This window comes from Cucurbita pepo, chromosome 16 (genome assembly GCF_057944985.1).
Source record: "Cucurbita pepo subsp. pepo isolate OVF chromosome 16, ASM5794498v1, whole genome shotgun sequence".
NCBI lineage: Eukaryota > Viridiplantae > Streptophyta > Magnoliopsida > Cucurbitales > Cucurbitaceae > Cucurbita > Cucurbita pepo.
In genome coordinates, this window is record NC_141813.1 from 9,199,781 (window position 1) to 9,269,128 (window position 69,348).

The 69,348-nt window shown below is 37.4% G+C and overlaps 9 protein-coding genes and 3 pseudogenes across 23 annotated transcripts in view; 7 read left to right on the forward strand and 5 right to left on the reverse strand.

Moving 5' to 3' along the window:
• Positions 1 to 13, forward strand: part of LOC111777688 (SUMO-conjugating enzyme SCE1) — a 3,285-nt gene extending 3,272 nt beyond the window's left edge. For both annotated transcript variants that reach the window (XM_023657405.2, XM_023657404.2), the window contains one exon: positions 1 to 13. This exon is cut by the window's left edge and continues 363 nt beyond it. The gene's annotated coding sequence lies outside the window, so the exon portion shown is untranslated.
• Positions 14 to 7,158: 7,145 nt separating this feature from the next.
• LOC111777766 (ABC transporter B family member 19-like) lies at positions 7,159 to 12,389 on the forward strand. The gene is made up of 10 exons (XM_087118558.1): positions 7,159 to 7,392; positions 7,477 to 7,531; positions 7,617 to 7,792; positions 8,399 to 8,599; positions 8,676 to 8,935; positions 9,068 to 9,381; positions 9,489 to 9,712; positions 9,946 to 10,289; positions 10,374 to 10,801; positions 10,924 to 12,389. Exons 1-10 carry the CDS (start codon positions 7,159 to 7,161, stop codon positions 12,387 to 12,389), a joined length of 3,702 nt encoding a protein of 1,233 aa, XP_086974684.1.
• On the reverse strand, positions 8,253 to 15,382 carry LOC111777224 (Peptidase C78, ubiquitin fold modifier-specific peptidase 1/ 2). 8 transcript variants are annotated; one of them, XR_015412136.1, is made up of 12 exons: positions 15,203 to 15,382; positions 14,916 to 15,027; positions 13,926 to 14,791; positions 13,331 to 13,442; positions 12,725 to 12,820; positions 12,482 to 12,640; positions 12,320 to 12,336; positions 12,019 to 12,128; positions 11,006 to 11,805; positions 9,968 to 10,147; positions 9,240 to 9,584; positions 8,253 to 9,159 (listed from the first exon to the last, which is right to left on the reverse strand). XR_015412136.1 is itself a non-coding variant. In XM_023656720.2 (6 exons), exons 1-6 carry the CDS (start codon positions 15,262 to 15,264, stop codon positions 12,557 to 12,559), a joined length of 1,332 nt encoding a protein of 443 aa, XP_023512488.2. In that variant the 5' UTR covers positions 15,265 to 15,382; the 3' UTR covers positions 12,430 to 12,556. The 8 variants fall into 8 exon arrangements, 2 of the variants coding, with proteins under 2 accessions (XP_023512488.2, XP_023512490.2); XR_015412133.1 differs by having other exon boundaries at positions 12,019 to 12,162; XR_015412135.1 differs by lacking the exon at positions 12,320 to 12,336.
• Positions 15,383 to 19,061: 3,679 nt separating this feature from the next.
• Positions 19,062 to 20,066, forward strand: LOC111777767 (agamous-like MADS-box protein AGL61). Its single transcript, XM_023657482.2, has one exon. It carries the CDS (start codon positions 19,099 to 19,101, stop codon positions 19,981 to 19,983), a length of 885 nt encoding a protein of 294 aa, XP_023513250.1. The 5' UTR covers positions 19,062 to 19,098; the 3' UTR covers positions 19,984 to 20,066.
• A 3,290-nt stretch (positions 20,067 to 23,356) lies between these two features.
• On the forward strand, positions 23,357 to 28,179 carry LOC111776993 (uncharacterized). Its single transcript, XM_087118613.1, has 5 exons — positions 23,357 to 25,743; positions 26,404 to 26,790; positions 26,931 to 26,953; positions 27,164 to 27,383; positions 27,476 to 28,179. The coding sequence occupies exons 4-5, from the start codon at positions 27,182 to 27,184 to the stop codon at positions 28,048 to 28,050; spliced, it is 777 nt and encodes a 258-aa protein (XP_086974739.1). The 5' UTR covers positions 23,357 to 25,743; positions 26,404 to 26,790; positions 26,931 to 26,953; positions 27,164 to 27,181; the 3' UTR covers positions 28,051 to 28,179.
• On the forward strand, positions 28,065 to 31,734 carry LOC111786852 (uncharacterized). 7 transcript variants are annotated; one of them, XM_087118607.1, is made up of 10 exons: positions 28,088 to 28,393; positions 29,187 to 29,251; positions 29,335 to 29,396; positions 29,552 to 29,655; positions 29,909 to 29,981; positions 30,062 to 30,242; positions 30,473 to 30,624; positions 30,769 to 30,992; positions 31,064 to 31,089; positions 31,381 to 31,734. In XM_087118607.1, exons 1-7 carry the CDS (start codon positions 28,278 to 28,280, stop codon positions 30,556 to 30,558), a joined length of 687 nt encoding a protein of 228 aa, XP_086974733.1. In that variant the 5' UTR covers positions 28,088 to 28,277; the 3' UTR covers positions 30,559 to 30,624; positions 30,769 to 30,992; positions 31,064 to 31,089; positions 31,381 to 31,734. The 7 variants fall into 7 exon arrangements, with proteins under 7 accessions (XP_086974736.1, XP_086974733.1, XP_086974732.1 ...); XM_087118610.1 differs by lacking the exon at positions 31,064 to 31,089 and having other exon boundaries at positions 28,065 to 28,393; positions 29,325 to 29,396; XM_087118606.1 differs by having other exon boundaries at positions 30,769 to 31,089.
• A 130-nt stretch (positions 31,735 to 31,864) lies between these two features.
• On the reverse strand, positions 31,865 to 33,685 carry LOC111777692 (benzyl alcohol O-benzoyltransferase-like). Its single transcript, XM_023657412.2, has 2 exons — positions 33,004 to 33,685; positions 31,865 to 32,870 (listed from the first exon to the last, which is right to left on the reverse strand). Exons 1-2 carry the CDS (start codon positions 33,346 to 33,348, stop codon positions 31,932 to 31,934), a joined length of 1,284 nt encoding a protein of 427 aa, XP_023513180.2. The 5' UTR covers positions 33,349 to 33,685; the 3' UTR covers positions 31,865 to 31,931.
• A 6,695-nt stretch (positions 33,686 to 40,380) lies between these two features.
• LOC147789056 (benzyl alcohol O-benzoyltransferase pseudogene) lies at positions 40,381 to 41,407 on the forward strand (annotated as a pseudogene).
• A 2,009-nt stretch (positions 41,408 to 43,416) lies between these two features.
• Positions 43,417 to 44,308, reverse strand: LOC147789057 (uncharacterized). Its single transcript, XM_087118487.1, has 2 exons — positions 43,534 to 44,308; positions 43,417 to 43,475 (listed from the first exon to the last, which is right to left on the reverse strand). Exons 1-2 carry the CDS (start codon positions 44,306 to 44,308, stop codon positions 43,417 to 43,419), a joined length of 834 nt encoding a protein of 277 aa, XP_086974613.1.
• A 3,022-nt stretch (positions 44,309 to 47,330) lies between these two features.
• Positions 47,331 to 49,124, reverse strand: LOC111786702 (benzyl alcohol O-benzoyltransferase-like). Its single transcript, XM_087118612.1, has 2 exons — positions 48,607 to 49,124; positions 47,331 to 48,448 (listed from the first exon to the last, which is right to left on the reverse strand). Exons 1-2 carry the CDS (start codon positions 49,051 to 49,053, stop codon positions 47,537 to 47,539), a joined length of 1,359 nt encoding a protein of 452 aa, XP_086974738.1. The 5' UTR covers positions 49,054 to 49,124; the 3' UTR covers positions 47,331 to 47,536.
• A 3,255-nt stretch (positions 49,125 to 52,379) lies between these two features.
• LOC111777770 (benzyl alcohol O-benzoyltransferase-like) lies at positions 52,380 to 53,964 on the reverse strand (annotated as a pseudogene).
• Positions 53,965 to 62,980: 9,016 nt separating this feature from the next.
• On the forward strand, positions 62,981 to 67,103 carry LOC111777772 (benzyl alcohol O-benzoyltransferase-like; annotated as a pseudogene).
• Positions 67,104 to 69,348: the final 2,245 nt, after the last annotated feature.

The following is a 69,348-nucleotide window of genomic DNA, read 5'->3' on the forward strand; positions in this document are numbered from 1 at the left end:
GGCTTTTTCTTAACTTATGGATCCTCTTCTTACTTGCTTTTATCTTTAAGTAGCTTTCATAGCTTTCATTGAATTCTTCTTCTGAGGAGAAAAGCTTTCTTCCTTAGAGGAGAGGAGGACCAGTTTCTTGTATAACCTCATCCTTTTTGTTTTGTTTTGTTTTGTTTTGTTTTTTTTTTTTTTTTTTGTAACTTAAGAAATGCTTCTTGAATTGTTTCTTCCTCACGAAGAAGTTTTTATACTTATTTGAAAGATGATATTGTCTGCCTTAGGCTCGTTATAAATGGTACCAGAGTTAGACACTGAGAAAAACCCGAGAGGAAAAGTTCGAAAAAGAATATTTATCCTCATAAGAATCTTTAGCATCAATAAACCACAAATTCAAATAAGTTTTTATCCTAACTTTCCAATATGCATAATTTGAACCATCGAAGTAAGGAGGTCGGGAGGTATATTGGCCTTCAAAGGTAAAGATAATTATTACGTTTGGTCCAACTTAACCCACTTCATCCCCAATTGCCTCTTGAACATTTGAATAAAATCTATCGACTATTTCCAGGATTTTTTCAAGTTAAAGATCAAATTATTAAAATTTATTATTAAAATTTTTAGAAGTTTATAGAACAAATTAATCATCCTCTCTTTTAACGCTTAAACACTTCGATTCACAGTACAACAAAAATCTCTCTTGGAAAAAGAAAAGACTAAAAAGGGTAGTTCTAAAAAAAAATTAGAAATTTTAGAGAAAAAATGGACATAAATCAAAATTTAATTTAAATCATAAAAGTAAATAGAAAATAAAAGGCGAGATAAAAAAAAAAGAAATATATATATTTTTAAAACATGTACATCCCCAATGGTCAAACCATTAATGGGCTCACTGTTTTTTTCTTTTTCTTTTTTTTTTTTTTTCTTTCAAATTGACAGCTACATATATATAATCATAATAATAATAATTTTTTTTTATTTATTTTCTCTTTGTTTTATAAAAACAAAGACCTTTGTCGTCCAAGACTCCACATGTCATGTTCTCATTTGTTCCACATTTTTTTTTACCTATATATTTCTATTTTTAGCTGATTATTCAAAATACGTCCAAATCTTTGTTCCAAACTTTACTTAATTATTAAAAAAATACTAAATATTAATAGTAAATAAAATAATATTTTTTATAATAAAATAAGATTTTTTATAATAAAAAATTTATTAATTCATTTAGGTTTGAGACGAAGAGTAAAAAAAGCAGCCAAGATTACAAATGAAGTCCAATAATTTACTTACTTTCATTAGTCTGACCTTTATTTTAATCTAATTATTAATTGTTTATTAAATATTAGTTAATTTAAAAATAATTGACTTAAGCTAACTATCGCCCTTAATTTCTTACTTAAATTAGTGACATCACCATATGCGTGGCTTCAATAACACGGAATATTTAAAATAACATTTTAAAATGTAGCCATAAACTTATACATTTAATTTAAAACAAAAAATTAGAAATAACATAGTATTTTAACACATAAATACGAAGAAACCACCTATCAACTACTAATATAAAAACCAATGCATACTGTCACTCTATCCTGACTTCCATAGCCTTTCCAACATTCATCGTCATCCGTGCATGAGAATTTTACCTTTACCTAAAAATATAAAGGTAGTATGTGGCTTGAGTATTTTAAGAAATACTTAATAAGTCACTCAATTGGGGTTAGTAATGCAATCACACCTAACATGCTTGGATCTATTTTAAAACTATAACATCATCTTAGGCTCTTTCTATTTCAGGGAAGGGTTGGATGTGTGGTACTTCACCACACACAACCCACGTACACACGCATGGACCCACTAGACAGGCTCATATACATACCATCTGGGTTTGACTTGGTCAGGCACAATGCGCTAACACGTCACTAGAGGCCATAGAAAAGGAAAGGCACACATGATATCATAGCGAGCAAAAATATTGAAGGTACACTTTCGTACTAACATAACATAATGGGAAAGTATCTCGATACATATGACATACATACGTGCATGAGGTCCCATGATTTTTATTCATAACATAACATTTAACATCATTCTCTTTCTCCTTTCATCCATGATATTTTACATAGATGCATCATGTATACATGGCAGACATTACATAATTTTACATGGCAAGCCATAACGTGACATACACAACATTTCATTGCATTCACAAACATAGCGTAATGGATTTCACATGCATACACAACATAGTAATATTACAACACATAACATAGTATAAAATAATATGGTACATGCAGGAGTCACAAGACATGTCTCATTATATTCAACTATCTAACTACAACAGTAAGGTCACTTGGTTAGTCTTAGTCGAAATCCCTAATTATTTAATAGCGGTTTCAAAACCACACTACTACCTTTAATTTTACCTATATCAATCCATATCACATTCATACCATATTAATATCTTAGTCTTGTTAAGTCATGACAATTATTTCCAATAGAAGACCTCAAACTACCTAAAATTAATATCTTAGTCTTGCTAAGTCTAGGAAGATTATTTCCAATCTAAAACTACTTAAAATTGAGGAAATGGGAGTCTTATTGACCTCAAATACCCTTAATAAGGTTAAAAATGGCTTGGTTGCCCTTTTCCCCTTTGAGTAATAAGAACTATCTAATAATGGCGTATTATAGTGGCATTAGCGCTTTAGAAAGATTGCAGGGCGTTGAGGCTTGACAAAAAAATCTCGAAATCTATGTAATAAGGGCGTATTAGAGTGTGTTAGCACTTTAGAAAGATTGCACGACGTTTGAGGCTTGACTAAGAATCCCTCCCTCCCTCTCTCTCTCAATTGGTTACCGGCGAGAATATCACCTCAACCAAAATCATTTGTGAGGTTAGAACTTTTTTTTTTTTGAAATATGATTAGACTAATTTGTCTAGATAATAAAAAAAAATAAAAATCCTACTTTCAAAATAGTGATAGAAAAATGGATATGATACTTTTATCATTGGTTCACTTAAATTGAAATTCATAATGATTTGGTATTTACCGTTAACAATAGGTTGCTCCTGCAAGGTTACGACTTATAACTCAAACAAAGAACGTTCTTCTCTAGAGCATGAGTAAAAGAAAATGATGTATGCATCTAATGCAAGACCCGTCGATAAGCTAAGATTGTGACCAAGCCCTTCCACCCCTAAAAGCAAAGACCAAACAACTACCAAGTTGTCGAGGACACGTCTGAAGTGGAGGCAGGCATACCCTCTGTGAGATCTCACATCGGTTAGAGAGAGGAAAAAACAATTCTTTATAAGGATGCAAGGTTACGACTTATAACTCAAACAAAGAACGTTCTTCTCTAGAGCATGAGTAAAAGAAAATGATGTATGCATCTAATGCAAGACCCGTCGATAAGCTAAGATTGTGACCAAGCCCTTCCACCCCTAAAAGCAAAGACCAAACAACTACCAAGTTGTCGAGGACACGTCTGAAGTGGAGGCAGGCATACCCTCTGTGAGATCTCACATCGGTTAGAGAGAAGAAAAAACAATTCTTTATAAGGATGCAAAAACCTCTCCTTAGTAGACGTGTTCTAAAACCTTGAGGGGAAGCTCATAGAGGACAATATCTGCTAGTGGTGGACTTGGGCTATTACTAATGATATCATAGCAAGACACTAGATGATGTGCTAGCAAGGACATTGGGCCTCCAAGGGAGGTGAATTGTAAGATTTCACATCGGTTTGAGAGGAGAAGAGAGCACTCCTTATAAGAGTGTGGGAACCTTTTCCGAGTGGACGCATTTTTAAAACCTTGAAGGGAAGCCCGAAAGGAAAAGTTCAACGATGACAATATCTGTTAATGGTAAGCTTAGGTTGTTACACTCTATGTCTACCACTATAACGACCCTATTTTTCTAATACAATAAAGTCACTACCACATGCATGACATAATGATTAAGTGCGAAAATATTCATTTAAAATAATTTCAGACGATGCCATGAACTTAAACATTTGTGGTAAAACCTTAAAACAACACAAAGAAAAACAGTAAAGCGAAAAATAAATAACATAACATTTGAAACGAATAGGAAAAATAAATAATGACATGACCTAACCTAACCTAACCTAAGGACTACAAAAAGACAAAATGCAATTACCCTAACATTGGACCCATGACCTTCATCATGACGTATCATCTATATAGGAGTGTCTTATCTTTACTTGAAAAATAAGAGTAGCACATGACTTAAGTATTTTAATAAATACTCTGTAACTAACCCCACTATTGGGGTAAAAAAATGCAAACACATGCAACATGGTGGGACTTATCATTTAAAAACATAATGGCATGGTCTTAGCAGCTTTCTAGTCCAATAAAGGTTGGATGTGTAGACATGATTTTGGTGACCGGTCATATCTTCTATAGTACATTTTGGGGCATTTTAGCACTGGTGAGTGTAGACATGATTTTGGTGACCGGTCATATACCCCGTATTAACACAACAATAATAGTAAAGACCTATCTAGTCCAATAAAGGTTGGATGTGTAGACATGATTTTGGTGACCGGTCTTAGCAGCTTTCTAGTCCAATAAAGGTTGGATGTGTAGACATGATTTTGGTGACCGGTCATGTCTTCTATAGTACATTTTGGGGCATTTTAGCACTGGTGAGTGTAGACATGATTTTGGTGACCGGTCATATACCCCGTATTAACACAACAATAATAGTAAAGATCTATCTAATATGAAAGCAAGTAAAAGAGGCTTGAAATGGGCATGCGGCCATGGACAACATATCTTGGACAAGCATGATCGGGACATCTGACATTCGGCCACAGGCAACACGCCTTAGACAAGTATGACCGGGACATCCGACATGTGGCCACAAGCAACACACCTTAGATAAGCATGATCGTGACACCAGACACAACGGAGGGAGAGGGCTCACATCACATCATGAACATAAATGTCGTAAGCCATAATGTACGCATCTATATTCATCATAACAGGGAAGTATTCTAATGCACATGACACACAAAGATGCATGGGTCCCCCAAACTTAAAATCATGGCATACTTTATAATGTAAGTCAAACTTTCATTCATCTATAACATATGAATAACATAATGAGTATGTGAATTATGCATACATAATCCTTATCAATTCTTTCATAGCATAGCTTTCATGGCATGGTCTATGAAGGTTTATGCATCATAGATTATCGACATCATAGCATTTTATACAACAGGACACAGTCACAATATAACTTGGCTTATATACTTGACATAACTCAACATAACATAACATCAAACAACATAGCATAACATACCATTCATACATGACACGTGCAGGGGCCACAAGACACGCGTCATTATACATAATACAATTCATTCAACCAAACCAAAAGTAGAGTCACTTACTTAGTTGGCCTAAGCCACGGTCTTTAAGTATTTCTAGAGCTAGCTCGTTTCTATCCCTCAAAGTTCGTTTCAACCTAGGCGGACTCATGACATCAAAGTAAGACATATTAGCGAACTACCTAAAATATCAAATAATTCTAACTTCTAACTCAAAATAATTTAAATTGAGCACTAGGGGTCATGTTGACCTTAAATGTCTCTGATAAGGTCAATGGAATTAGGAATTCGATTTCCTGTTCAATCCACATGAGACTCGAGATATTCCTCACTCAATGGCATGGCACCTTTCGCTCATCCATTCCGCCCGTGCAGATGCAACGCCTTTTTTCATTATCATCTACCGCCCTTTTTTATTATCATCTACCGCCCTTCTTTCCTCCCGGCTATTCACGCATGAGGATCATCGTATGTATGCTCGACTTCGATTGCCGGTGCTATAGGTAGGAGTACATTATGGCAGGATCAGCTCCCGAAGGGTCGAAAATGTAGGAATTGGTACCAAACAATGCAACCCGAGCCAAAATAGCTGTCGAGCCGATTGATGGAGTCACTAAGTTGATCGTAAGCCGAACGTAGAGGACTGAGCGGGGGTCGCCACTCCGATCAACGCACAATTCGTGGGTTGAAGCGCAGGTCCGAGTCGCCTGCATGCTGAACCGATATCGTCCAATAAGTTGGGCCGATCGTCGATTCTGGGCTAGACACCTAGTTACTTCTTGGGCTATGGATTGTTACGCTGAGGTTAGGTCCGGCGAACGTTTGCCGGCTACTAGGCCACCCAAATCTGAACCGAATCCCAACCTGTGGACTTCGTCTTCTCAACCCGATTTCCCGAAAACTCTCCTATGTTTCGGATCAATTTTTTCGATGATCATCCACACGATTTCGCCTAGTTTGGGTTCGATTTCCTTCCTCCCCTATTTGTGATGACGGTGGTATCTAAAAACACCAAATAAGACGTGAGATACTCTCGTTCCTCTTTCCCAAATTTTTAAATTCGACGAGGCAGTATAGGGGAAAAAACAACCCTCGTATAGACTTACCATTGGATGTTTGATGCTTTATTTCCGACAAGATTCATTTTTTTTAAACCAACTACTGTTAAATCCCTATGCACTGAAGGACTATGGGGGCAAGCAAACAAAAACCTACCAAGAATCAGAACCGCTTGACTAATAACCCCTAAATACTAAATTTCATCAAAGTTCAGATGGATGAAACCAATCATCAGCACAAATGCGGAGTTTTGCCTTTGTAGCCTTAGCCTTAGATTAAGGATCATGCAGAGACCCCAACCCCAAGTCACTTATAGTTAGACCTCCACTTTATAGGTTCTATCATCACTCAAACCTAGTCCAACTACTTAATATAACTTTATGAGTTATAAGTACAAAGGACTTCTACATAAATTATCGGTAAGGCTTCTTCTCTCGTCATTATTTAACTTGTTTTTCACTTGTCTTCAAGTACTCATTACCCACATTCTTGACTCACTCCACAGCCAGCAGCATTTTATATTTACATATATATATCCACCATCACAAAACAACATTTATATAAAATCAAGAAGAAAAGGCCACTTCACTACACTTTTCTCTTCCTAATTTAATATTTCATTTGAAAACAGCATATCCCATGAACATTCTTTTGATTCAATTTAGCTAATCTGCAGCTGTATATAATATAAAAAGGGAACTCTAGTTCTGCATGTAAATTAGAGGCTGCAACAAATAAAAGAAGATGACTCATGAAGAGAAAAGGCAAGAAGATACCTCCATTGATGATGCTTTGCCATTCCACAAGCTTCTTGGCTATGCTGATGCTTTGGATTGGGTCTTAATGGCTTTGGGGACATTGGGTTCTGTTGTCCATGGCATGGCTCAGCCAATTGGGTATCTGTTGCTTGGCAAAGCACTTGATGCATTTGGAAATAATATCGATGACCTTGATGCAATGGTTGATGCCCTCTATGAGGTATACTTACCAATTGTGTTCATATTGTTATTTTGTATAGAAAAGTACTATGTGAGGATTTATTTTGTTTTCATGTTTTGGCAGGTGATTCCATTTGTATGGTACATGGCCATCGCCACTTTCCCTGCAGGAATACTAGGTAAAATCCCTTTCTTCCTTGAACAATATTTGAATCAATTACTTCACATATGGAAAGTATACTTACATTTTCATTCTCTCTATAGAAATTGGGTGTTGGATGTATGCAAGTGAGAGACAGACGGCTCGCCTAAGATTGGCATTCTTGCAATCAGTGCTTAGTCAGGAAATTGGTGCTTTTGACACAGATCTCACGACTGCCGAAATAATCACTGGAATCAGTAGTCATATGAACATTATACAAGACGCCATTGGAGAAAAGGTAAACCATTAATGTGCAAGCTAACTGCTAATAGATATTGTTTTTTTGGACTTTCCCTTTCGGGCTTCCCTTGAAAGTTTTTAAAATGAGGATGCTAGGGAGAAATTTCCACACCCTTAAAAAAAATGTTTCGTTCGCCTCCCCAACCAATGTGGGATCTCAAAATCCACCCCACTTTGGGGCCCACCGTCCTCGCTTACACTCATTCCTTTCTCCAATCAATATGGGACCCCCACCAAATCCACCACCTTCAGGGCCCAACGTCCTTATTGGCACATCGCCCGATGTCTGGCTCTGATACCATTTGTAACAGCTCAAGTCCACCGTTAGCAGATATTGTCCTATTTAGGCTTTTTCTTTCAAACTTCCCCTCAAGGTTTTTAGACGCGTCTATAAAGAATGCTTCGTGATCCTCCCCAACCGACGTGGGATCTCACAATTAATTTGTTAAATTCCCACATCACTATAAACAAATGATTAAATTGATCATCATCTATCGACTTACAGTTTTGGATTTGAGACCGATTAATGCGATATCAAATTATGGAAGAGATAAAAGAAACGGTTTATGTTCGTTTCTTCTAAACCTTCTCTAATACTATACAGTTGGGGCATTTTCTATCAAGTGTGGCGACTTTCATGAGTGGGTTTGTGATTGCTATCATAAGCTGTTGGGAAGTGTCATTGCTCACACTCTTGGTTGCTCCATTGGTTCTTGCAATTGGGGCTACTTATACCAAGAGAATGACTGTCATTTCCTCTTTCAAAATGGGTTACCAATCACAAGCTACTTCCTTGGTCCAACAGGTAAAGATACCAACTGAATTACAACTTATTTTTTGAATGTATAGAACAAATATGTTACCTGATATGTATGGAGCAGTCAATATCTCAAATCAGAGCAGTGTACGCATTTGTGGGGGAGAGAGGTTGCATGAAGGCGTTTGCAGAGCAATGCGAGAAACTGGTTGTGATGAGCAAGCAAGAAGCATTGGTGAAGGGAGTAGGCATAGGAATGTTTCAAACTGTCACTTTTTGCTGTTGGAGTCTCATTGTATGGATTGGAGCCGTTGTCATTACTGCGGGAAGGGCCAGTGGAGGGGACATCATAGGTGCTGTTCTAAGCATTCTCTTTGGAGCAATGTAAGTAATTAACACTAAACTACTAAAGAAAGAATACACATATCAAAAATATAATCAAAGATGAACCAAATATGTGAAATATAATGTTCAACTACATCAAATGAAATACCTCTCTTTTTTGCTGTGTTGCAGCTCACTGACTTACGCTGCACCAGACATGCAAATATTCAACCAGGCAAAGGCAGCAGGGAAGGAAGTTTTCCAAGTCATTCAAAGGAAGCCCCCTGCAATTGACGGTTCAGAAGACAAGACATTGGAGCATATTGAAGGAAATATCGACATACGAGAAGTTCACTTTGCTTACCCGTCTCGACCTCAGAAACTAGTCCTTCAAGCCTTCTCTTTGTCCATTCCAGCAGGGCAGACCATAGCCTTAGTCGGTCGCAGCGGGTGTGGAAAGAGTACAGTAATCTCCCTCGTCACTAGATTCTATGACCCTCTCCAAGGTATGCCTCCACCAGCTCTTTGCCTCTTCATCCTCTTTCTCTCTCTTATTTTTCATCATCTTCTTAGTTTTGGCCTTCATGTCACTCTTAAATTGGCTTTTCTTCAGGAGACATTTTCATAGATCATCAGAACATCAAGGATCTGAATCTGAAATTCCTCAGGAATAACATAGGAATAGTTTCCCAGGAACCTGTACTTTTTGCTGGAACCATAAAGGATAATATCAAAATGGGAAAACTAGATGCAAATGATCAACAGATAGAAAATGCAGCAAGAATGGCGAATGCACACTCTTTTATATCAAACCTTCCAAAGCAATACTCAACAGAGGTAAGACTATGAGAGTCAAAACAACTTTCCTTAGCTATCAATGCCATTTCGTGCCAGAATTCAAAGTTTAACCTAATTTTAATAATTCAAGGTGATTGAGAATTCTACCATAGAATACTAAAACATTGAATTCTACCATAGAATACTGAAACATTTAGGAGCGCCTATAAAATACATGCTGTTTCCAAGATGCCTAACAAATGAATAATAAGCATGTGGGTCAAAAATTTCAGGTTGGACAAGGGGGAACTCAACTGTCAGGAGGTCAAAAGCAAAGAATAGCTATTGCAAGAGCCATTCTCAAGAACCCACGAATTCTCTTACTGGACGAGGCCACGAGTGCATTAGATTCAGAATCTGAGAGGTTGGTTCAGGACGCCCTCGAAAAGGCTATAGTTGAGAGGACAGTCATTTTGGTTGCCCACAGAATGTCGACTATTATTGGTGCAGATATGATTGCAATCATAGAAAATGGAAGAATCTCAGAGACAGGAACACACCAAAGTTTGCTAGAAACAAGTAAATTCTATAGTAACCTATTCAGCATGCATAATATCAAACCAATTCAAGACTCAAGGTTTGTTCTTCGTACTAAATAAACCACATTTGCTTCAAAAGAAAACATAACTAACTAGTATGAGTTTTGTTTATTAATGGACAGCAATTCAAATTCATTGTCAGAACCAGGGAGTACCCATCAACAAGCTTCATCTTGTGACCTTGATCAAGATGAAAAACCGGAGCCAAAAAATTTCGAAAGAGATTCTTTGAGCCAAGAAGGGAAAGAGAGACCAAAAGAAATATTCTTTAGAATCTGGTTTGGCCTGAGTAATATAGAGATTATGAAGACTATTTTTGGATCTTTTGCAGCAGCTTTGTCTGGCATCTCAAAGCCTATCTTTGGATTCTTTATCATAACAATAGGGGTAGCCTACTATCACAAAAATGCGAAGCACAAAGTTGGATTATACTCCCTCATCTTCTCTCTGGTGGGATTACTATCACTTTTTACGCACACCTTGCAACACTATTTCTTCGGAGTAGTGGGAGAGAAGGCAATGAAAAACTTCAGAGAAGCTCTCTATTCAGGTACAACTTACGAACACTTTTCTTTGATTGGTTAAAGGGAAATTTTAGGAGGTTATTATGAAGTCAGAAAAAGCTTCTAACATTAGCTAGACTAATCCAATTCTATCAATGAATTATTTCAGCTGTACTACGCAATGAAGTAGCATGGTTTGACAGACCTGAAAACAACGTTGGTTCACTTACATCACAAATAATGAACACTACCTCCATGATAAAGACCATAATAGCTGATCGAATGTCTGTTATTGTGCAATGCATCTCCTCCATTTTAATTGCCACCACTGTCAGCTTGATCGTCAACTGGAGAATGGCTCTCGTTGCTTGGGCTGTCATGCCTTTCCATTTTATTGGTGGCCTGATACAAGCCAAGTCTGCCAAGGGATTTGCAGGAGATTCTGCTGCTGCTCATTATGAACTAGTTTCGCTAGCATCCGAGTCAGCAACCAACATAAGAACTATTGTATCTTTCTGCCATGAAGAACAAATCATGAAAAGAGCAAGAATGACATTAGAAGAACCAAAGAGAAAAAGCAAGAGAGAAAGCATCAAATATGGAGTCATTCATGGCATCTCCCTTTGCTTATGGAACATTGCCCATGCCATTGCTTTGTGGTACACGGCAATTTTGGTTCACAAAAGACAAGCATCCTTTGAAGATGGCATAAGATCATACCAGATTTTCTCCCTCACAGTGCCCTCAATCACTGAATTGTGGACATTAATTCCAACTGTCATCTCAGCCATTGACATACTAACTCCGGCATTCCACACGCTTGATCGAAAAACTCTTATTGAACCAGAAATACCAAAAAGTCCAGAAACAGAGAAAATTGAAGGGAGAATTGATTTTCAAGGTGTAAAATTTAACTATCCATCAAGGCCAGAAATTGTTGTTCTTACAAACTTCAGCTTACAAATCAAAGCAGGATCAAAGGTGGCTCTTATTGGACCAAGTGGTGCTGGAAAGTCCTCCGTTTTGGCACTTCTGCTCAGATTCTATGACCCTGAAGAAGGCAAGATCCTCATTGATGGGAAGGATATAAAAGAATACAATCTGAGAATATTGAGGACACATATAGGGTTTGTGCAACAAGAGCCTGTTCTATTTAGCTCCTCAATCAGATATAATATTTGCTACGGGAGTGAGCAGGTCGCGGAAACTGAACTTTTAAAGGTGTCAAGAGAAGCTAGAGTACATGAATTTGTCAGTACTTTACCTGATGGTTATGATACACTTGTTGGAGAAAAAGGTTGCCAACTATCAGGAGGACAAAAGCAGAGAATAGCTATTGCTAGAACCCTTTTGAAGAAGCCAGCAATTTTGCTCCTAGATGAACCAACGAGTGCATTAGATGCTGAATCTGAAAGAACTCTAGTTAGTGCTTTAGGGTCAATAAACGGGAACAATGGACTCAGAACTACTCAGATTACAGTTGCCCATCAGCTCTCCACAGTGACAAACTCAGACGTTATTGTAGTCATGGATAGAGGTGAGATTGCGGAGATAGGTTCACATACCTCCCTGTTGACAGCTCCTGATGGAGTGTATTCAAAACTCTTCAGAATACAGAGTCTCGCTGATGATTAATATCTTAAATCCATACAGGTAGGATAGAAGTCTAATATCCTTATATAAAAGACCGCTAAAATAATTAATTAGTTGAAAAACAAGGTTCTTACAAATGAAAGCTTTTTAGATTAAATATACGTCAATGGCCTGTGTGTCAGAGAACAAAGAAGGTACAATATGTTCATCTAAAGCTCCAGAAAGAGGCTATCAATTTTCTTCAGCAATTCCAAGTCAGCCCCAGCAGCAATTCCAGAATCAATATAACACAACTGAAAAAAGATTTATTAAGTACATAGTCACCATCCAATAACCTGGAATTTTAACATATAAGTTCATCATAAAGTAAAGAAAACCTGGTATTGTGGCTTATTCAGCGTATGAGTTCCTCTTTTTATTAGTTTCTGCCATCCATTATTCTCTCTAAGGGACTTTTCAATGCCTTTAGTACTCTGCACAACACATCATGAGATCACAAGAATGCAATATAAATAAAAGAAAGCAATTCCTAATAATTAATCAACTGAAATTTCCAAGTGCAAGAAGGAAGAGGAAGAAGAGTTTCTCTTTTTCTTTAATGACTGTATCTATATATAAGAAACGTGAACTTTTATTAAGAAAACCATTGTAAAGAACTCCCAAACGTCCATATACAACTGCGAGAAACAACAATGAAATCAAGATACACATGGCATACGCATACTCAAACCACCTGTCAATAAGTGTTGTGATATTTAAGCGAACTTCAAGATGAACAAACACATTGAGAAAAATGCATGCCAACTAAAATATACCAATTACTCAACTAAGAGTATTTGCAAGGAAATGAACCTTTAAGCTGAGTAACAAGTCAAGAAGGTTGAAACAACAAACAAAATATCCTTTTTTCCATTGGGCAACAATGAAAAATGACAGCTGCAAAGATAGGGCTCACAAATGAAATTGCAGGGGCAGAAAATTACATGAGCTGGGTCCAAAATCAGGAGATTGTATTGCTGCATTCCATTACGCTGCTGTTTAACTTGAATCCCCACAATGGTCCTAGAATGTCCATCATGCTGAAAGAACAATGGCCTAGGTGAAAAGATCATATGAAGTTAAAGATAATGATGGCACATTCTTTCTTGTATTACAGAAAAGAAACTATGTTGATAAAATCAATGGAACCATTTGAAAATTGAAACATATCGTGACACCTTCCACATCATCATGATAATCAATATATACATAATGTACTTTTGTATGAAAAGACAAACAGAGTGCCATGCTTTATTAATATCCAAAGAATACAAGGGAAGGCACACAAGAAATCCTCCAAAAGAAACGAAAGAGAATTAGAAAAATACTCTCCAATGAGTTAAAATGGAATAATTACAAAATTACTTAGAAAGAAGACCCCAGTTAGAAGCATTGAGATGATGATATCCTAAGAGTCCTTCCAAAAAGTCTCTCAAGCAAAACAATCTACAATTATCTGATGCCAAACACATTACACATAGACAAATGGATGTTAAAATAAACACAAAAAGATAGATTAAATGCCAATTAAAGACGTACGTTTTTCCACTAACATTAACGTGCTGGTGACTATACGTGCAAATCCTTCCATCAGAGAAGTAATTCCATACCCAATCAACCAGAACCTGATGACCTTTCGCTTTCTGAGTGGACTTATTTTCCAAGACACTTCGAGAATATTTGGACTTCTCATGCCCACTAGAACCAGTTTGTGGAACCCCGTCATTTTTACTTACAAGAAACCTATCCATGGGCCCATTAACCTTAGCTGTTTTTCTCTTATTTGCATCAATTAAGTTTAACATTTGTGCCCCACTACTTGAACCAGGGACTGAGAGATAAAGTTCCTCGCACTCTTTAGGACCAAAATCAACTATCCTTGCCTGAAGCCCAAAGGAACGCAAAAGGGCAGCACATTCAGTGGCTCCAATCCAATTTTTTCTGCCATAAATTTTGTAATTAAAATGCTCTGCACCATGTACATCAAATCCTTTTTTCCAAGCAATCTCAAGCCATCTCTGAAGTGATAGAATATCAGGAACAACTCCTGATCCACCAAATAAAACGTTTCTAGCTTCTGGTCTTTGCATTATCAAATGAGAGCAAAGCATTTGAATGTTCCGCCATCCACAGCCCCACCCAAGATCCTCAAATTCAATACTCTGATAATGATCAACATACCCTGACACAACACTAGTCGAATCACTAGATTCTAATTCTAAGCAATTTCTTAATAAAGACATCAGACCACCTTCCACCTTATAAAAACCACTCCTATTCTGTAAACCAATCAGGGAAGAGATCTTTTCATCAACATTCAACTTTTCCTTCACCAAAGCCCCCCTCTCACAACTTAACTTGCCGCTATCCAAAGATCCCTTAAGCTTAATGGTTTCTTGATTATCCTACAAAAAAGAACCATACAGGGACCAAATTACTGACATGAAGCCGTATGAATCATCTAGAATCCACAAACAACTAAAACAGCAGAACCAAGGCAACTGGAACTAAAAAGTTGGAACAACTTACATTGTCGTAAGGAGTAGAGGAAAGAGCCATCTGCTGGGCCAACTCAAAGTCCCTAGCAAGTTGGCGTTGTTTATCGTCATTGTCTTCATCTTCAAAGTGACCATTAGCATGCCTGCAACGGCAACAACATAAAGAGACCTTCCTAAATCGTTCAGAAAACCCAAGCTACAGAAGTTTTCGAATCAAAAGTGAGCAAAATTTGAATATGAGGATCGAAAGAGTCGGTTTACGTAATCAAAGAACAAAGCAATGGATCGAAATTACAACAGAAGCGGTAGGAATTGTACCTCTGAAGTTCTTTTGATGGAATAACTTGGTCGCAGAAAGGGCAACTGGATGATGAATCCATTGAATCTCAGGAACACAATCACAATCTAATGGCCTGCTTGCTCGAGAAATACCATATTACTTTTGAGCGAGAGCCAGATTGTATTTCTAAAATTGGGAAACTCGATCAATAAACTGATGAACAGACTACTGTTTTTTTTCTTTATATTTTTTTCAATTTCCGTTTTTAATTAAACTTTTAATTATTAAATTTTAAAGATTAATCAGTCCTAAATTTTGAAAATTAAGAAACAATTTTATTTTTTGAATTTAATCAAGAATTTAAATATTTATTTGAAAGAACGAAAGCTATAAATAAGAATTTGTAAAAAAAATAAATAAAGACAGTTTTCAAAAATAAAAAATTAAATAATTATTAAACGTGGTTTAAATTTTTAATTTTGTATATACTATCTCTTGATTAAATTTATTATTTTTAAAAATGTGAATTTAATAGACATAAATTTTAAAATTAATAGACTAAATATGTAATTTATACCGGTGTACATTTAACCCGACAATCTGACAACTCGGACCAACCCAACCCAACCCAACCCAACCCAACGGGTTAGATTAGTATTTCAAGTAGGGTTGGGTTCATTTTTCTGAACCCGAACTGAATCGATTTGGTTTCGGGTTCATAGATAAAACCTTCGGGTTGACCCGAGCCAAATAAAAATATATAAGGATTAAATTAAATTTTTTTTTGAATCTCTTTCTCTAAAAAAAAAATATTTATGAATATTCAAAAATTTCAATAATACTCCGATATTCGTAGTTCTTAACATGCTATCGGAGTCATACCGCTAATTTAGTCATGTTAATAGAATCTTCAGGTGTCGAACAAATAAGTTGTGAGTCTCGAAGGTATAGTCAAAGTAACTAAAGTGTTGAACGAAGAGTGTACTTTATTTGAGAGCTTCAGAGAAGGAGTCGAGCCTCGATAACGAATGGTTTAAGGACTTCAAAGAAGGAAGTCTTATCAGAGGCTCTATGGTGTACTTTGTTAAATGATTTCATAATGCTATATAAAATGAGGGGGAAAATCTATGCAACCAAATATATTCCACAAATATCTTAAATCAAATTTGAGTATGAGAGTATATATCAATCACACCCAACTTGTTTTTTTAGAAAATCAAATTAGTGTCTTCTCAGAGTTTTAGTAAAAACATCCAACAATTGCATTTTATTCGAAACATAGATGATTCAAGCTTGTAATTTTATTCGAAATATATGGCAATCTATTTCAATTTGCTTCGTACGTTCGTGAAAAACTGAATTGGTTGCTGTATGCAATGCTGCTTGATTATCATAATACAACAATGCTGGTTCGGACTGCGGAACTTTCAAGTCTTGAAGAATGTATCTCAGTCAAGTTAACTCTAAACAAGTATTTGTCATAGCTCGATACTTGGCTTCAACTGATGATTTGGACACATTGGTTTGCTTTTTAGACTTCCAAGAAATAATTGAATTTTCCAAGAAGATGCAAAACCAAGAAATGGATCGTCTGGAAGTTTGACAACCACCCCAGTCAGAATCGCAATGTACTTGTAATCTCAAGTTATTTTTAGATGGTAGTAGAAGTCTTTGACCATTAGTACCTTTGATGCATCTCAAAACTCAAAGAGGTGCCTCCGAATGTGGTTTTCTTGGTTCATGCACGAATTGACTAAGCATACGAACTGAATACACGATGTCAGGCCTAGTAACAGTTAAATATATTAATTTTCTAATCAACTGTCTGTATTTACTTGAACCATTCAACTTCTTTCCTTTCGTTAAAGAAAGTTTCAGATTTTGTTCCTTAGGAAATTTTTTCTGAACGTGCTCCTGTAAGACCTGTGTCTTGAAAAATAAACGTGTCTAAAGTGTTCTTCCTTTGAGACATAAAAATTCCTTTTCTACATCAAGAAAATTCAATGACTAGGAAATATTTCAAATTCCCTAAATCTTTGATAAGAAATTTTTCGAGTAAACAAATCTTGAGATGTTAAATTTCTTTAAGATCATTTCCTGTCAACAGAATATCTTCAACATAGATAAGAACGGCAGTGAAATAAGTACTTCTACTCTTATTAAATAAAGAGTAATCTGTTTTTGACTGAGTGTAGCCTGCATTTTGTATAGTAGTAGAGAATATGGAGAACCAATGACGAGAAGCCTGTTTTAACCCATAAAGAGATTTATGTAGCCGACATACTGTATTCTACCTCTATTGGCGAAGACCTGGTGGTAAAGACATGTAAACTTTCTCGTCTAGATTACCATAGAGAAAGACATTTTGAACATCCAACTAATGAATGAACCATTTTCGAGTAGCAGCAATAGTGAGTAAGCAACGAAGTGTAGTAAGTTTCGCTGCAGGAGAAAATGTCTCTATGTAATCAATACCTTCAACTTGAGTGTATCTTTTTGCTATCAGCTGAGCTTTATAATGTTCAACAGAACCATCGAAGTTATATTTCATCTTGTACAACCAATAGCTTTATGGTTAGGTGGTAGAGGAACGAAAGACAAGTATGATTACGTTCCAAAGTTGCAATTTCAACTTTCACTGAAAGTATTGAATGCATTTGAATTATAAATTGACAAGAAACTGAATATCAATCTCATAAATTTCTTTGAGCGTAGATGAATTTTATGAACACTTTGAAAAAAAAAATATGCAGCGAAACTGAAAGCAACCATTTTTTACTTCTTATGGCATTGAACTTCAGCGCACTTGTGTCTATACTCCACAAAAAAAATGGAGTGTAGAACGTAAGCATCGTCATATCATAAATGTAGCTAGGTCTCTTCTCTTTCAGTCACGGGTTCAACTAAACTTTTGGGGAGAGTGCATTTTATCTTATGTTAAAATAAACATACCGAAAGAGAAAGGGGGATGAGCAAACCCACATCGATTGGAGAGAGCAACGAGTGCCAGCGAGGACGATGAGTGCCACAATCGCACTTTTCTTGCCCGCAGACTTTTGTGCTTGTGTGCACTCACTCCCAATACTACTTGAGTCAAACCAATTTGGGTTCATGTAGCTGGCAATGTATTGTCAAGCCTTTGGCCCCGTTTTGAGAAGAAGATTTTAGAAAACGGGGGCACAGAGATTTTTGAAAAGAGTCGAAAGCAAGGTTGAAAGAAAGATTGAAAACAACTTTATATGACTACGAACAAAACGCAACACAATGGCTTAAAATAGCATATAACTTTGTGGGCAGGTAGGATTTGACAACTAGTCGCATCCTCTTATAGTACATTTTAAGGCGATTCAGGTCTGGTAGGCGTAGACGTGCTTTTGCCGAACGCTCATACGAAGTCTTGGTGGGAGGAGTCGACAACTAGTCGTATCCCCTATTAGTACATTATGGGGCATTTCGTGTCTACTGGATGTAGACATGATTCGAAAGCGTCATACAATTAGAAACACACAAGAAGGAACTTATACATCATGAAAGCAATAAAGTGAAAGGGTTTCAGCATGCAGTAACGAGCATGCAACCATGGGCAAAACGCCTTGAACAAACATGATTGTGTAATTGTTTTTTAAAAAAAACTTTATATGACTACGTCCACCGGCATGCGACCATGGGTAATTGTTTTTAAAAAATGATGTAAGAATTAAATTAAAAAATAAATAAAAAAGAAGAAACTAATTTATATAAATTGAAACAAAAAAGGAAAAAACTTGATGCGTATAATTAAATAAATATTTATATTATTAATAAGAATCAGAATTTATATAATTAAAAATGATTTTATAGGCCTATAAATCATCGGCGCGTCTCAACGGTCGACGACAGCTGTATTTCTTTCCGGAATTCAACACTCCCATTCTGCTCTCTCAAATTGTTGACCATGAAGAAATCTCTCGGCCGTCGGAAAATTGAAATCAAAAAGCTTGAGAAGAAGAGTAGCCAGCAGGTTACCTTCTCTAAACGCCGCGCCGGACTTTTCAACAAGGCGGCGGAGCTTTCCGTTCTGTGCGGTGCTGAGATCGCGATCCTCGTCTCCTCTGCCACCAACAAGCTCTATACATTCGGTCATCCCAATGTTGAATCGCTCTTGGACCGTTTTCTCACCGGAAATTCTGCTCCGCCTAAGCCGGCTGAGGCCTACCTCCCTCTGCAGGAGTTGAACCGCGATTTTGACGATGTGGCGGCCGAGTTCGACATTGAGAAGAGGCGCGCGGCAGAGCGCTCGAGTAACGATCGATTTTGGTGGGATGAGCCGCTGGAATCTATGAAAATCGACGAACTGAAGCGATTCCGGTCGTCGTTGGTGGAACTGAGAGGAAAAGTGGCGGAGAGAGTGGAGAAATTTACGGATATGAGAACAGAAGGATCTCCGATACCTGCTCTGCAGCCGTCAACTCCTCCGTCGATTACCCTGGTCGGAAACCTCCAACCGCCGCCGACGACTCCATCAATTGACCTCGTCGAAAACCTCCAACAGCCGCCGACACCTCCATCAATTGGTCTCGTCGAAAACCTCCAACGGCCGCCGACGCCTCCATCAATTGGCTTCTTTGAAAATCTCCAATGGCCGTCGACGCCTCCATCAATTGGCCTCTTCGAAAATCTCCGATGGCCGTCGACGCCTCCATCAATTGACCTCGTCAAAAGCCTCCATTGGTCACCGATGCCGTCAATTCACCTTGCTGAAAACGACCAATGTCTGCCGTCGTCGTTTCATATCTCTGGAAACCACTCTGTCGCGCGACGGCTGAATATGCTAGATTAGGGTCTTTGTAATTTGTTCTTGTTGTTTGTTTAATTTTCATGTCGCATGAAAATTAGATAATTGGATTCGGTTGTTTTTTTTTCCCGAAGTGTTCATAAAATTCATCTACGATAGAATTCTCAATTTATAATTCAAATGTATTCAATACTTTCGGTGTATATAATATTCATGTTCTTAATATCAACTATTCTACAAAATTGAAGCAAGATTCTAAAAAAAATTCAATCTAAAACTATTTTTTTTAATAGTTTTTTTTTAGAGTTTGAATATGTTATTAATTTTTTTCTTGAAATTTGAAAGTCTTTTTTGAGAATGCAAAATTCATAATTTATTATTATTATTATTAATTTAGGGTTTGTTTTGAAATTAAATTTTGTTTCAACTTTCTCCCCCTCCTCTTCCTTGCTCGATAAGCCCTCGCGCTTCAGTTTTCACATTCGCCCTCGCATCGAGGTAGTGACAGGCAGATCGATTGCTCCCTCCAAAGCACACAACAGTTCATTGCAGGAGATTTGTGGTTTGCTCATCCCCCTTCCTCTTTCGATATGTTTATTGTTTCTTGAAGTTAAAATGCACTCTCCCCAAAAGCTAAATGCAATCTGTGACTGAAAGAGAAGAGACCTAGCTACATTTACGGTATGATGATGCTTACGTTCTACGACTTCATTTTGTTGTGGAGTATAGACATAAGTGCGCTGAAATTCAATGCAACAAGAAGTAAAAGATGGTTGCAAAGAAAGGAACTCAGTCCCATTGTCTGATTGTACTATCTTGATAGTAGCGTGAAATTGGGTTTGAACAAATTAACAAAGTTCATTAACAAATGATGTACTCCTGATTTATGTTGCATAAGAAAAACCCAAGTACATCGAGTAAAATCATCAACAATAGTGAGAAAAAACGCAAACTAGAATGAGATAGGAATTTTATGGGGTCCCAAAACATCACAATGTAACATATCAAAAGACAGGATGTGTTGTTATTGAGTTTCTTGGAGAAGATAATTTAGTTTGCTTTGCTAATGGGCAAATACTACTGTTATGAGAAAAAGTAATTATTAAAATGCAATTCATCCGCTAGAAATTTAAAATGAGAAAATAAAGAATGATCTAGACATAAATGCCACAAATCAAATGACTGAGATACTTAATGAGCGGAAGATTTGATTGGAGATGAAAAAATATGATAGAGACCTCCGAATTGTTTACCCGAGCCAATCATCTTCCCCGTAGCCAAGTCTTGCATAACACAAGAATCTGGATAGAAGGTGACACAACATTCAAGTCATTAGTAAGTTTGGGTTTAGGGTTTAGGGTTTAGGGTTTAGGGTTTAGGGTTTAGGGTTTAGGGTTTAAATTGAATGAAGGTGTTAAGAATATTTAGTACTAAATTATAGTTTACCATATATATCATATTTGATATTTTATTGTAAGACAATATTTGTCTTCTTACCATATGTATCTTTTCATTTATTACTCTTTCCATATCATTGTAATTTATTTGATTATAAATAGATAACTTTCATACTAAATCATTTAGGTGAGGTGTTTTAAGCAAACATTCTCGAGTCCTTTTGGTTTAGCAACCCTGATCCTTTCTTTTCAATGACTTTTAAATCCTCTATTGTTCTTCCCCACCACTATTGTCGGATTTGACGCCGCAAGGGCAGTCTCTATGGCTGCCACATGCGGAGCCGATTGATTACTCTTCGGCTCCACCCTTTTGACCTCCAAATCACCCTTCGCCATACTCTGTACATACAACCTCACCTTCTCCAACACAATCGGTTTCTCCTTAGCCAACATAGCTTCTCTCATTTTCTTCCCAATCAACCCTTCATCCTTCACAGAAACCCTAATCTCAAGATCCTCATCAGCGTTCTCTTTGGAAATATATGGAATATCGATAAGCCCATCGACCTTCTGTAGAGATTTACCTTTGGAATCTGGGCGTCGCACTGGCCTTTTCGCCAACGAAGTCGCCACCGCCCTTCTCGCCAAAATTGGCTCCTTCACCCACTGTGACGACTCTTCCGACTTCAACATTGTTTTTGTCCCTTGCTCTAGGTTTCCCCTTCTATTTCTTGGGTTAGACATATTCTCACCGGAGCCAAGGCAGCATTGTCGCTGAGCGATGATTCCTCTTCATGGGTTAGACATATTCTTGCCGAAGCCAAGGCAACATCGCTGCTGAGCGACGATTCCTTTACAGTTTTCGATGCCCAAGAAAGTGTTTCTCTATACCTCCTCCGAACCAGGTTGTCAACATTTTCTCGAAAAGTGTTTCTTGACCTCTCTTTGAATTTTTCAGATCCAAGCTTTACGTTCGTTCAAATCCGACGGTCAGCTTGGAGGTGTTAAGGATATTTAGTACTAAATTATAGTTTACTATATATATATGATGTTTGATATTTTATTACAAGACAAATATCTAGATATTTGCTTCTTACCGCAACACAAACCTATTTCCATTTATTGCTCTTTCTATATATATTGTAATTTATTTGATTATAAATAGATAACTTTCACACCATTTAGCTGTGGTGATTTAAGCAAACATTCTCAAAAAGAACAAACATTGTTTAATTTAAGGTTAAGATTAAAAGAAACATTGTTAGTATGTGACACGTGTGTTGTCTCTCCATTAGACAAATTAATTGTAGAAATGATTGCAACTTTTGGTTCAGTCATAACATAAGTTTTGGATATTATATAATTCGTAGCTCCACTATCGAGAATTCATGAATTAGAACTAGTAGAGTTAATAGATAAAAACAAAGTTGTAACATTGACTAGAAACAAACAAGTTCTAAGGGGCAAGTCCAAGGAATAAGACCAGAACCAAATGTTCTAGACAATTAGGATGGGAATTCGGTTAAGTTTAGGATGCGATGAGAGCCTACAATAGGTAACTTACTACATATAATTTTTATACTCATTCCAGTTTTTTCTATTTTTTTTCCAGGTGTTCCCTAGCTATCGATCAAGGTGAAAGAGAGTTCGAAAATTGTGCGGTCATAGAGGGGATCGTTCCAGTCTTTTGAAGTCTGTTGTAACTTCCATTTATATATATATATATATTTAAAATTTATATTCCATTTGAAAAATTAAACTTTGTATCGGATCCATTTTCAAAGCCTCTAAAAATATATTTCTAATCAACTCTTTAAAATAAAGAAAAATATACTACCAACTAACTCCAACTTCATAACTGATTACAACTATATAAAACATATTTCACAACTAAATAAAATATAGTTATAAGAATATCTTTATACCTTAAATCAAATTTTATAATAACTTGTAAAGTTATTTTTCTTAAATTTAAAAATTATTGTTTTATTTCTTATTCGTAGCTTCCTTGACTCACGGAATCTCTCCGGCGTGAGCTCCGTTTGCGAGAAACCCCACGCAAACCTCGGCCAGCAGCGGCGTCCGGCCCTTGCTGTTTCACGCGACGCTTCAGTTCGATCCGTATCAGTGCAAGCTTCTGACTAGCAGTTGAATTTGAAGGCAGCTTTCAGCCATTACCCACGCTCAAACAACCTCAGAACATCAATACCCACTCTATTTTTGGATTTATTTTGAGTGCCCACAGCTTAGATTCCCAATCGGAGGACCCACGAAGGACGACTTCAGATTTGAGGGTTCTAATCGAATTCAACACAAACCAGCAAGGATAAAAGTCCTTTTGGATAAGATTCATTGGGTAAAGATGCTCAAAATTCCTTTTGAACTCAAATGAAGTGTTTTAAAATTGTTCTTTACACTTGGAAGCTCTTTCTTAGACTAGTTTTGGACTCCTTTGAAAACTTTTCAGCAAAGACTGGAGTCGTTTTTGATAAGATTGAGGTGGTGCAGTTCTGTTTGGACCTTTTCAAATTCATATTAGTGCTATAATTAGCTTCTAACCTTTAGAACTATCCTATTTGTAGTTTTGGACTAAATTCGGACTGTTTGGTCTATGATTAAGGTTGTTAGTGGGTAAGAAATAGTTGATAAACCCTCCTGAACAGCCATTAACTTCGATTAAGGTTTTGGAACTGAGTTCTAACCTTCAAACCATGATCTTGTTGTTTCAGGAGCCTATTGACCAGTTTAGGAACACAACAGGAGTAGAATTCTACCTGTTGGGTCTGTTTGCTGTTTGCTAAGCATGCTGCAGTATTTAATTGCTTATGTTACTTGATGTACGCTTATTTGAACTATGTTGCTTCTGATGAATCTTGAGAATGTTGAGTATGTTGAGTGAACAAGTTAGTCTGTTACATTGTCTTAGTGTTGAACTTGAGATTAATTAGGTATTAAAGTTTGGTAATGTCCCCTAGTTTAGCATAAAAATTTGGAGATGTTATAGTTGACATCAAAGCGAAGTTGTCCCTAAAGATTGTCCTAGAAACCAGGTTGTTAAGTCAGAGTTAATGGCCTTTCTCATTTTCCTCTCATCACTTGGTGGAGTTTAGTGCATCCATTAATGGGTTGCATGGACGACCTACTTTCTTGGGCAAGATTCAAGGATCTATTGATTGATCAATCCCTCCTTGATGCTATAGAATAAGGTATAGAAGTGGAGTTTTCGTCACTCACTCAAGGGAGCACGTCAGTGACACAATATGAGAGGGGGTATGTTGAATTTTCTTGCTTTACTCTTGATCAGATCGACACAGAAACGAGGAAGGTGGAGAGGTTTATTGAGGGCATTTGTAAAGATTTAAAAGGACTAATAGCATTTCGACGACTGAATGCTTATGCCGCTGTAGTTATGAGTGCCATGATTTTAGATAGAGATGTTCCAAGACTGGAGTAGCCTCAAGAAGTAGGCACTTCATTTGGGGTTAAAAGGAAGTGACATGATGACCCTACAAAGAGTTATGCTCTATGTTGACTAAACACGAAGTTAACCCTCCACCAAGAGAAGGACCTAGGAAGACCTTGGCAAGAGAGACTAAGATCCCAAAAAACCAAAAAAGTCTCTTAGGAAAGGTGCAACCACTTTTTGTAATCAGGCCTACTTATAGAATCAAGAGAAAATCTCCTTTTCTATCTACTCAATGTCAGGGGGCTCCTCAACAATAAGCAATTTACTTGTTTTTTATGCCCTTTGTTTACAAAAGCATCACTTTGAGCTGCTGAACAAAGTATAGAGCTTGTTTCAATTGTGGTATAAAGGGACACTTTGCAAGGTCGTGTCTGACCAAGGGTGAGCAAAATCCTCACAAGCCAACTCCCAAAGCTATTTTAGCACGAACACAAGGAGGCTAGTAGAAAGCACGTGTTTTTGCTCATAGAGGAAGCCGTGGGATATGCTAACATAGTTGCAACAGGAACACTACCCTAGACTCGTACCTTTATTTGCTTCTCACCCACTGTATGTTTTGTTAATTTGTTACACCAGGACTATTCTTGGTCCTTAGTGTTCCATCTTTTGTTTTCTTGACGATCTTAGAGCTAGAGCTGTTTGGCTAATTCAGGTGTCCACACCAATCTGGCCAAAGGTTTAAGTTTAGGAGTGACTTGGTAAAGAAGAGATGAAATCAAGGCCAAGTGTTCAAAGTTATTAGACCTAGCAACTTTCACGGACGGATATTTTTAAAGGTGGAGAGTTTGTAACGCCTCGCATTTCAGGAAAAAAAAGTGAAAGAAGAAGAATAGAAAAAGAAAGAAAGAGAAGAAGAAATTGAAGAAGTGAAAGACAAAGAAAGGAGAAGAAGAGAAGAAAGAAAGAGAAATAGAAAGAGAAATGGAGGCGAGATGTAATGCGGTATGTTCTTCCCTAAGATTAATTTCTACTTTTGACATATATTTTGGATTAATTTAGTTCTTATTGGATTTGTTGGAGTTATTAATTTTGATAATTTAATTAAGTGAAGTTTGAAAAGTCCAAGTTATTTCTCCCCATGTTTGAAATATAGTGTAGCTTTGAGTTGTAGAAAAAGAAAAGAAAATGAAAAGAGAAGGAAAAAGGGAAATAAAAGAATGAGAAAAAAAGGAGAACAAGAAACAAAATCTGTTCTTCTTCCCTCATATTGCTGCCCCCAATGTCGTCTATTTGTTGCATTTCCTTTCGTTGTGCCTGTATAGGACTCTGTCAATAAAATGTCCATATCCAGTTCATTCTTTAGAACCATATCACATTCTAGATCCGATGAAATAGGATGCATTGAGATGATATTTTATAAATACATAATTGAGATGAACTGTCCATATGCAGTTCATCCATTGGAACCATATCACATTCCAAATAAAATATGATGGAATAGGATGAATTGAGATGGTATCTTGTTACTATTTCCTTGATTTCCAATCGCCTGAAAGTAACAAAAGAACCATCTTGTTTTTCTTCATCAATTTTTGCTTGTTGTTCAGTGCGATGGTTTCGATCACTGCTCCATACGACTATTTTTATGCATTTCTCTTCCAGCGACCATGCAGCTGTTTTCATCTCTAATGATACCCACGAGCTGAAGCCCTCCCTTGAGCGTGATGATACCCTCGAGCTGAAGGACAGTGACAACGTGCTTTGGGTGACAATGACCCAAGTGTAATCTCTTAAGTGCATTTTCTTGGCTGTTCATCGATCCTTGGCCGTGACCTACACTCCAGACAATCCCAAATCAGATTGCCATAATGTTTAAAGTTCAGATCCGTGAGTTAGAATCTTTTCACCAACAAGAATCTGAACCCTTTGGTAAGAATCTAGTTACTTTGAACTCCTTCGAATTCGATTGAAGTACACAAGATTAGCTTCTTGCCATTGAATCCCTTGAAGTTTAGGTTTGGATCGGCCATTTTGAGACATTAAGGACTATGTTAGGTAAGATTGAGTTAGCTACTCTCCTAAGTACTCCTTTGGGTTATTTAATAGTATTAAGTCTTGGGATTTGTTAAGGCTGGTTTTAATTTCAGAAATTTATATTAGGTTGATATGAGGACATTTGGTTGTGGCTTTTCTATAAAGTTGCTAACACAAGGTAAGTGATTCTTCTATCGGAATGCTTTAATGCTAGGTTGAAAAAATGTATGATGTTTGAGACTCTTCAAATTGTTGAATGTTGAATGGTGATGTTGATGTAACTGTTACCTTGCGATATCTTTTTGTATTCTTTCTTATTATACAGTCTTTTGAGTGCTTATCTATTTTTGGTTTCATGTACTTGGACTTGATTAATCATATGGTGCAGGGTTGGGGAGATTAAACGATGTCTGCGAAATCAAAGTCCCTTAAGGAATATCTTAAACGCTATGAAAGTAACACCGAGGTGGATAAGAAAAAGAAGAAGAAAAAGAAGAGGACCGCAACAGCAACCAAACCAAATGCTCTAGGTGTTTTAGTCGTGGACGAAGATCCTGTCTGGCAGAAGCCAATAATTATTGAAGAGGATAATGTTGATAATTCGACTGGTAAAGTATTAGAGTTGCTTATGAATGTGTATATTTTGTCCTAGGGATTTTTTTGGCTATTGTTTTTACATCTCCGTTCTCCTATACTGTAGATGAGGAGCCCCAAGTTGATGAAGATATTGAGGTTAAGAGAATGAGGAGGCTTGAAGAACTAAAAGCCAAGCGACCATATAATTCCATAAGTGAAGATGGAAGTGGTTGGGTTTCACTCTCTCCAAACCATGCAAATTCTAGCATGGTAAATGGTGATTTATCTCCACCTCGTAGAACAAGAGCTCGGAATGATACACCTTCTCCATCTAATGAGTTGAAGCCTTCAGTATCTGGTGAAGAAGGTGAAGATTTTTCACCTCCACGGAGGAGGCAGACGCAAAATCCTAGCTCACTTGAACATGAGGAAAAGCCTACAAACTCTAAGTCTCCAAGATCTGACTTATCTCAACCACAAAAGCAGAATGTTTATAGAGATGTGCACGTACAAGGAGCTAACTCAGGGCATTTAGATTGTGCACAGCAAGATATTGACCTATCACCTCCACGACAGCGAAGGAAACGTTACCATACTCCCTCCCCTGAATCCGATGTAAAACTGCACGATCTGTTTCTCCACAGTCTGATTTGTCACCACCTCGGAGATCTGATTGGCAGGCGTCTGAAGCAAATTTAGGGGGCAATCACAAGGCTGCAGGGTTATCTGACCTTTCTCCTCCTTGACGAAGAACTTCAGGCTATGCTGATGGTGCTCATATATCACATGGATCTGATCTTTCACCTCCAAGGAAACAAAGTAAGGATGTGAGGAGAGATCGATCACTTTCAGATAAGCATTTGCAGAGCCATATTGTTACTGATGATTCACAAGAATCACCAGCAGATCTTTCTCCACATAGGAAAATGCAAAAAGCACTGCCGGTTTCAGTCTCCTTTAAACAGGCACGGAAGACTGGTTTGCTTACTCAGAAAGAGTTTGGGGAAGAAATGTCTAAAACTAACAAAGAGGACTGGACGAGGTGAGGTTGTATATTATTTTCCCTTAAAATGTTCTGCCTTAAATAGTCACTTCTGTCTAAGAAATTTTCCTCCATAATTATCTTCTTTTTCTATCTTTTTGATAAGAAAATCGGATGGCTGGTTGTGAATGATGTAGGATGCCATATGACTACATCATAACAAATGCCCGAAAATAAGAATTGCTGAGGGATGAACGTGTTTCAGAATTTGGATAGTTTTTTTTGTGGTGTTTGTCCATATTTCCGTATTTCCCCTCATGAAGTTTTATTAGTCGATGCCATATCTATTTGTGCTTCATGATGGAGAGACTATGGTTTGCTTTTGACCATGGTTTCAAACTTTCATTAAGTGGCTGTTGCAATGATCAGTGAAACATGATCTTTGAAGCCGATTAGCCGAGTGACCTCCCAGTATTTAATATATGTTCATTTTGTGAAAGTTATAATAGAATCAATGAACCCCTCTATGTTTGCCAGGTTCAGCACTGAAAACTACTGTTGTTATGCAGTAGTGTAGTCAGAAAAAACATCATAGCCCTATTATGAAAACTTACGAAGTCAACATAGGTGAAGTTTGAAAACTCCAAAACATTACCAAACAAGGGCCTTTTAAGTAAAATTAATTACTTTATAGTAGTAATTACAAAGAACTATTAAGCAACCAGAAGTATTACCTTTGGCTAAATTTGAGGAATTTAATCAAGCATGTGTTTATGCCTTGTGTGGTTATGCTTTTCAAATGATTTCTATATGGATTTACAAAGATGGAATAACCATTTTTTTTGTCTTCTAGATTTAAAGAGATGAATCCTTCTGCAAGTAGTAATGCAGAGCCTGTGTATCGAGATAAGATTAAAGGTTAGGCAATCGACATCTAACCTATCTTACCGAAAATTTGGCATTATGTGATACAATCTACCTCACAATTCAGAACATTACAGGAGATCGAATTTCAAAAGAGGAATTCTTAAAAGCACGAGGAAAAATAGAAGAAAAGCCCAAGGTACTTTGAGTAGTTATTATCATAAATTATTGTATGATAAAATTTCATTAGAGCTGTATTTGATGACTTCCTTCTCAGGAGATAAAGTTCTTATCATAACCTATATGCTTTTATCAAATATCTTTGTCGCTGCTTGTGATGATCTTCCTTCTCAGGAAATAAAATTGGAATGGGGCAAGGGCTTAGCTCAAAAACGAGAAGCTGAAGCTGAACGTATGGAATTAGAACTCGAGAAGGATAGACCATTTGCACGGTCAAGGTAAAACTGAGTACTCTCGGATTTTAGTTTCATCAGTGCTTCTTCTGGGATATCAAATACCTGTGTGCCTCTATTAGCTAGGTGTTGAAGGTTTATAACTGGATACTCTCCAATTTTAGTATCTTTATTCTCTTTCCTTTTATTGTCAAAGATTTCCTAACGTCTGGATTCTTGAAAGATGAATCCAAGTGTAATTTTTGTTGTACTTTTACGAGACTAGAAGGCCCTTTAATGTCTGCCAAATTGTTTTCAGTAATGATGCCGAGCTTGACTCAATGTTGAGGGAGAGACTGAGATGGGGCGATCCCATGGCACATTTGGTGAAGGTAACCAATTGAAATTCTAAAATGAGTTGAAGTTGAAGAACTGATAGTAGGTCTGACCTCTTGCATTGCACATATTGCAGAAAAAGCAATCTGAGATGGCTCTTCCTGATCTAGGAGACAGTGAGAAGATGAAGGAATCAGGGTTCATTATTCCGCAGGATATTCCACCTCACAGCTGGCTAAAGAGGGGATTGGATGCTGCACCTAATCGATATGGTATAAGACCAGGAAGACATTGGGATGGAGTCGATCGTAGCAACGGTTAGTTTATTTCTGATTCATTTCGATTGTTATCAAAAAGCTTAGTGGTATATTGAAACATATTGATGCTTGAGGACTAAATTTAAAAATAATTTGAGGTTAGGATCAGTCAGGCCTTTGTATATTCTTTTTGACTGCATTGTGCTCGAAAAAAAGCAGACACAGGCGTCGACTCTGTGTTTTGGTCTTGCATCGATGTTCATACATTGTTTAATTGGTTTTCGTTGTAGGATTCGAGAAGCAAATGTTCAAGAGGATGAACGAGAAACAAGCTACTGAAAGGGAAGCATATCTTTGGTCTGTGTCTGATATGTAACATGAAAGGATGGTGTGCTTAGATGGAAGATATCACATCTTTTCGAGGTCTTGTTTTCTTATAATTGTAAGTTCATCCATAATAGCTATTTAGGATTGTTCATCCAAAATAGTTATTGTGGGTTAATTACCTCTTATGTTTTGGTTTTAATATGATCCCTTTAGTTTTATGGTTTGATTAATTCTCCCAAACTGTTTGTGTCATGATCAGATGTTAAGATTTTGTTTACACGACACGTCTTTGGACGTGGGAGGGAAGCGATCCAAACTGTTTGTGTCATGATCAGATGTTAAGATTTTGTTTACACGACACGTCTTTGGACGTGGGAGGGAAGCGATCCAAACTGTTTGTGTCATGATCAGATGTTAAGATTTTGTTTACACGACACGTCTTTGGACGTGGGAGGGAAGCGATCACCTAACCTTCAATGTAAGGTATGTGTTCAGGTTAAACTGGTCAATTTTACTTGATTTAATACAGTTTAACAAGTTGCATCCATATGCAGGGTTGATCTTCGGAACTAGAAACTGGGTAAATTTTGTCTGATTTTAACCCTATCTCTTCTTCTAGCTTCACTGGTAATATGTAAATATCAATTTGGATTGAAAACAAAACTTCATAAATTTGTTTTTGTTGAATAAACATTAATTTTATATATATATATATATTTTTTTTTTTCCTTTAGTGGATTTTAAATTAGAAGAAGTAGAGAGGAAGACAAAACATATAAGTAATAGAAAAATGTTTTGCGTCTCCACTCAAAATAGTGTGATTTTTATTTTTTGTTTTTCTTTTTTTGCTTTTTACAATTTGGTATTATAGGCAATGACGAATGTGACGGGTCAAATGCCGCTACCGCGACTAAAGAAGACAAACTACGAGAATTAGGGCATTCAAATCAAAGCTCTTCTCGATTTTCAAGATGCATGGGAGGTGGTCGAAGAAGGTCTTGAAGAATCAAAAGATACCACGGATTATACGGCGGTACAAAACAAGGTGTTGAAAGAGGTGCGATCAAAGGATAAGGTGGCACTATACATGTTGTTTACTTTATTCATAATGTTACCCAAATATATTTTTTTCAAGGCATATCACTAGGTATTTTATGTTGAACACAACTCTATGTGGTAAACACTCCCACTTTTTATTACGACAAATCGAGAAGAGATTACAAGACACCTTCTAGAATACTACTCCTTTGTATTTCTTCGACTGAAAACTTAAGTAGGGTCAAAGGTATTTGTACTAAAGACTCTCTCTTCTCTAAAATATCTAGATATTTTTATTCTAAAATATTAACTAAAATAAATATAATACAATTATATTGCTTGACTTCATTGAACTAATGATGATATTTTAACATTTTATTCTTGTTACAAAACGGATGCAACTATCCTTTGCTGATGGCTATCAACTTCATCAACCAATTGTTCCACATTCGTCAGGGCATCAAACTCTGCCATAAATCTTTCCATGGCTAAGGCAGGCAAGCACAGAGGCACCATAATTCCCTTTTCTCCTTTTTTATCCACGAAAGATATACAAAAGCTTAACGTGCCAGGGAAAGTTCCGAACCCTCCTGCTGTAAGTCCGCCATAAACGGCCTTTCCCCATCCAAAGTCCACCTCTTCAAACCCAACCCTCCTTAGGTCTGATACTATATATGGCCAACCTGCCGTGAAAAGGGATCGCCCTTTCATCACTACAAGATCCAACAAAGAGTTTACGTACTCATTCGTCACCTTAGCCTTAGCCTTCCTAATCAATTCAACAGCATGACCTAGTGGGTTACCACAAAGATTTGCAACTGTGGTGAGTTCTGCCGGAAAAACCAAAACATTACCATAATATCCTAACGGTAAAGAGTTGATCTTGGTGCGTAGATTTACAGGGAAAACAAAGCACACTTTCTCCTCTGGCCTCAGTTGGAGGACTATGGTTCGGAGGCGCCAAACATAGGCTGCGATGAGCTCGAAGGATGAACAATGGCGAAGGTGCGCGGGTAAGGTTTGACGAAGGGCTGAGATTTTGAGAGGACTAAAAAATATGAAGCGGTGGGCCATGTTGTCGATTGGAATGGCGGTGTCGTTGGTGACAGGAACTTGGTCGTATTCAGGGTGGCGACAAGTTATTCTGGGAGGGTCCCTTGCGGTTAAGAGAGCTCTTTGCCATACTGGAAAAATTGATGGAGCATAGGCTCCACGAGCTATCTCTGCTATAGCCTTCATGAATTGGACGAGGCCGAAACCATCGGCCATTGTATGATTAAGACGAATAGCAAAAATGACACCACCACACTTGAGTCGTGTCACCTACATGACCAATAGAGAGACAAAAACTCAAATCAATTGTTATTTTTTAGTATAACTGAGGAGGGGTGTAGATTTGAATCTCAAACCTCTAGAAGTATTGTAAATAAATGTTTAAACAAATATGCTATTATACCTGAATGAGTAATAATGGAGAATTAACCATACTATCAGAATTTGGAACATTGTATATATCTTGAAACCATGAGAGTGAAGATGAAAATTGAAGAGCATCCCCAAATTGTTCCAAGGTTACATCTGCATCTGCTTCAATGAACAAGATTCCTTCACCGGTACATTCTACAAATAGCTTTCTACCCGGCCCTTCTCTTAGTCTTCCTGCAAAAGGATAATAAAACACCAACGTCCTTGCAATTGCTTCTTTTATTATCTTCACTGGGTCTCTCCCTTCTAAATTTGGATTATGTTCATAGAAATTTAGTAATGGAATTTGAAATCTTAAGCTTTGGTGATCATCCATATCTGATAGTTACTTAAATTCATGGGGTGTAGGATTTGCTGGAACAATCACTTCTGGTTCACATTTTCGTACTTTGAAGGTAAAGTCAATGGTTGGCATCATTGATACACGAAATAGAGAGGTATGTGAAAATATAGTGAATGAGTAAGTGTGAGGATGAAAGATGTATTTAAAAGGAGTTGGATGAAGCGAAAAAGTGAATCAAGATTGAAAAACCACTCGACACTTTTATTCATATAAGAAAGGTCGAGAGGATGGATGAACCTTAGAGAAGGATCCAGAACCAATACCTTTTGATAGATAACAGACACAAGCAATAGCACTTTTCTTGGCAGGGAACTCTGCAATTGTGCAGCACTCACTCCTAACACCTAGTGAGTCAAATCAATTTGTATTCGCGTCACCTACGACTAGGCAACGTTTACTCAAGCCTCTGGTCCCATTTGAGAATAATGTTTTAGAAAATGAGGATAGAGAGATTTTTAAAAGTGAGTTTGAAAGTAAGAACGAGAAAATTTGAAAAGAAACGTTATGTAACTATAAACCAAAGGCAAACACAATGACTTAAATAGCATGTAACTTTGAGGGTAAGGAGAATTTGACAACTAGTCTCATTCTCCTATGGTACATTTTGAGGCGATTTAGTTTTGGCAAATCTAGATGTGATTTCGCCGAACGGTCGTACAAAATCAATAAGAAGGAGGAGTTGACAACTAGTCACACCCCCTATAGTACATTTTGGGGCGATTCAAGTCTTACCGGCCTAGATATGATTTCGCCATGTAGTCATACAAACAAAAAAATACAATATTAAAACAATACAACATAAAATTAAATAAAGAGTTCGGCGTGCATAAACATGCAGGGTTTTACTAATAGAATTTATTTGTAATAACTAAGCCTCCACACCTATGCAATTATAAAAACTAGTACCTTCAAATCTTTATTAGTGAGAAATTATTAAGATTTATTTTTCATCATTGACTTTTTAGTTTTTTTAGTTGTAATCTCTCCATTAACTAATCCTCCCAAGGAAATTAACATTGTTCAAATACAGGAAGCTCAAGAGTCTCACATATTATAGCACATTGTGGTTTAGGGGTGTGTAAGCTCCTCTCCTCCATCATTGTTGGACCTCCAAGAAAACAATAACTTTGATGAAGCCCTTCACTTCAAAATAATGCTATCTTTGGATTTTTGGAAAGTAATTGGGTTTTCTTCCAAGGGTTAATCAACAAAAATGAATGCAATTAAAACTTATTCAATTGAAGTTATTATTTAAGAACAAGCTACCCATTTTTACATTATTTTGTACCTAATTTTCTAGAGTTTAATAATTGACCATTAAAAGTTTAGGTGGAATGGTAAGAAACACTAATTGACCAATAATTTGGGATATGAGCTGATTTTTCTATTAAAAATAAGGTTACTACTATATATGACTAGCAGAAACATTCATTTAAAATAGTTCATAAACTACTATAGGCTTAAACGTTGAAAGGAAAAATCTTTAAAACAACACAAAAATATATAAAACGAAATAAATGTCGTAATAATTGTAACAGCACTAGGAAAACAGAATATTGTCGTAATCTAACCTAAGACTAAGAAATAAACAAAATGCAACTACTGTAACACTGATTCCATGACATTCATCATGATGCGACCATCATCTGTACTGGGATCTTTATCTAAAATGTAAGAGTAGCACATGACTTGAGTATTTTAAGAAATATTTAATAAGTAACCCACTATTGAGGTCGGAAAACACAAACACGTTGAACATGATGAGACCTATCCTTTTAACATATCATAGCATGTGATGTCCCACATTGGTTGGGGAGGAGAACAAATCACCCTTTATAACGGTGTGGAAACCTTCCCCCAGCAGACGCGTTTTAAAGCCTTGAGGGGAAACCCGAAAGGGAAAGCCCAAAGAGGACAATATCTGCTAGCAGTGGATCTGGGTCGTTACAAATGGTATCAGAGCCAGTCACCGGACGATGTGCCGGCATTCTCGCTGTTTCCCGAAGGGGGGTAGACACGAGGCGGTGTGCCAGTAAGGATGCTGGGCCCCAAAGGGGGGTGGATTTGGGGGCGGTCCCACATTGATTGGATAAAGGAACGAGTGCCAGCGAGGACGCTGGGCCCCGAAGGGGGGTGGATTGTGATGTCCCACATTGGTTGGGGAGGAGAACAAATCACCCTTTATAAGGGTGTGGAAACCTTCCCCTAGCAGACGCGTTTTAAAGCCTTGAGGGGAAACCCGAAAGGGAAAGCCCACTGCTATTTTAAAGCCTTGAGGGGAAACCCGAAAGGGAAAGCCCAAAGAGGACAATATCTGCTAGCGGTGGATCTGGGTCGTTACATAGCATGACCTTAGATAGTTTTCCAGTCTGGGGAAGGTTAGACGTGCAGTACTTCTTTACGTATGGCCCACACATGCGAGCATGAACCCACCAGGCGAGCTCGCACAACCACGGGGTCTTACCTCACTGATATTTTTCTCATATCTCATCTTCTCGTTCCACGTGGCTTCTCTGTTTGGTGGTTTTGCCACAATACCTTGATGAATGCAATATCTCTGGTGCATAATGCTTTCACCTCATAAGCTAGAATCCTTACAGGTTTCTCCTAGTAACTCAGGTTCTCGTCAATTTGAAGGGCTCGTAATCTATCATGTGAGTAGGGTTCATTATATACTTTTATGAGCATTGACACATGAAACACATCATATACACTTGAGAGGGAGGGTGGTAGGGTCAGCTTATATGCCACTGGTCCAATTCACTCTACGATTTTGAAGGGTCCGATTAACCGAGGACTTAACTTGTCCTTACGCCCGAATCTCAAAAAACCTTTCATTGGGACCACCCTCAAGAATACCATATCCTCTACTTCGAATTTCAAACTACTACGCTTTACATCAGCGTAGCTCTTCTGCCTGCTTTGAGCGGTAAGCTTTCTTGCCCTGATCTTTTATACGGGCTCATTGGTACAGACTAACTTCGGTCTCATTAGTTCTTGTTCACCCACTTCATCCCAACACAATCGGGATCTACTCCATTTTTCATATAACGCTTCAAACGGTGCATTCCAATAGTTGCTTAAAACCTATTGTTTTATGTGAACTCCATTCGATGCAGTTTGGAGTCTCAACTCCTTGTAGAATCCAATACGCAAGCGCATAACATATCTTCTAAAATTTGGTTCAAACGCTCAATCTGATCGTCTGTTTGTGGGTGGAAGGCAGTACTAAAGTCGAGTCGAGTACCCAACACTTTCTGGAGTTTGCACCAAAATGCTGATGTAAAACATGGGTCTTGAATCGAAACTATCGGCACTGGAACCCAATGTAGCTTTACAATTTTTTTTTCACATATAGCGGAGCCCAATTATCTACTATATACGTTGCCATACTAGGTAGGAAGTCTGCTGTTAGTCAGTATGTCAACGATTACCCAGATTACTGTATATCCTTTCAGTGTTTTAGGTAGGCCTACGGTGAAGTCCATAACAATATTTTTCTGCTTCCATTTTGGTATATTGAGGGGTTGCAACAGTCTCACTCTTGTCTGTCTAGGGGATTTCACATGTTGACACACTACGCACTTACTCACGAATTCAGCTATGTCTTTTTTTCATACTTCACCACTAGAAATGTTGTTTCAAATCTTGGTAACGCCTAGATGCTTAGAGAATTGCGAGTTATTAGCCTCGGTTAGTATCTCGTTCCTTAGCTCCTCCACTGTTGAAACACACAGTCATTCATGACATATCAATCCACTATTTGATGATTTGGAGAAACTGTCCACTAGACACAACTCCTTCAATTACTAATGCTATCTTGGCTCGATAGAAGTCCGTCTACACCTGTGACTCTTTGGTGATGAGGGCCAATGAGTGTGTTGTTTTTCGGCTTAGAGCATCGGCGACAATATTTGATTCTCTAGGTTGGTACTAAATGTCTCTGTTATAATCCTTCACCAACTCTAACCATCTTTGTTGTCTCATGTTTAATTCTTTCTTGGTGAAGAAATACTTTAAGCTTTTGTGGTCAGTATAAATCTGAATTTTTTCTCCATACAGGTAGTGTTGCCAAATTTTAAGTGCAAACACCATCGTGGCTCACTCTTAAGTCATGCGTAGGGTAGTTCTTCTCATAGTTCTTCAACTGACGAGACGCATACGCGACAACCTTACCCTTTTGCATCAAAATGCATCCTAGTCCCTTCTTAGAGGCGTCACTATATATCACATATCTCTTTGAGCTCTCTGACATTGTAAGCACTGGGGTTGACACTAATCTCTATTTTAGGTCTTGAAAACTTGCCTCAAATGCATCGTTCCATACAAATGGAACACCTTTCTTCGTCAACTATGTGAGCGGTGAGGTTATTCTAGCAAAGTCTTGCACAAACCACCGGTAGTATCCTGCTATCCCTAGAAAATTGTGCACCTTAATAATTATGGGCGGGCGATCTCACTTAGTGACCGCTTTAATCTTGGTGGGGTCTAATAAAATTCCATCCTTCAACATCACGTTTCCTAAAAACTAGACTTGTCGTAGCCAAAATTCGCATTTGAGAATTTAACGTACAACTTGTTCTCTCTCAAGAACGTTAGGACCTTTCAGAGGTGTCGTTGATGTTCTTAATTTGTCTTCGAGTACACTAGAATGTTGTCTATAAACACGATGACAAACGTGTTAAAGACACTACTTGAATATTCGGTTCATTTACTCCATGAATATTGTCGAGGCATTAGTGTGACAAAATGACATTACCACAAACTCGTAGTGGCTCCATCCTTTGACACCACGTTCTAAAAACGAGACTTGTCGTAGCCAAAATTCGCATTTGAAGAAGTTGATGTACAACTTGTTCTCTCTCAAGAACGTTAGGACATTTGAGAGGTGTCGTTGATGTTCTTAATCTGTCTTCAAGTACACTAGAATGTTGTCTATAAACATGATGACAAACATGTCAAGACACTACTTGAATACTCGGTTCATTTACTCCATGAATATTGTCGAGGCATTAGTGAGACAAAACGACATTACCACAAACTTGGAGTGGCTGTACCTTGTTCTAAATGTTGTCTTCCACACATCCCCCTTCTTTAATCTTAATATGGTGATAACATGATCCAAGATTTATCTCTGAGAACACTGTCACTTCTTTGAGTTGATCAAACAAATATTTGATATGAAGGAGTGGATATTTATTCTTCACCGTCCTCTTGTTTAACTCTTTATAGTCGATGCACAGACGTATCGAGTTATCCTTCTTCTTAACAAATAGAACAGACACAGCCCAAGGACATAAATTAGGGTGGATGAAGCCTTTGTCTAGTAGATCTTGTTATTGCACCTTGAGTTATTTTAGTTCCGCTTGCGCCATGCAGTAAGGGGCTTTAGAAATAGGTCATGTACCTGACTCAAGTTCTATACCGAAATCCACAGCTCGGGAAAGGGTATCCTGTTAAAATAAGACTCACTAATTTGTGAAGTAAATCTCACATACACTAATGATAGAACGCTCCGATACCGCTTTGTGAAAAAACTACTCGAGTACTTGTGAAGGAGATGTCAAGAGAGGAGAGACAAGGAGACAAAGAACACTTATTTTATCAAAAAGGCTTTTCTACTGCTATTTATTTCTTTTCTCTCTTTCTCTCTGTTTTGTTCTGACTTTACAATAAAAGGATTATGTATTGTGGAGATCTAATTTGGTCAACCGTGACAATTTCGTAATTTTAAATTTCAAAGATATTTGATTAATTTTATTTTTAAATATATTAATCTTATTAAAAAAAAAAAATTAAGCACCTTAGTATAATCTGATCATGACATATTAAGCCTTCCGTTAAAATTTCATGGGCAACTAAATCCAAGTAGTGGATATCGAAAATGTTTTTGTTTCTTTAAATTGCACCAAAGTTATTTCTATCATAGCAAACTTCATAAATTAAAGATGGTTGCCAACATATATAAATTTATTGTGGTAATTTGTTATAAATGGAAATATTAAATCTTAGAATTACTACATATAATGGTAAAAATTGATTCCATTCCATTAAATAATTTGAAAACATTTAATATATTTAACTCCCATTCATTCATTTTTTTTAATTACACTCTCCATTGATTAAGCCTTCTTCCACTCTTTCCAAGTGAACCTTAACTCAATTTTTTATAAGCTAAAATATATATATATATATATATCAAAACTAAGATTCAAAACTACATTTTGCTTAATTAGTAAATAAATAAAAACATCAAATATGTGTGGAATACTTTGTTGAAATTATGTTAATACTTCACATTATTTTAATAAAAATTATATTGACAAATAAAAACTATCTATTATTTTTTTTTTTGAAATTAATATATATTTTAAAAAATATATAAGAAGATGGACAAAAATTTCCCAAAGGAAACTCAATCCGCTCAAATTCCGGATATGAAATCTCTGTCTCGATCACCACAAAAGTTAATGGAGAATTGGTAGAGATAGAGATTGAAATAGGAGGCAAAGATGGAAAGCTCCATAGTTTTCTTAGATTATTTCATAGGGGACGAGCAATTAAACTTTTAGGCTTGGATTAATGGAAGATAAATCCCATTAATTTTTGTAATTAAAGATATAATAAAGGTATAATTTTTTTTTTATTTTTTTTTAGTAATATCTGTAATATTGACTTAGAGTCGTTACCCTATGTATGACATAACTTTTTATGCGAAAACATTCATTTTTATGAAGCCATAAACTTATACTAAAATAAAACCAAGAAAATATTAAAAGAACAATACCCTATAGTACCCTAAGATCTACAAAAATAAATGCAACTATCATATGCAAGTCCTATGGTCTTTGATGCGACGCTGCCGTCAACTGTATAGGGGTGTCTTACCTTTACCTAAAATATAAAAGTAGTACGTGAATGGAGTATTTTAAGAAATAATCCATAAGAGACACCACTATTGGGTACAACATGAACAGATGGTTTGGAAGCTAAGACTAATTGAATTACTTGAATCATCGACGAAGGTGACACGGCTCAATTGTGGTGGGTTTATTTGTGCCGTTCGTTTTAATCATGTGATGACAGATGGTTTGGGTATGGCCCAATTCATGATGGCCATAGCTGAAATGGCCGGTGGGGCTCTTGCTCCATCTATTCTTCCAGTATGGCAAAGGGATCTCTTAAGTGCAAGGGACCCTCCAAGAGTCACTTGCCAACATCCTGAATATGATCAAGTTGATCATGACAATGTCATTGAAGGCACCATGATTCCCTTCAACAACATGACTCATCGTTCATTCTTTTTTGGCCCAACTGAGTTATCTATCATTCGTGAAACATTACCCACTCACTTTCACAATTGCTCTTCATCTGAGATTCTCACAATATTCATTTGGCGCCTTCGTACCATAGCCCTTCAACTTAGTCAAGATGAGGAAGTGCGTCTTCTTTGCCTCGTGAATTTACGCACCAAATTTAACTTCTTTCCATTAGGGTATTATGGCAACGCATTTGCTTTACCCGCAGCCTTAACTACTGTAGATAAGCTTGCCCAAAATCATATAGGTTATGGTATAGAATTAGTTGAGAAAGCTAAGGCAAAGGTGACGGAGGAGTACATGAAGTCTATGGTGGATCTCATGGTTATGAAAGGGCGACCCCATTTTAGTGTGGTTCGGTCATTGCTAGTGGCAGACTTGACAGAAGCTGGGTTTGAGGAGGTGGACTATGGATGGGGAAAGGCCATATATGGCGGACCTGCGAGTGGAGGAGTTGGATTAGTCCCTGGTTTGATAAGCTTTTGTGTACCTTTTAAGAATAGAAATGGGGAGAAGGGAATTGTGGTGCCTCTGTGCTTGCCTGCTCCAGCCATGGAAAGGTTCGTGGCAGAACTCGATGCCTTGGTGAACATAAGAACTCCTTGAACTTGAAAAGCTATCATTCCTTGCATCTTCTCTATAATAAATAAAACGACGCATATATACTAGAACACATGTATAATAACAATTTGCGATCTTATTAGTTTTGCTGATTTCTGATGTTGTTATCTTTTGTGCTGAACACTAGAAAAATAATGAATTTATAAATTGAACTATTGTATGAAGTTAATTTATCAAATTATTAGTACTCCTCACACTAGCCTAACCCTTTAATTATTTTCGAGTATCGAAATTAGAGTATTAAAGAGGATTCTCTTGCTATTTCTTCTTTTCTTCTTTCAAATAAGAGAAACAATTATGTATGTAGGTAAAGTGACCAACTAAACAAATAGGTAAATTACTAATAACAACTCTTTAATAAATCGAAATCACACTATCAACATGCTTTAACTCCATAAAATTCTACTGTCTCCCCTGTAAAATATAATTCTCCATAGCCACTTATTGACACAGAGGAATCATATCTTAGTCATACACAATTAATAGAGTACGAAAAAAGATTAAGAGATTAGAGAGTTATCGAGTTTTTGTTTCACGAACACGACTTCGAGGCTGACTCAATAGTGTAAAAAGATGATAAATTTTGAGCGAATTAAAAAAAAAAAAAATGTTAGTGAAAGAGTGAGTTAGTGAATGATTGATGAGAAGATTGAATTATGAAGAGCAAGAATGCTCCATATTTATACAGAGAATACCAAAGATATTCAGAAAATCTACCTAAAAATCTGGAGAAAATCTGGTAACAAACCCGTAAACAAATCAAAATAAAATCTAATCAAATCAAAACTAAATCAAATAAAAAACTAGATCTAACTCCTAACTGAGATTTAATTAGATACTAACTGACAGCAATCTAAACAAATACATGATCTTTAACACTTCTCCTTGTTTAGATGCTGTGAACTCCAAGCTTTTTTCTGAACATCCATCTTGCTCAAATTATTTTTCTGTTTAGAGGTCGATCAACCAACTCCCAGATTTTGTTTTTCTCGATCACTGAAAGCTCCTCCTCGGACAGGTGCATCATCAACCAAAGCATCTTGTCGTTCATCTTTAGACTCTTCTAACATGCTACCAAAGAAATTGTTTGGTGCATTAGAAATCTGATTCACCTTCGTGAGTTCTTCCCAATTCCATTGCTCATTTCCAGCAAAATGAACATCTCGGCTCACAATAACATGACTAGTGTGTGGTTGAAAAACTTTATAAGCTTTGGATATAGTGCTATACCCAACAAAGATGCCAACTTCTGACTTTTTGTCAAGCTTATCACGCTTGACCTGTGGAATGTGAGTGAAGCAAAGACACTTAAATACTCTAAGGAACTTTAAAGAACGTTTGTAACCATACCAAACTTCAAATGGTGTCAGATCCTTCACAGCTTTTGTTGAAATTCGATTTTGCAAGCACACAACAGTGTTTGCTGCTTTTCCCCAAAAACGTTTTGGAACATCCTTCTCATGAAGCATGCATCTCATCATCTCCATTATGAATTTATTCCTCCTTTCAGTGACGTCATTCTGTTGAGGAGTGTATGGTGTTGTCAATTGATGTTCAATTTCAGCCTCTTCACAAAACCGGTTAAAAGTTTCTGAAGTGTACTCCTTGCTATTATCTGATCTTATAGTCTGAATCAAGTATGCATCTTCATTCTCAACTTTGGCTTTGAATTTCCAAAATACACCCGCAACTTCTGACTTTTGCTTCAGCAAGAATATCCAACACATTCTTGTTAGATCATTAATAAAAGCAATGTAATAAAGATTACCATTTAATGATGGTGTTCGCTGAGGACTACAAAGCTTAGTATGAACCAGTTGCAGCTTTTTCGAGCCTCTCCATGCCTGTTTAGGAAAGGGTTGCCTATGTTGCTTCCCAAAATTACTAGTATGGCAAGGAGACATATCCTCATCAATGTCAGTGAGTTCTTCTACCAGCTTCTTTGATTGAATCTGAAGTAAACCTCGATGATGAAAGTGTCTAAGTCTTTTGTGCCAAATCTCAGTGGCACTAACTCTGGATATAAAGGCCGTCGGATTTAGAGCAAAGCTTTTTCCTTCCATTTTGACATTGAACAAGTCTTTGCCACTAGTATCTTTGATCAAGCACGGCTTATTCTCAAACAACACTTTATAGCCTTTATCAAGTAACTGACCAACACTTAAGATATTTTGATCAATATTAGGCACAAATAAAACATCTGGAATAAATTTTGTACCTTCATAACTTGTTATAGCTACTGTGCCTTTACCCTTGACTTCCAAGTGTTCACCATTGTCAATCCTCACTCTCTTATCTTCTTCGGTGTTTCTTAATTCCTCAAAAGACTCCTTGTCATATGTCATGTGATTTGTGCACCCACTATCAATCAACCAGCTCTCGCTTGATTCTTTGCTTGAGGAAGAAGTGACCATACACAATTGATCTTCTTCTTCTTCTTCTTCTTGATCAACTACCTGTGCATCTAATTCTTTCACCAGATCTTTGGCTTCGCAGATCACAGCTTCATGTTCAAGTTGATTACATTTGGAGCAGAAGGCGTCAGGTCTTCTCCAACACTTGTATGGTGGATGACCTTTCTTCTCACAATGGCGGCAAGGTGGATAGAATTTTTTGAAACCTCCTCCTTTTGTCTTCTGATAATTGGCAGATGAATCTCCATACGTCAATTGATTTTTGAAATTTTTATTGTTTTTATACCTGCTGCTGTCTTGATGCTTAACACGTAAGGCACCTTCAATCACCCCTTCTTGCCTCATAGACCTCCTTTGCTCTTGTGCTTGTAAAGCATTCAAAAGCTCTGTAAGAGAAATCTTTGACAAGTCTTTGTTGTTCTCCAGAGTAGTAATGGTGGCTTCAAACTTCTCTGGAACAGTGACTAGCAGCTTTTCAACGATCCTTGAATCATTTAAAACAGAACCAAGCAATCTCACCTTGTTGGCAATGCTGAGAAGTCTGTCAGAGTACTCTTTCACCGACTCTGACTCCTTCATCTTCTGCAACTCGAAGTCCCTAATCAAATTTAGGGCTTTCATTCCACGAATCCTCTCATCTCCTTCATATTCGGCCTTAAGATAATCCCAGATTTCCTTTGCTGTTTTGAGGGACATTATTCGCATGAAGATCATTTGAGATACAGCGGCAAATAGGCAAGCTTTCGCCTTTGATTTCCTTGTCTTCTTTTTCTTCTGTACTTTGATTTGTGCTACAGTAGGATTTGCTGGAAGCGGAGGGACCTCGTAATCCTCTTCTATTGCTTCCCAAAGATCCAAGGCCTCCAAATAAGTCTCCATACGAGCTGCCCACATTTGATAATTGTCTCCATCGAAAACTGGTGGTGCAACAGCGGAAAAACTGGATTCTCCTCCCATATTGATCTCACAGATCCCTTAAGAAGAGAGCTCTGATACCAATTGTTAGTGAAAGAGTGAGTTAGTGAATGATTGATGAGAAGATTGAATTATGAAGAGCAAGAATGCTCCATATTTATACAGAGAATACCAAAGATATTCAGAAAATCTACCTAAAAATCTGGAGAAAATCTGGTAACAAACCCGTAAACAAATCAAAATAAAATCTAATCAAATCAAAACTAAATCAAATAAAAAACTAGATCTAACTCCTAACTGAGATTTAATTAGATACTAACTGACAGCAATCTAAACAAATACATGATCTTTAACAAAAAAGAACTTAAAATATAATATACAATATATTTATATTACATCAAAATAGAGTTCATATTATAAGTAGTTAATACAAAGAATATTTAAAAAACAAAAGGGGTTGAAGACGACGAGTGAGGCTTGTCTATGACACCTACTCCAGAGTCCGCTCCCAACCTTGACCAGCTCCTTATTTACCTAAAAAATATGGAAAACTTTGAATGAGTACAAATACTCGGTAAATAGCCTACTTGCAGGCTCTTAATCGTGTCCTTGGTATGCTGGAGTATCACACTCCTTATCTTTGTTCTGGTTCTAGTTTGCAAGTACTTAGGCCCTTGGGTTCTGTACTTGAATTGTGAGTGCTTATCATAATCTAACTCGAAGACCTTAGTCCTTGGATTTTGAGGTCTGAGCTTTGGTTCTGATCTAAGGGCCTTGGTTGTGGTTCTAAGTGCTTGTCTTCAAAACTTCGAATCTTAATCCATGTTCTAGTTCTTGATTGTTGTCTTGTTTTTTTTGTTACTTTCTATGTTCTTGTTTTGTTCTCCAAGACACTCCCCCTAAGATTTATGGTACAGTCATGAATCTGAGAACCTGTGTCCAAGGCTTCATACGTTACAAGTGACACAGTCGTAACTTACGTTCAAGACTTCATGCGTTCCAAGCGACGTAGTCAGATTCCATATCCAAGACTTCATGTGTACCCTACGATAGGGTTTGTATACGTATGCCCAAGAATTCATGCGTTCTAAGCGACATTGTCTGAATTTGTATGCTCAAAGCTTCTTATGTTCCAAGCGATGTAGTGTAAGTCGTGAACATCTTGTACCGTGTGAGGTTTAGGGGCTCTTGGTTCATGGCTAAGATAATATACTCTTTTTTTGTGCTAACGAGAGACTTATCTTTGTTTCTTGTATCATGAGCCATTACATGTAGTCAACCCAGTAGCTATTCCAAAACGTACCCAAGATTACTCTCCATGAAAGATTGAAAAGGTCAGAGGATCGGTGCAACACATGGACGTGACGTCCTGTAATCGTGATTAAGGGCTATACGGCGTGGTTCTCTCGTTCTCCATGCGAAACAGTTAGGTTTAGTCGGGTTTGATCGAAAACCCCTGTTCCCCCATGAAGTTATTGACACCATTCACACATCTAGCAACATAATAATACTCATAAGGTGATTCGTAAGCCATGATGGTCTGTTAGGCTCCTAGGGGAAATGTTAGGTCTAAATTAGGTAACTAATCAACCTAACCACAAGTCCCTAGTCCTCACATGATACTGATCAAGTAGGATTAAATGGGTGTGCACACCTGAATTATCTAGAATCATGATACATAATTCCTGCAAAATAAATATACATACTCAAGAGGGCAGATTTACAAAAAAATTCTCATCCTTCTTTTAGCATGAATTAAACACATGCATATATATAGCGGAAGCATAAAACATGATTGCACTTTCATAATACTTTACCTTATGCATCCATAATCATATTACTTCATGGACAAGCTACCACCTAAGCAAATATACTAGCATGCATGCAACCAGTTTTTCAAGCATTTCTTCCTAAATTTCGTGTGGTGACTTAGATGATTGATGCGTGCCCTTTCGCTTAACGTTTCTACACAATAGGGTGTCCAAAAAGTGTGATTTTCTTCAATTAGGTACTAAATCACATAAAAAATATTGTTTGAATTTGAATCACTTTGAAAATTGAGCAAACAGAAGTTGAACGGGCAAAAAAGGGGCTTACACGCCCGGCCACACACCTACATGCGCCCGAAAAGATACTACTTTGAGGAATCAAGCGCGAGTCATGTCCTACAGTCGTGGGTCGCTGGGCCGGTTTGGGTGGCGAGTCGGGTCTCGATTTGATTCACTCGGGTTGGACCGCGGGTCAATTGGACCGATGGGTAGTGGGTCAGATCCCCTCCTCTCCCTTCCAAGAAAGACTCCTTGCGTCACTGTCTTGGCTGAAATGAACTCTAGGGGCTCCTTCTTTCTTCTCTCTTCCACTTCTCTCACCTTTCTCTCTCACTTTTCCTTTCTTTTGCATGTATTCTATCAATGTCACTAAGACCTCATAATGGGCTGATGGGCTGAGGAACAAAATGACTCATTTGCTCCTTTATTGATTTTCACCCATTTTTTTTTTATATATTTTCTTAATAAATTTTTCTACAACATAAATTCATACCAGCTAAAAGAGATATCATTGAAAAGTAGGTAAAAAGGTTCTTCATTACATTTGTTGCATCATTAATCTTGAAATTTTTAATAAAAATTTCAGAATCAAGAATGGAATATATTCAGAGAAGTAAAATTGTTTTATTTTGTGACAACCATTAGCCATTACATTATATATATAAAAAAAAAAAAAACATAATTTTTTTTCATGGAAGAAGCAAGCATATTATAACTAAGGAGAAAATTTTAAAATAAACTCCAACTTTAATCATAATTTAGCCCAAAATAGATATTTTTCGGACCATGCGTATCACTACTTAGCATTTTATTATTATTAAAAAGCAAATGCAATGATCCTTTGCTAATGGCTATCAACTTCATCAACCAATTGTTCCACACTCGACAAGGCATGAAATTCCGCCATAAATCTTTCCATGGCTTGAGTAGGCAAGCATAGAGGTACCATAATTCCCTTTTCTCCATTTTTATTCATGAAAGGTATACAAAAGCTTATCATTGCAGGGGTTGTTCCAAGCCCTCCTGTTGTAAGTCCTCCAACAATAGCCTTTCCCCATCCAAAATCTACCTCTTCAAACCCAATTCTCATTAGGTCTGATATAATGAATGACCCAGGTTCTGTGTAATGGGGTCGTCCTTTAATTACCATAAAATCCACAACAGACTTCACGTACTCCTTCGTCATCTTAGCCTTAGCCTTCCTAATCAACTCTATAGCATAACCTAGTGGGTTCCCACAAAGCTTTGCAGCTGTGGTGAGTTCTGCAGGGAAAACACATGCATTACCATAATATCCTATCGGTAAAGAGTTGATCCTAGAACGTAGGTTCATGGGGCAAAGAAAGCGCACTTTCTCCTCTGGGCTAAGTTGAAGGGCAATGGTACGAAGGCGCCAAACATAGGCTGCGATGAGCTCAAACGAGGAACAGTGGTGAAGGTGGATGGGTAAAGTATGACGAAGGGCGGAGATTTGGAGGGGACTAAAGAAAATGAAGCGGTGGGCCATGTTGTCGATTGGGATGAGGGTGTCCTCGGTGACAACAACTTGGTCGTATTCATGATGACGACAAGTGACTCTTGGAGGGTCTCTTGCATTTAAGAGAGCTCTTTGCCATACTGGAAAAATAGATGGAGCGAAAGCTCCACGAGCTATCTCCGCTATAGCCTTCATGAATTGGACAAGGCCAAAACCATCGACCATTGTATGATTGAAACGAATAGCAAAAATGAAACCACCACACTTAAGTCGTGTCACCTGCATGATCAATAAACGAACAAAAAGTGAAATCATTTGTTACTTCAATTTTTTAATTTTTTTTGAGTGGAGGTAAAAGATGTATAGATTTGAATCTCAACTTTAATCACACCTTTTAGTGACAACCATGGAAAAAAAAATATATACTATATATATACCTGAATGAGCAATAATGGAGAATTAACAATCCCGTCAGAGTTTAGAACGTTGTATATAACATCTTCGAACCATGAAAAAGAAGACGAAAATTGAAGAGCATCACCAAATTGTTCCAAGGTTACATCTGCATCTGCTTCTATGAACAAGATTCCTTCTCCTGTACATTCTACAAACAGCTTTCTTCCTGGCCCTTCTCTCAATCTTCCTGCAAGAGGATAATAAAACACCAACGTCTTTGAAATTGCTTCCTTTATAACCTTCACGGGGTCTCTCCCCTCTAAACTTGGATTATGTTCATAGAAGTTCAGAATTGGAATATGAAATCTGAAGCTTTCTTGATCATCCATATCAGAGAGTTGTTTAAACTCATAAAGGGTACGGTTTGCTGGAGCAATCAATTCCGATTCGCATCTTCGTACTTTGAAGGTAAAGTCAATGGTCGACATGATTGCTGAGTAAAGTGATAAGAATTGATATTGGAAGTAACAATGTGCAAGTGTGAAGACGAAAGGTGCGGTATTTAAAAAGAGACACATTGTAATAACATCAGTTGTGTTTTATATTTTATAATTCTTTGGGTTTAATAATAAATATGCATTTGAGTGATGTAATTTTAAAATATTTTTGGATTCTTTGAATTAAAGTGTAAATTCAATAAAGATGAGTAGATAAAATAGTTATTAGTATGAAAAATGGTTTGCAATTATGTAAAAATTTAAGAATAATATTAAATTTTCGTCGATCGACTAATAATTTTATCGACATTTTTATATCTTCGTAAGTTCGATATTGATATAAATTATAAATCAAGTGAAATACAAAAAGAAGCAATAAAATGACACTAAAAATAAATAATCATATTTAGAAAAGATTACTTTACCCAAATTTTTTTTCAATAATCTAAAAACAAAACTTTTAATTTGCAATAATTAAACCTCCATATCTTGGTAATTATAAAAATTGGTCCCTTCCTTCATGTCTTTATTATTGAAAAAATTAGAGGATTTATTTCACATAAATGAACCCTTATGGCTTTTAATTGTGCTCTCTCCATTAATTAACCCTCAAAAGAAGCTTAAAAGTCTAGCTAGGGATTGGTTAGTAGTATATTTTTGTTTATTATTAGGTATTAGTTGGTAGCTTGTATCCTATTTAAACATTGTGACATTAATAAAAATGGCACATTTGATCCGATTTCTGTTTCTCATTAATGAAGATCGTATGCTTAGTCAATTTATGCATGAACCAAGAAAACCACATTGGGAGGCAACTCTTCGGGTTCTGAGATACATAAAAGGTACTCTTGGTCAATGACTTCTGCTGCCATATGAAAACAACTTAAGATTACAAGCATATTGAGATTCTAACTGGGGTGGTTTTCGAACTTCTATACGGTTTATTTCTGGTTCTGCATTTTCTTCAAAAATTCAATTATTTCTTGGAAGTATAAAAAGCAAACCAATGCGTCCACATTATTATCGAGCTATGACAAACCATAACACGGTTTGATGTTTCCAGCTTGTAACTTTTTTCGAACTATTTTGCAATCTATTTCAATGTGTTTCGTATGTTCATGAAAAATTGGATTGGTTACTGTATGTTATGCTGCTTGATTATCAGATTCGGACAATGGAACTTCAAGAATGTATCTTAACCAAAACGAAGTTAACTCTAAACATTGGAATAGTTTGTCATTATGACAATTATATGACCTGTGTAAAGTTTTTTTTCTATATTTCAGTGAGTGATAAATTTAAACTATATTTTATGTGGATTTTAATCTTTGAATGAATTAATAACATGTATCAACTCGATTCAAATATAATATTTTATTTATATATATATATTTTGTAATTACATAGTCTAATATTTGTGTTCAAACTTAGAGAAAAATATATATTCTTATAAAAATGACTGACTTTTAGTAGAAGCAATAAAAAGGAACTTTTGTGGTAGTCGTGTGGAGTCATATGGAGAAGTCGAGTTTGGAATGAACTTTTGTTGAGAGATTTTGTAGGGTGAGAGTGTGAGAGTGTGAGAGTGTGAGAGGTACACTTCTAAACATTTTGGTTATAGTTATTGGCTACCACCCGTAGATGTAGAAGAATTTCTTCTCTCTGAACCACATAAATTTTTGTCTCTTTGTTTAATTTCTGCTCGTGGGTTTGTGAGTACAATTGATCTTAACTTCCGCTTTCGCTACAACAATTTGGTCATATTCATGGTGGTGACAAGTGATTCTAGGAGGTCCCTTGAGGTTAATAGAGTCCTTTGCCATACTGGAAAAATGGATGGAGCAAAAGATCCACGAGCTATCTCCGCTACAGCTTTCATGAATTGGACAAGGTCGAAACGATCGGTCACTATATGATTAAAATGAATAGCAAAAATGAAACCACCACACTTAAGTCGTGCCACATGCAAGACCAATAAAGAAACAAAAAGTGAAATTATTTATTACTTTAGTTTTTTTTTAGCCTAGGTGAAGATGTAGTGATTTGAATCTCCAACTTTAATCCCAGTTTCTACCGATAATGATGGACAAAAAAATAAATAAATACTTACCATGCATTGTTGATTCGGTTAGGGTTATATGACCTGTTAAGTTGGAATACCTTGATCCATCATATGGAGTATATGGATCATGTGAGTAGTGTAGGTCTATCCTATGGGGGACTTGGATCATGCCGGTAATGCAGATCTGTCCAATGGGGGCATGTGGATCATGCGGCTAGTCGGTGGAGCTAATATGTTCAAGGGGTCACTTGTCCGACTTTGGGTGCTGTGGGATGAGTTCACCAAGTAACCTCCATGGATGATGGATTGTCTGGTGCACACCATAATTTTTCCACTAGAGAGAGAATTTGTGAAGTTTCACCTCGACCTAGAAAATCGATTTCAAATTGCATAGGAAAAGTAAGCTACTCTAACTCAAAGAATAGAAGCGTAGTCCATACCAAAGATGTGACTTGTTACTTGGCATATCCGCGATGCTAAAAAAAGTTGAACCACCTCCTTTGAACTTAGAGCGGGTCCGTGAGTAGTAGAATCACATGATATTTCGAGCACCTCAAATGCTCAGATAGCAATAGAGACTAAGCTCAAACTTCCTAGAGTCTAGAATAAAGCCCTTTGTTACTTACTCCGTTAAGGATGCGAATAGAGCCTACAACTAGATTATTTACTAAGTATTTTTATACTCACCCATCTTTTTTTTCATTTTCAGGTGTTTATGGTGTTTAACATAATAGTAGGGACCAACTAAACTTATAGGAAATGGTAGGATATCCCTAGATCATCCATAATACTCTTAATAGTCTAAATATAACTTTTGAAACTGAACTAATCTTATTCCTCACCAAATTTTATTCATAATTTTGCCCAAATATATTTTTTTCAAGCTATGCATATCACATTTTATGTTGAGCACAACTCTGTGTGGTAAACACTCGCTTTTTACTAAAACCAATTGAAAAGAGATTACAAAGACACTGTGTAGAATACTACTCCTTTGTATTGCTTTAGAAAACCTATTTAGGGTCCAGGACATTTGTAGTAAAGACTCTCTCTTCTAAAAAATTTATAGGTATTTTTATTCTAAAATATTAACTAAAATAAATATACAATGTGCCCATACAATTATTTAACTTGACTTCATTGAACTAAGGATGATATTTTAATAAGAATACAATTATTTAACTTGACTTCATTCAACTAGGGATGATATTTTAACATTTTATTCTTATTACAAAGCGGATACAATGATCCTATGCTAATGGCTATCAACTTCATCAACCAATTGTTCCACGTTCGTCAAGGCATCAGACTCTGCCATAAGTCTTTCCATGGCTAAGGCAGGCAAGCACATGGGTACAATAATTCCCTTCTCTCTTTTTTTTATCCACGAAAAATATACAAAAGCTTAACGTACCAGGGAAAGTTCCGAACCCTCCTGATGTAAGTCCTCCATAAATGGTCTTTCTCCATCCAAAGTCCACCTCTTCAAATCCAACCCTCCTTAGGTATGATGCTATGTATGGCCAACCTGCAGTGAAAAGGGATCGTCCTTTCATCACTACAAGATCCAACAAAGACTTTATGTACTCATTCGTCACCTTAGCCTTAGCCTTCCTAATCAATTCAACAATATAACCTAGTAGGTTACCACAAAGATTTGTGACTGTGGTGAGTTCTGCCGGAAAAACCAAAACATTACCGTAATATCCTAATGGTAAAGAGTTGAGCTTGGAGCGTAGATTTACGGGGCAAAGAAAGCACACTTCCTCCTCTAGGCTAAGTTGAAGGACTATGGTTCGGAAGCGCCAAACATAGGCTGTGATGAGCTCGAAGGATGAACAATGGCAAAGGTGGGCGGGTTAGGTATGACGAAGGGCTGAGATTTTGAGGGGACTAAAAAATATGAAGCGGTGGGCCATGTCGTCAATTGGAATGGCGGTATTGTTGGGACAAGAACTTGGTCGTATTCAGGGTGGCGACAAGTTATTCTCGGAGGATCCCTTGTAGTTAAGAGAGCTCTTTGCCATACTGGAAAAATTGATGGAGCATAGGCTCCACGAGCTATCTCTGCTATAGCCTTCATGAATTGGACGAGGCCGAACCCATCGGCCATTGTATGATTAAAACGAATAGTAAAAATGAAACCACCACATTTGAATCGTGTCACCCGCATGACCAACAAAGAGACAAAAACTCATGACCAACAAAGAGACAAAAACTCATGGGTAGATTTGAACTTGAGAGCTTAAAAGAAATAAATGGTAAGAAAACCCTCCTAATTTTTTAAATTCTCAAATTCACACTTTTTTTTTTTTTTTTTTTTCACAATAATGAAAAAACTATAAAATAAATATGTTATATATACGTGAATGAACAATAATGGAGAATTAACAATACCATCAGAATTTGGAACGTTGTTTATAACATCTTGAAACCATGAAAGTGAAGATGAAACTTGAAGAGCGTTGCCAAATTTTTTCAAGGTTACATCTGCATCTGCTTCAATGAACGAGATTCCTTCGCCGGTACATTCTACAAATAGCTTCCTACCAGGCCCTTCTCTCAGTTTTCTTGCAAAAGGATAATAAAACACCAGCGTCCTTGCAATTGCTTACCAACGTCCTTGCAATTGCTTCTTTTATTATCTTTACTTGGTCTCTCCCTTCTAAATTTGGATTATGTTTGTAGAAATTTAGTAATGTAATTTGAAATCTTAAGCTTTGGTGATCATCCATATCTGAGAGTTGCTTAAATTCATGGGGTGTAGGATTTGCTGGAACAATCACTTCTTGTTCACATTTTCGTACTTTGAAGAAGGTAAAGTCAATGGTTGGCATGAAATAGAGAGGTATGTGAAAATATAGTGAATAAGTGAGTGTGAGGATGAAAAATATATTTAAAAGGAGTTGGATGAAGCTAAAAAGTGAATCTAAGACCGAAAAGCCAATAATAGAGCCACTTATTTGGTTGACATAAACGGTATCACATTACTTACTTCCTTCATTCCTTAACCCCATGACATAAAAGGGCCTAGAAGCTGTGCAAGCCAACTAGGGGGTCCATACTCACACGTGTGGACATTGTGTAGGAAAATTAAGTACACATCCAAATTACCTGTTTAGAATAGCCACCGTAGGAAAATAGACTGTTATGATAGATCTCATTCATGAAATTGTATGTACTTGCATTTAACCCGGATAGGGGGGTCGCTTACTGAGTATTTCTTATAATACTCAAGCCATGTGCTACTCTATTTTTCAGGTAAAGGCAAGGCTCCCGTGACGATGACATCGCAACTAAGAGACAGTGGCACATGCTTAAGGTAGTTTCGTATTCTGAATTAGTAGACTATATGTTAGTATAGGTTAATTACATTTCAATTTAGTAGCATATAGGTTAGCACATGACATTTTACCTTATGTTATTTTTCTTCTTATTTTAATTTATATTAGTTTTTTTAACGGTTTTAGATGAGACATGCAAGACCAAAATCACATTTTATTATAATGTTTTAAATGAAATATTTCCGCATTAAGTGTTCATAATATGTATACAGTAGCGACCTTAGGTTAAGTAGAAAATTTAGGGTCGTTACATAATTATTAATAGGGTAGAAATGTGAGTTTTAATGTAAATAAGATGGACATTCGAATAGAAAACAATTCCTGACTATACGAGGAGCAACTTCGAGGAAACGAAATCGAAACGTACTCAAGTGTAGGGGGAACGTCAACTAAGGCCAACCAAGTAAGTGGCCTTACTATCGACATGGTTAGAATTTGATGTTGTGTATTGACATGTTCCCCGTGGTTCTGCACGTGTCATATATTTGATATGTGTGAATTGTTTATCAAACGATGTGACTATGATATGATATGTATATGTTATGATATGATAACTCTTATGGTATAATGTGTTTGATGATATCTTTTGAGATAGGATACGAGAAGGACGTGATAAGCGTAATGTAACGATATGACTAAGATATGTTCATGAAATGATATGGTTAGGTTATGTATAGAAAACAATATGATTATGATAGGTTGATAAAATGATGTGGTTAGAATACGTTCATGCAACGATATGGCTAGGATACGTTCATGAAACGATATGAGTAGAATACGTTCATGAAACGATATGGCTAGGATACGTTTGGGAGACGATATGACAAAGATATGTTCATGAAACGATACGATTATGATACATGTAAGAATGATAAGATTATGACAAGTTTAAGATGCACATGGAACAATATAATCATGAGAATGATGTGTGTATATATATACATTTATATATATATATGTTATGATATGATATGAGAATGATATGATAATGTTATGGTACTATATATTTAACGAATTGATATGCTTGTGATATGATATGTTGAAGGTACACTCAGGATATGCTATGCGACTGTTATGATATATGATATGATATGTGCATGATGTTAATGTTACGTCTGGAAACATGAAAACGTTATGATATGTTATGTGTAACATGAATAATATGATATGATTGACATGCAAAACGACGAACTAATATGAAATACAACTCTTGCATATGCATGAAAGATATGATAAATGATATGATAAACGATATGAGAAATGATATGACAAAATGATATGATATGAAAGAATATGCTAGTGTGGTTGTGTTAAATGATAATGAAAATGGAAAAATGTTGAAACCTCATGCATTGGGTGATACCACTTCTCCTTCACGATAGTACGGACACAAACGCTACGAGGTAGGAGAATGATCATTATGTTTATTAATAGCTACTAGAGAACGCTCGCCCGACCAGAAATGGGTCCAAGAGATGTGCAAACCAATTGGTGGGTCCATACTCGCATGTGTGGACCGTCTGTAGGAAAATTCAGTACACATTCAAATTGCCCATTAGGATAGACGTCGTACGAAAATAGACTGTTATGATCGACCATTCATGAAATTGTATGTGTTTGCACTTAACCCAAATAGTGGGATCACTTACTGAATATTTCTTAAAATACTCAACCTACGTGCTACTTCTATTTCAGGTAAAGGCAAGACACCCCTGTACAGCTGACGACAACATTAAAACTCGAGACCATGGCACATGAATAGGGTAGATGCATTTATGTTCTTAGACATAAGCTAGTTTAGGTTATTTTTAATTTAAATGTTTATTTATTTATATTTAGTCTTTCATTGTGACGTTTTAAAGATGTTTTCAAGCACGTAAGTCCATAGCAGTATTTTAAGATGAAGATTATGTTTTATTAATAAGTTTAAATACTAATTTTCACATAGGAATCATTGTGGCATTAACATTTTTCTCGGAGTTACAATAATTCGCATAGTGACCAAATTTGTGACATTTGTAGCACTCAATGTTGGAATAATTTGATCAGCCGCCTCTTCCTGACCGCATACTCTTCCACGCCAATTTGATTGGCTCGACTGTCTCTTCTCCTTATAGTATCCTTCATGATTGCTACCTTGACCACCGCGACCATTTCCACGACTTCCACGGGTACGACCTTTACCTCAAAAATTTTGAGAATAGAGTACCTTTTCATCTTTGATTGATGTCATGGTTTGAAGTGCTTGATCGAGTGTTTCCTCCTTCTTCTTCTTACGTTGGTCGTGGGCCTTGAGAGAACTGGCGAGCCCGTCGACCGTGAACATCGCTAGGTCCTTTGACTCTTCTATCGCGCATACAACGTTCTCAAAATTGTTGGTTAATGATCTCAAAATCTTCTCCACAACTCGCGTCTCGGTTAACATTTATCTGTTTCAGTTGAGTTGGTTTATCACAGTTTGTACACGCGTGATGTAGTCAGATACACTTTCTGACTCCTTCATCTTCATGCTCTCCAACTCACCACAAAGAGTTTTGAGACGCACTTGTTTGACTTAGTCGGCTCCTTTGAACACTTTTTCTAAAATGTCCCACGCTTCTTTTGAAGTAGTTGCACTGACAATCTTCTCTAAGCTTGACTCGTCAATGGCTCCGAACAACATGTATTGTGCCGCCTTATCCTTTGATCGCACCTCTTTCAATGCCTTGTTTTGTGCCGCCCTATAACCCATGGTATCTTTTGTTGAAATAAACTTAAAATGACAAGTGCAGTTAATTTGTTAGGAAAGTTAATTTGAAAAAGTCATGTAAAAGAAAAATGCCTAGAGCTTTTTTAGGGAATGATAGGAGGGGTTTATGTGCGTTTATCTCCCCTTGTTAGAAAATTTATAAATACCTAATCCTTTTCCTATCAAGTCAAACAAAAACTGAGAGCAAAGAAATACAGAGCAATAGAAAAGGTTTTTGATAATATCAGTGTTCTTTGTCTCCTTGTCTCTCCTCTCTCAACATCTCCTTCACAAATACGCGAGTAGTATTTTCACAAAGCGGTATTGGAGCGTTCTATCGTTAGTGTGTGTGAGATTACTTCACAAATTTGTGAGTTTTATTTTAACAAATTGGTATTAGAGCCGATGGCGAATGTGATGGGTCAAATGCCGCTACCGCGACTAACGAAGACGAACTACGAGAATTGGAGCATCAAAATGAAAACTCTTCTCAGTTCTCAAGATACATAGGAGGTGGTCGAAGAAGGTTTCGAAGAACCAAAGAATACCATGGGTTATACGGCGACACAAAACAAGGTGTTCAAAGAATTGCGATCAAAGGATAAGGCGGCATTATACATGCTGTTCCGAGCTGTTGACGAGTCGGGCTTTGAGAAGATTGTCAGGGCAACTAGTTCAAAAGAAGCGTGGGACACTTTAGAAAATGTGTTCAAAGGAACTGAACGAGTCAAGCAAGTGCGTCTCCAAACTCTTCGTGGCGAGTTGGAGAAGATCTTGAGGTCATTAATCAACAGCTTTGAGAATGTTGTATGTGTGATAGAAGAGTCAAAGGACCTAGCGACGTTCACGGTCGATGAGCTCGTCGTTCTCTCAAGGCATACGAGCAATGTAAGAAGAAGAAGGAGGAAACACTCGATCAAACACTTCAAACCAAGACATCAATAAAAGATGAAAATGTGCTCTACTCTCAAAATATTCAAGGTAGAGGTCGTGGAAGTCACAAAAATGGTCGAGGTGGTCAAGGCAGCAGTAATGAAGGACATTATAAGGAGAAGAGACAGTCAAGTCAAGCAAATTGGCGTGGAAGAGGACACAGTCAAGGAAGAGGCGGCCGATCAATCTATTCCAACATTCAGTGCTATAAATGTCAAAAATATGGCCACTATGCAAATAATTGTAACTCCGATCAATGTTACAATTGTGGCAGAGTGGGGCATGTTGCAAAAGATTGTCGAGCCGGAAAAAGGATGGAAGGAGCAACCAACCTAGCCCTGGAAGACATAACAAATGAAGGTCTTCTCTTGATGGCTCAAGAAGACAACATCAACAACGACACTCTGTGGTACCTCGACTCAGGGGCAAGCAACCATATGTGCAGTCACGAGTACCTATTCAAAGAGATGCAAAAGATTGAAGATAGTCATGTGTCATTTGGAGATGCGTCAAAGGTGGAGGTCAAAGGCCGAGGTACTATGCATTTCTTGCAAAAGGATGGTGTAATGGGGTTAATCCAAGATGTTTATTACTTACCACACCTCAAGACCAACATATTGAGTATGGGACAACTCACAGAGAAAGGTTACTCGATATTCTTAAAGGACCGCCGGCTACACTTGAATGATAAGCAAGGGCGTTTGGTTGCTCGAGTCGAGATAGGAAGAAATCGGATGTACAAATTGAACTTAAGAAGCATACGAGAAAAGTGTTTGCGAGTCGACGTAGAAGACAAGGCATCACTATGGCATCTCTGCTTTGGTCACCTACATCATGACGACCTAAAGGAGTTAGCGAAGAAGAATATGGTGCATGGGCTACCAAACATGGACTTTGAACGAAAATTTTGTGAAGAATGCGTGCTCAGCAAGCATGCGAGAACCTCAATTCAAAAGAAGGCTGAATTTTGGGTTAGACAACCTCTCGAGTTGATCCATATAGATATATGTGGACCAATTACCCCCGAGTCTTTTAGTGGAAAGAGGTATTTCATTTCCTTTATCGATAATTACTGACGGAAAACTTGGGCTTACTTTCTGAAAGAAAAATCCAAAGCATTCGAGGTGTTCAAAAGGTCCAAAGTGATGGTGGAGAAGGCAACTAGTAGACACATCAAAGCTATATAATCCGATAGAGGTGGCGAGTATACTTCGACAACTTTCATGGAGTATGTTAGATAAAAGCCTGAGGTTTCCTTATTTAGGTTTTACATGCTTTTTAATCAGTTAATCTAATATTTTTGTTTGACCATTTGACAAACACGTCGAATAAATTACCAATTTTTTAGGTGGTCATTTGGAGGGAGGTGGCACAGATTTAGCTAGCCACTCTCGGCCATTTTTAGGATATGATAATTATTTAAATAGGTGAATTTGATACGAAATAAAATCACCGCTTTTTAAAACAAAGTCAAATCCCAAGATTTCTCTCTCGATTAATTTTTACGCTTTCAGTTTTTGATTTTCTTCCAACAAATTTCCTCTCTTTTTCTGTCAACGATTTCCTCTCACCAATTGTCAAAAGACAATAGAGTATTGCGAGGAGCAAGGCATAAGGCGATTTCTAACCGCACCTTACATCCCTAAACAAAATGGTGTGACCGAGAGAAAGAACCGGACCATTCTCGACATGGTTCGATCAATGCTCAAGAGCAAAAGATGCCAAAGGAATTTTGGGCAGAAGCCGTGCAATGCACCATCTACGTACAAAATCGATGTCCACATGCGAAGTTAGATGATCAAACACCACAAGATGCTTGGAGCGGACAAAAGCCTACAATCTCTCATCTCAAAGTGTTCGGTGGTGTGGCTTATGCTCACATACCGGATAAACGAAGAACGAAGCTCGAAGACAAAAGCAAAATGTATATTTTTATTGGATATGATGAGAAGACAAAAGGATACAAGCTACTTGACCCGATAAGAAAGATGGCGATAGTGAGTCGTGATGTGCGAGTAAATAAAGCAAGCGAATGAGACTGGAACAATTCGACGAAAGTTAATATCGAAGTTGGAGAATCATCAGTCGTTGCACCAACAAGTGCACCAACAGACTCAGAAATTTCCGATGATGAAAATGAACCACGACAACCCAAAATGCGAAGTTTGCGAGACTTGTATGATTCAATAAATGAGGTACACCTTCTATGTATTCTGGCAGATGCTGAAATAAGCTTTGAAGAGGCGGTGCGAGACAAGAAGTGGCAAACTATCATGGATGAGGAGATTAAAGCGATTCATCGCAACAATACATGGGAGGTGAAAGAATTACCAGAAGGAAGTCAGCCCATAGATGTGAAGTGGGTATTCAAGAAAAAGATGAATGCTCAGGGCAAGATAGAGCGGTACAAGGCGCGACTTGTTGCAAAGGGATACAAGCAAAAGGCGGGAATTAACTATGACGAAGTGTTTGCTCCCGTCGCAAGAATGGAGACAATCCGATTGATCATTTCCCAAGTGGCTCAATTCAAATGGCCGATTTTATTAGATAAAACCTTTGTTTTTCCTTATTTAGATTCACACGTTTACATTTAATTCTCCCTTTCACCATATGACAAACACGTCGAATGGATGAGCGAATTCTTAGACGGCAATTATCTAGAAGTGGCACAGATTCAGTTGGCCACTCTCCACCCATTTTTAGGATAGGTTATATTTAAATAGGAAATCTGTTTACAAGATTTCATAACCTGATTTTGAAGAGCAGTCAAACTTTCAGACCTTCTCTCTGTTATTTTACGCATTTTATTTTTCTTCCAACAACCTCCTCGACAATTTCCTCTCACCGAAAAGAAAGAATTTTCCTGGCCGATTATAGAAATCCAACAAGTGGTATCAGAGCCAAGTTGAAGCCATCGGTGTATATCATTGCGGAGGAGCCATCCTATCAACAATCAAGTTGAATAGCTCAAGTGGTTAGAGTGTCGACCTAACAACACACAGGTCTCAGGTTCTCGAGTAGAAGAAAATGCAAAGGGCGAAAATAAGCACATCGTGGGGTCCATCCCGAGTAGGCTCGCTCACTCCTCCACGCCGCCGTCAAGTGCAGGCATCTCCATCACCACCACGAAGAGGCCGATGTCGTGATGATGGGCGTCGAGTTGTCGTTGAGCGAGTGGATCAGGGAGACAACGACCGCCGTCGTTCAGTATCCGATATTGACAAGGTCCAACTATAACGAGTGGCCCTTGTTGATGCGCGTCAACCTACAGGCGCAAGGGTTATGGCACGCTGTCGAGCCAGAGGAAGGAGAAACGATTGAGTATCGGGAGGATCGACTGGTGTTCGTGAAGAAGATGCGCTGCAGGTCGTCCCCGATCACCTCGAGCAAGTTGCAATTTTAATCGAGACATTGCTTGACGTGAATGACCTAACGGTGGAAGAGGTGTGACCGGAAGACTGCGTAATGTCGAGCAGCGGAAGAAAAATACCATTTCAGCTATCGACAAGGAGGGTCGTCTACTCCTCACTGAGTGAGGAATGGCTTGCACGCCTAAAGCTCCGTGACGACACCGGCGAGAGCAATGGGCCCTCCAGCCGGTGGAAATCTCGGCGGTGCATGCACGGGAAAGAGGCGGATCAAAAGAAGGAGGAGTCGACTGATGACGGGCCAATTCAGTGCTCGTACTGTGGGAAGAGAGGTCACCTGAGCAAGAATTGCTGGAACAAGGAGACGGCCAAAAAGGCCCATGTGGCTCACCCGAGGAGGATGAGCCGGCCCTTTTCATGGTGACTGCATCAGTCCTACCTGACGTCGAACCCGAGGAAGAGCTCCCCAAATCCACAGAGGTAATCGACGACGGCATAACTGCTCCAGTGAGCGTCGAACCCGAGGAAGAGGAAGAGCTCCAACTGTGCATAACAAATGCACCGGCTGGGGAGCCAATTCAACTGAAGGAGGAGCGATTGCTCGCTCAAATCGGTGAAAGAGGCGAGCAGCAAGAGCACCGGCGATGGGTCCTCGACACGGGGGAAACAAACCATATGGCGATGGGTCCTCGACACGGGGGCAACAAACCATATGGCGATGGGTCCTCGACACGGGGGCAACAAACCATATGACCGGGGCCAAGTCTGCGTTCTCCGAGCTTGACTCGGAGATTCGCGGGACGGTGAAATTCAGCGACGGCTCCGTCGTCGAAGATCGAAGGGCACGACACCATCCTATTAGGAAGAGGTGAACCACCTGGACTGGCGGCGCGCCAACTCTAGGAAATCTGTTTACAAGATTTCATAACCTGATTTTGAAGAGCAGTCAAACTTTTATTTTTCTTCCAACAACCTCAAACTTTCAGACCTTCTCTCTGTTATTTTACGCATTTTATTTTTCTTCCAACAACCTCAAACTTTCAGACCTTCTCTCTGTTATTTTACGCATTTTATTTTTCTTCCAACAACCTCCTCGACAATTTCCTCTCACCGAAAAGAAAGGATTTCCCTGGCCGATTATCGAAATCCAACAGATTTTTCAAATGGATGTCAAGTCAGCATTCTTGAATGGTGTGCTTGAAGAAGAAGTCTACCTCGAACAACCACCCGGGTACATGAAAATTGGGGAAGAGAAGAAGGTACTAAAATTGAAGAAGGTGCTTTACGGCTTGAAGCAAGCACCGTGAGCATGGAATACTCATATCGATACATACTTCAAGGAGAATGAGTACAAGCAATGTCCCCACGAGCATGCACTTTACACCAAGAATAGTGGAGGTAATGTGATACTTTCGCTCTTTATGTCGATGACCTCGTCTTTTCAAGCAACAATGATGAAATGATGGAAGAGTTCAAAAGCACAATGACACAAGAATTTGAGAAGACAGACTTGGGCTTGTTGAAGTTTTCCCTTCATTTGGAGATTAAACAAGGAGAGACGGATATTTTTATATCACAGGAGAAATATGCAAAGGAGATTTTGAAGAAGTACAAGATGGAAAATTGCAACCCGGTATCAACACCAATGGAACCAGGTGCAAAACTCTCAAAGTACGATGAAGGAGAACGAGTAGATGCAAATAGGTACCAGAGCTTGGTAGGAAGCCTTCGCTATCTTACATGTACAAGGTTAGATCTTTCATTAAGTATCGGCATAATAAGTCGGTTCATGGAGGAGCCAATTTATTCACATTGGAAGGCGTTAAAGCGAGTCCTACGGTACATCCAAGGAACGGTGTCACTTGAGTTATTCTACTCGAAAACAAAAGATTACAAATTTGTTCATTACTCTGACAGTGATTAGTGTGAAGACAGAGACGATCGGAAAAGTACATCGGGTTATGTATTCTTTATGGGCAACCCAACATTTACTTGGCTTTCAAAGTAACAACTGGTTGTGACACTCTCGACGTGTGAAGCTGAGTATGTGGCAGCATCTTGGTGTGTGCGTCACGCGATATGCCTTAAAAATTTGTTGAGCAAGTTGGAACTAAAGCAACGAGGTGCAACCGTGATTCAAGTTGACAACAAATCAGCAATTGAGTTGGCAAAGAACCCAGTGAACCATGAAAGAAGCAAAAATATTGACGTTCGATTTCACTTTATCCGAGATCATGTGAAGGAAGGAAACGTGGAATTGTTGCATGTGGCAAGTAAGGATCAAGTTGCAGACATCTTTACAAAAGCCATACCGAAAGTACTTTTCGACCAATACAAGAAGATGATTGGCATGACAGATGGCAGGAGCATTTAAGTTTTTGGGGGAGTTTGGTTGAAATAAACTTATAATGACAAATGCAATTAATTTGTTAGGAAGTTAATTTGAGGAAGCCAGGTGAAAAAAAAGGCCCAGAGCTCTTCTAGGGAATGATGGTAGGGCTTTATGGGCGTTTCTCTCATCCTGTTATATTAAAATTGTGAAATACTAACGAAAGGTGATGAACAATCTAATAGGAAACGACAACCGACGATAGCTTGGAACTCTTTTGAGGAGCAAGAACTAACCTAATTAAATTAAGGAGAATGCCGACTAAGGCCAACTAAGTAAGTGACCCTACGGTCGTTATGTTATAAATTATATGTTATATGACGACACGTGCCCGTGGTTTCGCATTTTTCATAGACCGTATATATAGATTGTTATGAAATAATATGGGAGAGTTATGCGATGCGTGTTATGCTCTGTTTGGTAAACTGATATGCTTGATGATATGTTGTGTTATAATATGTTATGTTATCGACATGCTAGAGATTATTATTATTATTATGACCGTTACGATACATGCTATGATATGTGCACGTTATGAATTGATATGTTTAAAAGCATGAGAAACGTATGTGATATGAATGATATGTGACATAAATGGTCTCTTATGATTGACATGCGAAATGACAAGCCAACATGAAATACAACCCGACCTACACATGAGAATTATGATAAATGTTATGAGAAATATTATGAAAAATGGTATGAAAACAATATGATATGAACGAGACGCTAGCGAGATTGTATTAATGATAATTAAAATGGAAAAATATTGAGACCTCATTCATGCATCGGGGGATACCCCTATTCCTTCACGATAGGATGTGTACGCTACTAGGCAGGGGAACGATCATTATGTTTGATATAGTGCTGCCATGACGATCGCTACTCCTAACTCTAGCATCAACAGTTCCCAGAGAATGCTCGCCTGACCAAAAAGGGATCCAGGAGGTCTGCGAGCTGACTGGTGGGTTCATACTCGCACATGTGAACCATGTGTAGGTAAATTAATTACACATTCAAGTTACTCGCTAGGATAGCCGCCGTAGGAAAATCTACTATTATGATAGGTCACATGCATGCAACTATATGTCTTTTCATTTTAACCCTGATAGGGGTCACTTACTAAGTATTTCTTAAAATACTTAACACGTGCTACTCTATTTTTTAAGTAAAGACAAGGCTCCCCTGTAAGGCTGACGGTGACATCACAATCACGAGACTGTGGCACATAGTTATGATAGATTCGTATTTAATTTTTAGTAGACTATAGGTTAGTATAGGTTAGTTGCATTGCCATTTAGTAGCACATAGGTTAGTATAGGACATTTCATTTGGTGTTGTTTTTCGTTTTATTTTTATTTGTATTAGTTTCTTCAAAAGTATTAAAAGAAGCATGCCATATTAAAGTGATTTTATTATAAAGTTTCAATTGATTTAATTATGTATTAAATGTTCCAGATATGTGTATGGTAGTAAACTTAGGTTAAATAGAAAATTTAGGGTCGTTACACATTTTTTACATTCGAGTCGTCAGCCGTCTATTAAAACGTGTGTATCGTTTGTCGTAACGTGCTCAATTACATATCATTTGTAAACATTTAATAGATTTAACTTCCATTGATTATCTTTTTTAATTCCACTCTCTCCATTGATTAATTATTTTGTAATTACACTCTCTCCATCAATTAACCCTTTAAAGAAAAAAAATGAGAAACTCAAAGATAGATTTAATGCAAGAAACCCTCGCACACTTTTCAAGTGAACTTTATCTGTATTTTTTTTCTTCTTTTTCGTGATTTAACATTTGTGGAATAGAGAACCTAAAAATCTCATATTTGTATCTATTATTTTTGACAATAGAGAACCTAAGAAACCCTCGCACAATTTTTGACAATTTTTCTAAGCTATCGTATCTATTATTTCTTGCCGTGAGAAGAAGAGGGAGATTGACCAAACAAACCAAACGAAAACAAAAAGATACCCCCATACCCCTCATATTTGTATGTATGTGAAGATGAAACCTTTCAATCATTTAAGTGTCGCCTAACTTGATTTTATCATGGTTGGTATAAATTGAAGAGAGAAAGGCACGGAAAGAAATATATGCGAAGAGACATGAGGGGATAGTTTATCCATACTTAGTTCATTCCATCCCCAAATCATTGATTTGAAAATTTCTTTCTATTGATAATGTTGTCCGCCACTAGTCTCGTGGGTAGAAATTAGTCAACCTGAATTAGTTGTTCCAATAAAACCTACACTCTAAGAGTGGAAACAACTTTATGATATTGATGATCAAGAAGACTTTAGATGTCATTTCTCAATGATACAATTCTATCGAAATAATCCAAGCATGAAAGGGAGAGACTCTGTGAAAGTGATAAAAGAGGCAGTTGCAAAGACGTTGGTGTTCTATTACCCTTTTGCAGGCAGAATTAGAGAAGGGTTTGGTAGGAAGTTGTTTGTCGAATGCACGGGTGAAGGAATCTTGTTCATTGAGGCAAATACAAACGTGACTATAGAACAGCTTCAGAATTCTCTTCAACTGCCATTTCCATGCATGCATGAGCTTCTTTACAACGTTTCAAATTCGGAGGGGATTCTTGATTCTCCATTATTACTCATCCAGGTATACTTGATTGGTTTGTTTTAAATTTGGCAACAAATTAATTTGGAAGCTAAGACTAATTTGGTTATTTGAATTGTCGGGTGACACAATTCAAGTGTGGTGGCTTTATCTTCGCTCTTCGTTTTAATCATGTGATGATAGATGGTTTTGGTATGGCCCAATTCATGAAAGCCATAGCTGAAATGGCTCATTCTTCCAGTATAGCAAAGAGCTGTCTTAAGTGCAAGAGACCCTCCTCGCCTCCATCTTGAATATGATCAAGATGATCATGACGTTGTAGGCACCATGGTTTTCTTCAACAACATGATTGAACGTTCATTCTTTTTTGGCCCAACTGAGATATCTATCATTCGCGATACTTTACCTATCCACTTTCAAAATTGCTCCTCCCCCAAGCTTCTTTCAAAATTGCTGCTCCAGCCATGGAAAGGTTCGTGACAGAACTTGATGCCTTGATGAACATAAGAACTCCTTGAAATTGAGAAATGTACAAGCTATCATTACTTGCTTCGGCTGAATATAATAAATAAAAGGAGGCATAGATAGACATGAACACATACATTAATAATCATTCACGTTCTTATTAGTTTTGCTGATTTTCAATATTGTTGTCTTTTTTACAAAACACTATAAAGGAATTAGCGTGTGAATTGAAAGTGTTGTTGGAAGCAAATTTATCAAATTATTAAGACTATAAACCATGATGGCACAAGAAAAATTTTAAAAAATGTCTAAAAAGTGTTGATATTTTTTGAAAAATCGTCAACAGAGAACTACTTTGTGACCACTCAACTCTCGAAAGCTCCCCAACTCGATCGGCAACTTGTGAACACCTTTAAAAAGGAGGAAAGATGTGAGTATAAAAATACTCAATAATCAACCTGCTTACAGACTCTCATTGCATTTTTAACATATGAAGTATTCATGTGCTTTTCTCTAGTCTCTACGAAGTTCTAGTCTAGTATCAATCGAATCTCTTGCCTATCATAGATCCTATTGGGGCCTAAAAGTTATTTATTGGTTCTAGCATTACGGATCTTCCAGATTGTGGATCTCATCTCATGGTGAACCAACTTTTCTAATCTCATACTTAAAAAGCTTGCATTGTCATAGCAGTAAATGAATAGTATCCTCAGTTGAGGCACTACCTCATCAATTAGACAATATGACATCTAGCTAGTCTAAATATCATCCACAGAACACGCATGAGCCTACCAACTACTAGGTCTAGTCATATGATTTCACATCCAACTCTCAAGACGGATTTATAGCGGCATGATCATGTTCAGAAGGCCTAGGGTCGTTTCCACACTCATCATAAGCCTACTACCTGTGTAGTCTCAAGCATCCATTTAAGATCGGTTTATAGAATTGCGGCCTTAGCCTTTGTTCCATTCATACATTCTATAGGAGCACTCATCCTTAGTCATCTACCTGCATAGTCCTAAGTTTTTTCCAATACAAGTTTACAAAATCACCTCTTCCTTGAATCATTTCTACACGTAATACAAGTTCTCGAGCTAACTACCCATGTAACTCCTCAAGGCTGATTTACGGAATCGTGGCATCAACGTTGACTCGACCCTAAACTCAATAGTAACTCAAGTGGCTTCGGGGTTTCGATGATACTATATATACTGTTGTTAGGCTTGTTAAACTTTCTTAATTATTCTTAGTTACCGTGGAAGTTCACTATGTTCTTAGGGGCAACTAGGTAGTTTAGTCATCTTCTCACATTTCTAGGATGCTCGGGATTAGCTCCTGGGGCTAATCCAGCTTTTGGATACATTTAGGTCTAGACCTCTGATCGTTGCTCACAATCCTATAGTGATCGGCCTATTGGCAATGTACTGACCTAAGTCAAAGTGTAAACCTCTCGAGCCCTAACACCCTAATCTTAGCTTAGTTCACTCATATATGCTTTGTTAGGGAAATATTCCTATCAATCACCTAAACCATACGAAACATACTCTAATCATTCATGCATACTTATTAGGGAGATATTTCTATCAATCACCTAAAACACGAAAATTATAATCTAAACATTTGAGCATGCTAACTGGGGAGATAACATCCATCAATTGCCCAAAGCACAGATCACAACATCTCATCCTTCTTTCAAACACAGCAGAAATCATTAAAGTAGGCATGCAACTTAAATTATTATTCTAGGGGCATTTCGGTAGTTTTCCATATCATACATAACATTTTTACCTAAATTACACATTCTAAGTCCTAATCATGCATATTCTAACCACCTAAAACAAGATTTTGTTTTCATACTAGCACGTTCTAGCAATCCCTACAAGTATTACTTGAGAAAATTCTAAGTAGCTACTTACGTAGGTGAAATATGCCTTCCTGAGCTCGACAAGGCAAGTTCAATCTCCTATGAACACACGTGCATATGAATTTCAAACGGGTAGATTTCCGTCATTTTCACTCCATTGTGAACTTTCCTAATTTTTTTTTTTTTCGATTTTCATATCTTTTTCTACCAAATTCAAATTTACTTGGTTTCTTTATCAAAATGGAAGAGTTTCAATTCAATAATCAAATAAAATTAATTTAATTTAATTCCGTTAGCTATGGTAAAGGATGAACACATTCAAGATAGACATTTCTCGAATTCTTACCGTTTTTGGATCTTATTTGAGAGCAGATTTTTCAAACGTCTTCACTCTCCACTTCCTTGACAGGTTTATTCAATATAATCTCCTAAAGTAGAATGTAAAATTTCTCTTATTTTTATAAGCATTTTTCCAATCTGTAAGCCTCTCAATAAAATCCAAACAATCCTAATCAAAGCTGGGTCTTATGTAAGTGCTAGTAG

What these genes read in the sequence shown, in the direction of transcription:
- LOC111777766 (XM_087118558.1), top strand. Translation starts at nt 7,159, where the DNA reads ATGACTCATGAAGAGAAAAGGCAAGAAGATACCTCCATTGATGATGCT. An exon ending in CTACTTCCTTGGTCCAACAG is followed by an intron (nt 8,600 to 8,675) that starts GTAAAGATACCA and finishes TGTATGGAGCAG; the next exon opens with TCAATATCTCAAATCAGAGC. An exon ending in ATTCTATGACCCTCTCCAAG is followed by an intron (nt 9,382 to 9,488) that starts GTATGCCTCCAC and finishes GCTTTTCTTCAG; the next exon opens with GAGACATTTTCATAGATCAT.
- LOC111777224 (XM_023656720.2), bottom strand. Translation starts at nt 15,264, where the DNA reads ATGGATTCATCATCCAGTTGCCCTTTCTGCGACCAAGTTATTCCATCA. An exon ending in GTTAATGTTAGTGGAAAAAC is followed by an intron (nt 13,443 to 13,925) that starts GTACGTCTTTAA and finishes CTTTTCACCTAG; the next exon opens with GCCATTGTTCTTTCAGCATG. An exon ending in TGAATAAGCCACAATACCAG is followed by an intron (nt 12,641 to 12,724) that starts GTTTTCTTTACT and finishes ATCTTTTTTCAG; the next exon opens with TTGTGTTATATTGATTCTGG.
- LOC111777767 (XM_023657482.2), top strand. Translation starts at nt 19,099, where the DNA reads ATGAAGAAATCTCTCGGCCGTCGGAAAATTGAAATCAAAAAGCTTGAG.
- LOC111776993 (XM_087118613.1), top strand. Translation starts at nt 27,182, where the DNA reads ATGTCTGCGAAATCAAAGTCCCTTAAGGAATATCTTAAACGCTATGAA. An exon ending in TAATGTTGATAATTCGACTG is followed by an intron (nt 27,384 to 27,475) that starts GTAAAGTATTAG and finishes CCTATACTGTAG; the next exon opens with ATGAGGAGCCCCAAGTTGAT.
- LOC111786852 (XM_087118606.1), top strand. Translation starts at nt 28,278, where the DNA reads ATGCAAAAAGCACTGCCGGTTTCAGTCTCCTTTAAACAGGCACGGAAG. An exon ending in AAATAGAAGAAAAGCCCAAG is followed by an intron (nt 29,397 to 29,551) that starts GTACTTTGAGTA and finishes CTTCCTTCTCAG; the next exon opens with GAAATAAAATTGGAATGGGG. An exon ending in TGGAGTCGATCGTAGCAACG is followed by an intron (nt 30,243 to 30,472) that starts GTTAGTTTATTT and finishes TTTTCGTTGTAG; the next exon opens with GATTCGAGAAGCAAATGTTC.
- LOC111777692 (XM_023657412.2), bottom strand. Translation starts at nt 33,348, where the DNA reads ATGGATGATCACCAAAGCTTAAGATTTCAAATTCCATTACTAAATTTC. An exon ending in CTCCATTATTACTCATTCAG is followed by an intron (nt 32,871 to 33,003) that starts GTATAATAGCAT and finishes TTGGTCATGTAG; the next exon opens with GTGACACGACTCAAGTGTGG.
- LOC147789057 (XM_087118487.1), bottom strand. Translation starts at nt 44,308, where the DNA reads ATGAAGGAGTCAGAGTCGGTGAAAGAGTACTCTGACAGACTTCTCAGC. An exon ending in AGCTATAACAAGTTATGAAG is followed by an intron (nt 43,476 to 43,533) that starts GTACAAAATTTA and finishes AAATATCTTAAG; the next exon opens with TGTTGGTCAGTTACTTGATA.
- LOC111786702 (XM_087118612.1), bottom strand. Translation starts at nt 49,053, where the DNA reads ATGTCGACCATTGACTTTACCTTCAAAGTACGAAGATGCGAATCGGAA. An exon ending in CTCCATTATTGCTCATTCAG is followed by an intron (nt 48,449 to 48,606) that starts GTATATATATAG and finishes TTGATCATGCAG; the next exon opens with GTGACACGACTTAAGTGTGG.